The 72,089-nt window shown below is 29.5% G+C and overlaps 9 protein-coding genes and 1 pseudogene across 9 annotated transcripts in view; 3 read left to right on the forward strand and 7 right to left on the reverse strand.

Annotated features, from left to right (window-relative positions):
• Positions 1-9,194: 9,194 nt before the first annotated feature.
• On the reverse strand, positions 9,195-10,628 carry LOC132934186 (uncharacterized). The gene is made up of 5 exons (XM_061000466.1): positions 10,556-10,628; positions 10,137-10,381; positions 9,854-10,021; positions 9,440-9,674; positions 9,195-9,337 (listed from the first exon to the last, which is right to left on the reverse strand). The coding sequence occupies exons 1-5, from the start codon at positions 10,626-10,628 to the stop codon at positions 9,195-9,197; spliced, it is 864 nt and encodes a 287-aa protein (XP_060856449.1).
• Positions 10,629-12,382: 1,754 nt separating this feature from the next.
• Positions 12,383-13,201, reverse strand: LOC132934467 (uncharacterized). Its single transcript, XM_061000767.1, has 2 exons — positions 12,904-13,201; positions 12,383-12,525 (listed from the first exon to the last, which is right to left on the reverse strand). Exons 1-2 carry the CDS (start codon positions 13,199-13,201, stop codon positions 12,383-12,385), a joined length of 441 nt encoding a protein of 146 aa, XP_060856750.1.
• Positions 13,202-18,077: 4,876 nt separating this feature from the next.
• LOC132934351 (uncharacterized) lies at positions 18,078-19,141 on the reverse strand (the record flags this gene model as incomplete). The annotated part of the gene is made up of 4 exons (XM_061000659.1): positions 18,949-19,141; positions 18,681-18,775; positions 18,349-18,548; positions 18,078-18,204 (listed from the first exon to the last, which is right to left on the reverse strand). Coding segments are annotated over exons 1-4 (615 nt in total), but the record flags the coding sequence as incomplete, so codon positions are not given.
• A 5,779-nt stretch (positions 19,142-24,920) lies between these two features.
• On the reverse strand, positions 24,921-25,479 carry LOC132932912 (KRAB-A domain-containing protein 2-like). The gene is made up of 2 exons (XM_060999258.1): positions 25,209-25,479; positions 24,921-25,144 (listed from the first exon to the last, which is right to left on the reverse strand). Exons 1-2 carry the CDS (start codon positions 25,477-25,479, stop codon positions 24,921-24,923), a joined length of 495 nt encoding a protein of 164 aa, XP_060855241.1.
• Positions 25,480-31,917: 6,438 nt separating this feature from the next.
• On the reverse strand, positions 31,918-33,524 carry LOC132932913 (uncharacterized; annotated as a pseudogene).
• Positions 33,525-39,249: 5,725 nt separating this feature from the next.
• On the reverse strand, positions 39,250-42,328 carry LOC132932914 (zinc finger MYM-type protein 1-like). Its single transcript, XM_060999259.1, has 3 exons — positions 42,262-42,328; positions 42,068-42,187; positions 39,250-41,666 (listed from the first exon to the last, which is right to left on the reverse strand). The coding sequence occupies exons 1-3, from the start codon at positions 42,326-42,328 to the stop codon at positions 39,250-39,252; spliced, it is 2,604 nt and encodes an 867-aa protein (XP_060855242.1).
• A 2,420-nt stretch (positions 42,329-44,748) lies between these two features.
• Positions 44,749-45,498, forward strand: LOC132933469 (uncharacterized). The gene is made up of 2 exons (XM_060999742.1): positions 44,749-45,307; positions 45,384-45,498. Exons 1-2 carry the CDS (start codon positions 44,803-44,805, stop codon positions 45,386-45,388), a joined length of 510 nt encoding a protein of 169 aa, XP_060855725.1. The 5' UTR covers positions 44,749-44,802; the 3' UTR covers positions 45,389-45,498.
• A 3,588-nt stretch (positions 45,499-49,086) lies between these two features.
• On the forward strand, positions 49,087-49,769 carry LOC132932915 (uncharacterized). The gene is made up of 2 exons (XM_060999260.1): positions 49,087-49,251; positions 49,296-49,769. The coding sequence occupies exons 1-2, from the start codon at positions 49,087-49,089 to the stop codon at positions 49,767-49,769; spliced, it is 639 nt and encodes a 212-aa protein (XP_060855243.1).
• A 12,528-nt stretch (positions 49,770-62,297) lies between these two features.
• LOC132932916 (uncharacterized) lies at positions 62,298-63,603 on the forward strand. Its single transcript, XM_060999261.1, has 3 exons — positions 62,298-62,800; positions 62,980-63,349; positions 63,415-63,603. The coding sequence occupies exons 1-3, from the start codon at positions 62,298-62,300 to the stop codon at positions 63,601-63,603; spliced, it is 1,062 nt and encodes a 353-aa protein (XP_060855244.1).
• An 8,366-nt stretch (positions 63,604-71,969) lies between these two features.
• The window catches only part of LOC132932917 (zinc finger MYM-type protein 1-like), a 3,826-nt gene continuing 3,706 nt past the window's right edge, over positions 71,970-72,089 (reverse strand). Inside the window, exon 4 of the mRNA XM_060999262.1 lies at positions 71,970-72,089. This exon is cut by the window's right edge and continues 6 nt beyond it. Within this exon, the coding sequence (XP_060855245.1) occupies positions 71,970-72,089 (120 nt within the window).

Consider the following 72,089-nt stretch of genomic DNA (forward strand, 5'->3'; position numbering starts at 1 on the left):
TACAAACGTCAAAGTATTTCTGAACTCAATAGCTTACCCATATAATAATTTAAATTTAGATTTTTCGAAAAATAATTTTACTATATTATATAATATGTATACATCGTTTCAAGAATCGTACTATGAAAAAAGTATTCGTAACCCGATATTGAGTCCTTCTACTTTTCTAGCAAACGCACCAATTATAGTTATCGACACTTCAAAACAGAACGATTCAGCCACAGCAGTAGATGTTCAATTGGTAATTGAAGCTTCAGATTCGCTTGCAGGTGTAACTGCTTGTTGCTTGTTAATTCATGATCGTATTGTAGAATATGTACCTTTTACTAGAGAAGTAAGAAAACTTGTGTAAATATATTAAGAATTAATTTATAACAATAAAATAAAATCTATAATTACATAATTTGTGTTCTGTACTTCAAATTATAATTTCAGTTTTATAATAAGGTTTGTTGGGAAAAAATAAAATTTGGTGTGTGCACGGTAAATATTTTTGAGTAAGGGGCAAAATCGATTTTTAGTGTACAAACTCCCTGTAATTTTAAAATACGGTAAATATTTTGTGCAAGTGGAGAATTCGTGGATAAAAAATGTGAAATCTCCCTGTAAAATGCTATACGGTAAATATTTTTGTGTGAGGGGGAAATAGGTGGACAACGAGTGTGAAATCTCTCCGTGATTTTTATCACGGTAAAATCATTGTGTTCAATGGGGACATCCTCGCTTGAACGTTGCGAAATTACCGCGGTGAAAAAAAAAAGACTGTGAACATACAAATGTATACTATTAATAATATAAGGTTTAAGATAAGGCTTTTATTATTTCGGTTAACATTTATTTATAAGTATTGAAAACACATTCATTGCAATTAAAATAAATATAGTGGAGTGTGGATTTAACTTCATAGAAAATTAACTCAACACACGAGCGTATTAAGGCGAATACATACAAGTTTAGTACGAACACTAAAAACAACGAAATTGAATTTTACCAACATGTGTTTTCCGACATTAACGATTAACAATACCCGTCTGTGACCTGTGTAGCGTGTAATTTTTCGTTTAAATTTTTTCATTAAGTTTTTATAAAGTATTACTTTATGCACCTATGGCCAATTTACCGAATATGAACAACTTCAACGAGGAAAGTCAATTTTCTCAAGTAAGTACCTCAGTAGATACCTATATACTCGAATAAATTAGTTGTTATCATGTAGGTACATCGTGTTAATTTAAAATGAAAAATTGTTACCATATTTTTAACTAGGTGGGAAACTGCCTTTTTTATTTTATATTTAATTAATGTATAATTTTATTTAATATATCCTAGGAAGTAGTTAGGTACAAATGTAAGGTACCTATTAATTTTACTTACCTACCTACACACAGATTTCCATAGGATTTAGCATCAATACAATTATAGTATTAGTTACTAGGTATATAATATCTATATTCTATATCAATCTATGTAAATAGAATCTATATACTTAAATTTTTAAATTATGTCCCAATCGTTTTACAATTAATTTCATTATAGGAGCTGTTTAACAACTGTATTATTCCTGAACCTAATGGTACTCTAATTGATATCTCTCAATGTGTTCCTATACAAAGTCTTGAATATTCGGTGCCAAATAATGTAGTTAAGGAAAATGAAACTATAGTAAGTCCTAACAACAGATTTTCTCCGTATACTAGTCCCTCTTCATCTAGAAGTTCTTCCATAAGTTCTATCCAAAGTCATGTGAAATTTGGTACTTATAACCCAATGGATTGGACATATCAGGTATACTTAATAATACATGTCTGTAGAATTAAAATCAACATAGAATAATTATTTATAGACAATAATGGACTTATTACAAAGTACAAACGATAGCAGATTTATATTGGCTGATGCAAAGTTAAATAATGGTAGTCTCTCCGATGAAGGACAGAATACATTGACTAAGTTATTAATACATTTTATGTTTCAAGATAAGAGCAAGTATGTTTAATGTTTATATTAATTGTTTTAATGTGGATTAGTGTACCTACCTAATTGGGTTATATTTTACTTCTACCTAATTATTACTAGGTAGTTTATTTATTATTTAATTTTTTGAAGGAGAATTACTCTAAGTCCTATATTTTCATTATTCTCATAAATATTTAATAAATTTGAATATGTTAACATTTTATTTGGATGTTAAATATTAGCTTTGCATTGTTATTAAATGTACCAACACTAGTACACTACATAAATGCATTTTGTTTATACTTATAATTTTCAGGGGGACTGATTTATTTTTCCGAAAAATATCAAGTTTAATAACTGAAATATTTCCTAACCAAGAACAGGTTGGTATAGATTAATATTTTTAAAATTAAATTGTATCCTAATTTACTATTTTCATAATAGTTTTATTCATTTCTATTTTTTTTTATTAAATTAACACAGCCATAAGGCTACCTAGAACTCAAATTGTAGAATTTTAATGAGTAGATTAATGACACTCATAATACATAAAGAATCATACCTATGTAAATAAAAAACTACTAGTTTAATTAAGTCGAGTAATATGTTTTTTCGATTTTACAATTTTAATTATTTTAGATTCTGAGCGAAGCGATGAATGTATTGATTTTACAATGATGTGTGTTTTTTTTTTAATTTTTTTATTTTTGTGTCTGTCATCACCTTTTAGGACAGTAAAAGTGCTTTGATTTTCTTCAATAGTAAATTAGTAACTTTTCTGATAGGAAAGTGAATCTAGTTGGTACTTTGGGGGGTCAAAAGTAAAAATTTCCCAGTAGTTTTCACAAGCGACGTGAAAAACAAAAGAAAAATTAAGGAAAAAACGGGAATTTTTACGCAAAATCTGTTTTCGAGAAAATCGATTTTGGTTTTTGGTGTAACTCTAAAACAAATGACCGTAGGGACATGAAATTTTGACTGAATGTTTATATTAGCATTTTCTATACACCATAAAATTTACAAAATATTTTGACTCTTTTTGAGCTGTTTACGGCCATTGTCAGTTTTCAATTTTTTTAGTTTTTTTTTCTATAAATATCAATAAAATTTTATCTGTTGAGTAAAAAAGCTTGAAAATTTAATAGAAGGCTCCTAGGTTATTGTTTCAAAGGCAGATGAAAAAAATTAAAAATCCTTAGTCACAGTTTTTAATTATAAGCATTTAAAGTTCAAATTTTGACAAAATACGGAAAAATCACGAAAAATAGCAAATTATTTTGATGAGAATTCATAAAAATTTTTCTTTTTAAATCTAAGATTTGAAAATGTAATATAAGATTACTAATAAGTTCGTCTACCTTTATCAAAAAAAAAATGTCTAGTAGAAACTTAAATTAAATTTTTATGAGCGTCTGAAATTTATATTTTTACAACATTTGATATTTACTCCATTTCTCATGTAACAATTTTCTTATTTTATTGTAATTAAAAAACGAATGACTCTAGATACTTGAAAATTTCACTGAATGTTTATATTAGCATTTTCTATACACCATAACATTTTGAAAATATTTTGACTCTTTTTGAGCTGTTTACGGACATTGTCAGTTTTCAATAGTTTTAGTTTTTTTTTCTATAAATATCAATAAATTTTTATTTGTTGGGTAAAAAAACGTGAAAATTTAATATAAGGCTCCTGATATATCGTTCTAATAGCAGTTGAAAAATATTAAAAATACATATGCACAATTTTTTTTTATAAGCATTTAAAGTTCAAATTTTGACAACATTTATCAAATTTATAATTTATTAATTATTTTGTGGTTAAAAATGTATAAAATGTTTAACTTTTATGGCTAAAGATTGAAAATTTAAAACAAGGCTCCGAGTAAATAGGTTATATATAAATTACTTTATTCACAATAATTTCATCAAATATACTTGGTAAAATCATAGGCTGACTGACCGTTTTCGCTCAGAATCGTTTTTCTTATACAATGATATTATATCATTGAATTCAAATTTAACACCATCCATTACAGTGACCCACTTGTAACCTACTGTACAGCAGAGCGACATCCACTTATCCACCTTTTTTATTAATGCAATTCCAATATTGTTGATAAGATTATACCATTATAACATTTATAACCAATTATTTTACTACATTGTTAATTGAATCTTATCACTTATTAATTTTATTTTGGTGATATATTATATAGAGAGTTTACTTTTTACCATCAAGAGCTGAAGGTTCTAACCAAACGCATGCTAAAGGTAAATTGGTTGAGCGGTGGAAAAATGTGGCAAGAAGATTAAGAAGTGTGGGGCTATCGAGTTAGATAGAAGAAAGTCTAGTCTATTACTTAACATTGAATCTGCTACCGATTTTTCTGGGAGGTACCTACCTATTTTGATTTAAAATTTAAATAAAATATACACTTTATTTACACACTTGACTTTATTACTCAGGTGATATTAAAAAAGCACAAGAATGGCTGCAGAATGAAGGTCTTTCTGCTTCATTTATAGAAGTAAAAGAAAAATGGATCCTGACACATGAAATCAGAAAATCTGAAATTTCAACTAAAAATGGACGGAACCTCAGTGACGTTTTTAAGTCGAGGGTCATTTTAAGAAGTCCTAAAGGTCATGAGTTAGTAAGTGTTATTCAATTTTATTTTTATTTTCAAAATTATTCATATAATATATATATATATATAATACCTAGGTAGTTCATTAAATTATTTTTTTATTTTATGTAGATTTCTGAAGATTTTTTTTTGGAATATCCATCACAGAAAACATTGTATTTATAAGCTTATCACAAAAAATCGTTGTATATGCATGCACGTGTATGTATGTATGCATGTATGTATGTATGTACTATGTATATATATGTATGTATGTAATACATATATAGGGATAAATGTGTTGACTCGGGGTAAGACGAGTGTGTGACCGATTCGGTTCTCACGATGGTCTACGTGACCGAAAGGGCTGGGTCAGCCCATTCTTAGAGGCCTGGACGGACCGTTGCGGCGGGCCTCGCCCGGCGGACGGCAGTCGTGTAAGGTCGAAAGAGTGAGTAACACCCGTGTTACTGGTCAGAGCATCTTTTATAGTTTATTACAGAGCCTCATATAGTTTTAATTAGAACCTCTCTCAGTGTCAGTATTTATATAGATTCATTACATTAATTATATATACATTAATTCTTTTGTGTTTAATTGAAATATTTAGTATTAATATCAACTTATAAAAGCATTATATACATTATTACAACAAGTGTCTAATTTAATAAATTGGTAATCTTAGTATACGTAATCTACGTGTTACTTATTTAACACCAATACCTACGGTTTAACGTCATTCGTCAGTGGATCACACTTCATTGGTGGCAGCGGTGGGATCTCTAAAAGGGAAAAATTGTCATAATTTATTTTGTGACAGTGCAATTTTGGAGATCACTAAAGAACCTACGTGGACCACCGCCGTTTGGTTTCAACCGGCTTGGTGTCAGAAAATCACTACGGAAAATCAGTACAGGAAGATAAGGCAATCACGTTCAATAATCGGAGACTCGAGTGTCTAAAGGTATATATATAGTATACATATTTAAAAAAAAAATAAAAATATAGTGTATATCGGAAAAATACGCACCACCGTCGTCAGTGTCGTAACGGCGTGTTACATTATACATTCGGCCGGTCGGATATAATATATATGTATATACGCCGGTGTATACCATATACATCTATACAATTCATTACCGGACGGGCGTGCTGACATCATCGTCCCGCAGCCGCCGTCGAGGCAACCCGATCATATAAAATACGATCTAAGAAATAGTGTTAATTCGTTCGATACGCGCTGCTGGCAGTTTCGTTGTTGTGCGTCATAATATATAATATTCATACGCGTCACCGTAGCCGCCAAGGCAAATCGTTGATACGCTGTGGGTCAGCGTCCCGTACACACGAGCGAGGAGGGGTCGGTTGTCATTGCCTTCGTCGCCGCCGCCGTGTTGAACAGTGTCATCGTCGAGGAGCAGTACGCGACGCCGCCGCAGGAGTAGGGCAAGGTCAACGCCACCGTGTCAGTGGATCAGAGTATCAACAACATCGTGCCGCTATCTACAGAAGCGTTATCGAGAGTAAACAACAACATTACTAACCACTGTGTGACGGGGAGTTATAAGATCATTCCCTCGGGGGTTTTTACACCTTTAGCCATATGTCGCGAGGGCGGCTCCTTCACGCCTTTGGGTGACGCGGAAACATCCCTCCGACGGGTAAACAACAACATTTCTAACCACTGTGTGACGGGGAGTTATAAGACCATTCCCTCGGGGGTTTTTACACCTTTAGCCATATGTCGCGAGGGCGGCTCCTTCACGCCTTTGGGTGACGCGGAAACATCCCTCCGACGGGTTACGTCAGGGCGCCCTGGCGCCAGGCTGACGGTCCCCCGCCGGCTGCTCTCGTACAAGATAGATCGGTGGGTTTCGTATAACCGCGTCGGCGAGCGCTGGATTCGACCCAGTCAAGTAACTCCCCTTCTACTAAAGCGCTACTTCCACAGTCTTCGCGAGGCCATCCACATAAGTCGCGAACGCGCGGCCGGTGAACAACAACAGTCGACTACAATTTCAATATGCAACAATATTTATTAGGCAAAACTTTTGGGAACTTTATAGCTAGTGTATGTCGAAATCAGGGTCGGACGATAATATTAGCACAGATTTAATTGATTTTGATAGCTCCAGTAGTGATCCCTCAAGTGGGGACTTGTATGAGCTGAATAGTGTATTACGCAGGGCAAGAGACACCTTAGGACGAACAGACGAACTTTTAGGTGAAGCTAGGTACTTCTTGCGTAGTCAAACGTCGGGCAGAACGTCAGAGCTTCAAACCAGTACCGAAAATCCAAAGCATCAAAAAGTCAAAAGTTCAGAGCATCCAGAGCAACCGAAAATCAAAAGTTCAGAGCATCCAGAGCAACCGAAAATCAAAAGTTCAGAGCATCAAGAACATCAAAAAGTCAATAGTTCAGAGTATCAAGAATATCAAAAATTCAAAAGCCCAGAACATCCAAAGCATCGAGAAGACAAGGAGCACACGGAACACCCAGAAACTCAACCAAATTCAGAGCATCAAAAATATTCAGGAAGTACAAAAAGGCAAAAACCGTCAGAGCAACAGATAGAAATCATGAACAACGATACCTCTAATTCTACGGAAGGACCCAAATCCGGAGTAAGCATCGAAGCAGCAATGCGAGTAGTACCGAACTTTGATGGAACAAATCTCGACCAGGCATACCATTTTTTAAGGGCATGTGATTTTGCAGTCAGGATCGTCGATCCGGAACAGGTGGACCTTCTAGTGCAAGGATTAATAGTAAAGCTAACAGGAAGAGCATTGCGGTCGTTAAGGTACAAGGATATAACGACATACAAGGAGTTGCGGAAAAATATTGTGGAAATATCAGAAACGAAAAAGCTATTACCGCAACTACAAATGAAATTACTCACGTGTAGGAAGAGCCCTGATGAAGGAGTGCAAGAATACTATGATAAAATGGAACAGTTATTACATGACTTGATCGATGCAACAATGGAGGCAGGAGAATATTCGAATGGAACGGATATTGACAGGCTATTACACAATCAGGTACTCAACGCCTTTATAAGTGGGTTACCAGAATCCTATAGGCTATTATTAAAAGGCTCGAGGTCCGAAGAAGTTAAGTGACGCGTTAGGCTTTGCGTTGGAAGAGGAAACAGAAGAAAACTTGGCAAAGGAGACACAATTATTCAGTCTGCAGACGACTACCAGAAGTCAACACCCCAGAGTCCATGAAGTGTTGTACATTCGTCAAGAAAATCGGTACATTCTGTATATGATAACGAAACCAAAATATTGAAAAAAACCATCTTTGGAGGATATGTTCCTGACTTTACAGAGCCTCAAATCGGTGTGCATCGAGCTCAATATCGACAAACTAGCGATGCCCCGTCTTGGCAGTGGACTAGACCAACTTGATTGGTCTACCATCCAGACCATGATCCGGTTTGTATTTAAGGAAACAGATATCGAAATCCATGTTTATTCTCTAACAGAGTTGACACATGGGGAAAAACTAGAGATCATCGCAGAGCATCATTCCAGCCTTTTAGGAGGACACCGCGGTATAAACCAAACCGTAAAGCGCATTCAAACACAATTTAACTGGGAAGGATTGGCAGATAATGTGAAGGAATATGTGTCCAAATGTCCATCATGCCAGATAAACAAAACGTGTAACAAGAACGTTATTATCTGCATATTGTTATCGGTAGTCATACGATACAGGTATATTGCATTTATTATTCACAATTAACAAAGAAAAAGAATTGTTGGAAAATTTAATAACATCAAAAAAAAATATTAAACGGAAAAAATTGGAAATGAAACGTGGTGTTATAGATTCTGAAAACTATTTCCGTGAAGCATTTAAACCGTTAATTGAACCATTGAGTACACATGGAAAACAAAATACAATATATGACACACGGTCCACTGAACTAAAAAATAAATCAAAAACCTCAAGCACTAGTGATGAAGACGATGATAACGAATTAAATTCACCATTTGAAATTTTTTTAAATAACCGTCCTAAATCTACAAGTTATGATAAATCCTATGGTATGCATTATGATAAAGATAGTAGTAATTCATATAAAATAGGAAAACATTCTATAACTTTTAGCCACGGTAAATTACTGTTGCTTAATAAATACTATCAATTTACACCAGGACTCCCTTAGGAAAAAAAACTACTAAAAACTATTAAAAAAAAACTACTCAAAATCCTTAGTAGTCTTTTTGGACAAACTACTAAGAAATTTGAATAGTTAACTACAAAACGTGGTTAGTAGTTTACTACTAGAAAATAATCAGTAGTTTACTACTAGTGGTTAGTAGTTTACTATTAGAAAATAATCAGTAGTTTACTACTAGCAGTCAATAGTTAACTACTAAAAGATTTTCAGTGGTTTACTACTAGAAAATTGTCAGAAGTTTACTACTAAAGGTTAGTAGAAAAAGTAAGTAAGAAGACAGCTAAATGCTCAACAATGTATTAAAATTAAAAATTATATTATTACCATAAATATATAAACTAATTGAACGGAGTGTTAACGATTGACACACACATATATATATATAGAATATAAATTATAATTAATTATACATTTAAATGGTATTTTTAAGCCTGGTAGCTGAACCAGCATTGAAGTCTAGGGCTTTTGGTTTCTTTGAAAAATTATTTAGTTTTGTTCTTATAGCTTTGTTCATAATTTCATCAGTAACATCTCTGAAAATATCGTGTGTAAAATCTGAAATATCATAATTAGGTATAATATATGTATAACAGGATAATTGATTATTTCAAATCTGTATAAATTATCTATTTATTAAAAAAATTTAAACATTGATACCTTTTATTGCCTTCACTTTGTTTACATCAAGCTGTTTTTTTAGTTCTCCACTTTTTATGAAATTACTTTTTTTGCCAGTAACTGATCCATTGCGTAGTTCATCGTCGGTGAATAAAATAATCATAAGATCCGATATCATTTTAGATAGGCATTTACGGTTGATTGATGACAACGCGAATGAGTTAACTTCTATTCCTGATTTAGGCCAAAGTTCAACCCAATTTTCTGAAGACACCTGAAAATAAATACAGAAATAAATATAATAAAAAAATATTAGAATATATGTAGTAATTTAATTGTATACATATTGTTATAAATAAACGAAGATTATAATATATCAAAATATTATATAACTTTTTATTATAGTAATACGAACATAGAAATATATTAGTATAATCTTAGTATACCAAATACCTCAGATTGGTCCATGGCACTAGAAGCAACTTTTTTTACAATTTCCATATCCTTAGGGTTTGCTATTTTATCAATTGTTGACTGATTTGGTTTATCAACAATTTCTTTGCTCACTTCAACAACTGTGTCCTTTTCAATAACAATAGTTTTCTGAATACCATTAAAATCCTTGAAATAAATTAACAATGAAAAATAACTATAAATACATTTAAGCTTAATAATAAAACGTAAAATATACATAATATGTATCCATCTTAAACATATAGTATTATAGTTTACACACCTCTAATATATTATGGGGTTGATTTGAAAGTAATTCAGGTTGCATTTGATTACAGAAATCAACATTATCAGCCTTGGAAACGACTTTATCTACATTTTTACTTGTTACCTTTGAAACATTAGATATTGAGGAAATATTTGTTCTAGCTTTTAAAGGAGAAACGGAAATTGAAATTTTTTGTTTTTCTGTAATACTTTCCAAATTTTTTAAAACTAAATTTGAAAGTTCGTGTATTCTTGGAAATGCTATACAGAAATAAAAGGTATAAATATAATAAATATGTAGCAGTGAAAACAAATTATAATATAATCATGTATGTATTATGTTAAAGTATGTTCAACATATGTGACTATAACAACATTTTATGATATAATAGGTACATCAAATAAATCCTCGAATAAATCAATGTTCATACTTACATTCAGAAATATCTATCATCACTCTTTGTTTAGCAATAGTGGACCTTAAATCTTTATTTTGAACATCTAGCATTTTCACTTTGATAATCAGATCATCTTTTGATAACTTTGAGAGTGGAAATGACAGATTTTCATCATCTGATGAATAGACTATATCTTCTTGTGGCTGAATTAAAACCAAAATAAATAAAGTTTAAATTAAGCAAACATCCTTAAAATTAGTCAACTACATATAATTTTTTGGGTAAATTTTTGTATTTAAATAAAAGGTACCTAAATATTTGTTATGTATACAAAGTATTTAAAATTATTAATTGATTGAAAGTATATTGTTATAACTTCAATGCTTAAACAACTGATTCCTAATTAAAATGACAAAAAGTAGGAAAACTTTACCTACTCATATTCTCAAAACTTGATAAAGACCGTTAGATTATTAGATTTATTTAGATACAGACTTAAAACATAATTTAAAAAGTGGGAAATTATAATTTATTTTATATACACTATGTATACAAAATTATATATATATTTTTTTTATTTTTTATTAGAGAATATACAATCTATACCCATAGGCATAATGAGAATATGTGCTACATTAAAAAGAAAATACATGAATAGGGTGAGGGAAGAAACCATCCAGTGATAGCACTTCCTAATTTGTGTAACTAAATATTTTTTTAATTATTATTGCATTTTTTAATTGTTTTAAATTTTTTTTTTTTTTTTTTCCTCCGTTATTCATTAAGCAGGTCTCTACACCAGTTTCTTTTTAGGCGCCGTGGAGGGTTTCCAGGAATCGTGTGAGTGGCCAGACCTAATATTAGGGGATTTGAGTGAGCAGACAGTTTGTTGAAAAAACGTTTGTAATACGTTTTGGCTTCTTCGTGTATAGTTTTCATTTTTAAGTCAGAGTGGAGAGTAAAATTTGAAACATAAGGAGGAGCATTGGTGATGGAGCGCAAGGTTTTGTTTTGTACGGTTTGTATTTTGTTGAGATTGGATTTTTTGGCATTGCCCCACAGTTGGAGCCCATATGTCCACATAGGCTTAATTAAGGATTTGTAAATAAGCAATTTGATATTTAATTTAGTGTGTTTGTTAGTTAATAGTGTTTTGAGCAACCGGATGCGTGCATTTAGGGCGAGTTTTTTTTCCCTTACATGTTGCGCCCAGGTGAGGCGACGATCAATGGTTAGTCATAAGTACTTTACAGATTGAGATGCAGGTATAGGTATGTCAGCTAAGGAAACTTCAGGGCAGGGAGCAATGCGAAGAGTAAAGGTAGTGTGTAGTGACTTGGATTGATTTACTTTAACTCTCCAATTATTGTACCAATCAGATGACCTAATACATATCAATACCTATTTGTATTTTTCATATAAAATTGACATTATTAAACAAAATATAATTAAATGTTTATCTTAAATTATTAATTTATTATTTTGTATTTTGTAATTTAAATTCATAATGTAATAATTTGCTAGGTACTGCTTATGGCCTACCTATAAAATACTTGGATATAATATTAGGTACAATATAGGTACATTAAGTGTAATAATTGTATTTATTATAATAATATTTATATTATTTTAACCCACCTCTAACTTATCAACATGATCCTCAAAATGTGATCCGCATGGTTCAACTGCTCCTCTTTTGCAATTTAATTTTTTTAACACACTTGATGAGCTTAGCACTGCATATTTACGTTTAGCTGAAACATTTGTGGTTGTAACCTAAACATTATAGTTATTTTAATGAATACCTCATGATATTTCATAGTAGGTATACAAAGCTTAAAGTTTATGCTAAATAATATTGTATTCAATATTTTATTACCATTTTATTTTTATCGGTGACAGTTGATTCTGATAAAATAATATGTCTTTCATGACGTTTAGAGCGACATGGAGATATTTTATTATGTGCTATATAATACTTTCTTTTTTCACACATTTCAATCCAATCTGTATAACAAGTTGAAGTAAGAAAATATGTTATTTAAGTTATAAATTGGAATAATTAGTAGGTAAGGCCGGTAAGGGAACGCTCAGGGAGGTTAATAATTTAATAAGTACCTAATGCAACTCGGGCACTCTGGGAGATATTATGGTGTGTGTAAATGACTGGTGTAATGGGTGCTTATGTAAATTATAAGTAGATAAATAATAATAATAATCAGTACATACTTAGATTTGATTTAAAATTTTTAAAATAAACTTTTTTATTCATACAATAAATATTACTTCTTTTGTTAACTCAAAATGTCTCGGTGCGCCACTGGTAATTACTATATTACTAATATTAATATATACCTATTATCTAAACTGAATTTTATTACTTACTTCCTTGTGCTAAAAGTATAGCTGAAACTTTTATCCATTGAATCTCTTTTTTTTTACATCTTTTAACCATACCTGAAGCATACGTCACATCCATATTACTAGGCCAAAATAAAACTATCTCAGTTTTTTCACTGATTAAATCTTGATTATTAATTTTATCCTCTGTGCTTGGTGTAGTCTGAATCCAGCATAAGAATCCAACTTCCACAGAATTACCTTCATTGGTAAACTTAAATAGTCCACAATTTGCATCGCTCATAGCACTTATTAGTTTTTCATTTTCATTAATTGAACACATTTTAAAATTGACGATGTCGATATTTTAACAAAAAACAATGACAGGCGAAAAAAAAATGTTAACACTCAATATAAAACTGTTAATAATGTTACAATGACACAAGACACAACAGAATATTATGATCATAACAGATCGCATTAAAACAAAGCAATAACCGCTAGGCCTAGGACCATTTCAGGTTATGTATTTATAATGAAATTGACGCGTCTCTTGGATATTATGTGTACCGTTTACCATATTGTGCGGTCTGCGCCGCCGTACGGGAACGCGACGTACAGTAAGTTGGTGTCAACGCAACGGTGGACGGCGGCGTGTGCGCGTATCAGGGCTACATAACAATATTAAGTTATTAATAGTTTATATTATCACAATATTATGATGATTGTAAAAACTAAAATGTAAACATGGAAAAATCAGTTATTACTTATTATACAAGGAATATTTTTATCCACACGACACGTCGACACGTATTCTATGATATTTTCTTTATATTAAATTATTTCTCTAATATCATTTAAGTAAAAAATAATTTCTGTATCATTTTTGCGTACTTATACAAATAAAAATAAATGGATAATTACGTACCAAAAAAATATAAGAAGTACCTTACAATAGGAAATAATGGATCATCGCCAACACAAACAGTTTCTAGACAAACTAAGTGGTTTAGAAGACAACAGGTAAATATATTTCATTTTTTTTAAATTGTTTGTGGGTGGATTTCTTTAATATGATACAGTTAATGTCTTCAGACTGTATCTTATGTAAGACAAGGTCCACAGGGTTAGGATCTCATTAAATGCTGTACACCTATTGAGTATTTATTAACTATTTAATATTCTCTATTGTTTTATGTATACTCAGGAAAATAATTTGAGACCTGCATTAAACAGAAACTTAGTAGAAGTTGCAGATGATGCTCCCAATAATGTAAATGATACTATTTATTATTTTTTATTAATTTAATTTTATAAATAATATGCATATAAGAACAACAGTTATTATTATTTATTACCAATTTTAAATAACTATTAATTTGGATTTTTAAAATTGTGTTTTATTATTATATATATTAATTGAAAGAATTTTATTATAATCTATAAGCAAAATGGTAATACTAAAACAAAGCTGGGCACTAACTTGTAAGAAAGTTTTAGTTTATAATAATTTAGTAACTTAACGAGTTGAATTGAATGTGTAAAATAATTAAATCTTACTTGTTAAAAACAATAAATAACTAGTTATTATTCATTTAAAAATCTAAATGTTTTGTATAACTGCCGAGTGCCAACTATTATTACCTAAATCTAATATCTGCAGCTGTGATAATAATTTATTAATAGTTAATGAATATTGAGATTTCAATCTTATGATCATAACATTTTTATTGTCATATTTTGGCAAATTTCAGAAACTAAAGTACCTACTAAAGTAACTTAACATTAACTAGTTGAAAAAAATGATTTACTTGCCCAGCTTTGTACTAAAATACTTAAATATATTGTTGTTTAATTAATTCAAATAGAGTACCTAGTAAGTATAATTGTTTATATACAAATTAAATTATTTCACAAGCAAATTTTGAGTGATTTTGACTTTAACTTTATATTATTTGTGTAATAATAAATGTAATAATAATGTTCCTATTTATATTTTTACAGCCCAATGGAAATCATACAGATGATTCTGCAAATGCTTTATCAGTAGATATAGATGTTTCGGAAAGAGATTTAGATAGTAATAATATAATAATTGATGAAAATATTGAAGATAATGATAATGCACAACAAGAATTTCTGGTAATAAAATGCATAATTATTGTGATGTATTTACATGATAAATTAAATAACGCATGTTTTTAAAATATGTTGAATAGGACAATTGTGACCTGGCAGATGAAACTACTACATGTTATTTTAATAATAGCAAAGTTACAACTGAGGAGAGTGAACTACTTCTTCTTGCATTTGCATTGCGTCACAAATTGACAAGCAGAGCTCTAGAAGATTTGATTGATTTAATTAATTGTCATACACCTGATCATCCTATACATCAATCTAAGTACTATTTATTAAAAAAGTTTACTGAAATAATTACTCCACCAGAAGTGCATTACTTCTGTGAAAAATGTCAAGCTATTCTTCCTAATGACAATTCAAATAAGGATACCATAGATATGATAAAATGCACTCAATGCAATTTTGAAAATATTGTCCAATATTTAAAAGACACTTCATGTTATTTTCTAACAATACCGTTAGGAATTCAATTAAAAAAAATACTGGAATCTAATACTGGTAGTAAGTTGAGCTGGGAAAGTATTGTAAATTATGTAAGAAATGGCACATTTTACAAAACACTGAAAGAGAAAAATGACAATAACAATTGTAAATATTTGACCATTCAATGGAATACAGATGGTATTCAAGTTTTTAATTCGTCAAAAATGTCTGTATGGCCAATTCAAATGATGCTTAATGAATTACCATATCATGAACAGAGAGAAAATATAATTCTTGCTGGACTCTGGTTTCCGCCTACAAAACCCGTTATGAATACATTTTTATCACCATTCGTCCTAGAGCTGTGCAAGCTTCAAAGTGAATGAATAGACATTCAGCTTCTAGGTCATAATAGTCCAACTAATTTCAAAATATATACACTTATTTCATCCGTAGACTCTGTAGCCAGACCGATGATTCAAAGAATTAAACAATTCAATGGAAAATTTGGTTGTTCATACTGTCTCAATGAAGGGGTTATCCGAGACGTAGGACGAGGATCTTGTCGAGTGTATTTAGGTGACGTTGGACCAAAAAGAACACTAGAACAACATTTTGCTGATTGCAATTCTATCGATCAATTAGAAGTTGATAATATAAATGGAGTCAAAGGAACATCAGTTGTATTACTATTAGATACCTTTCATATAATTGATAGTTTAGTTCCTGATTATATGCATTGTGTATTATTAGGAGTGGTTAAAACGTTTGTTGAAGCATGGTTTGACTCTTCTTCATTCGAAAATGAATGGTATCTTGGTAGGCACGTTAAAGAATTTGACTTTCGCTTAATGAATATTAAGCCCCCTTCAGAAATAACTAGAACGCCTAGGAGTATAAATGATCGAAAACAATATAAGGCGTCTGAGTGGCGAACGTTTTTATTGTATTATTCATCAGTATGTTTAAAAGGCCTATTGCATCAATCTTATTATCAACATTGGAGTCTTTTTATATCAGCAATTTATGGCTTGTTAAAAGATAACTGTACTGCTGAAGAAATTAACAACTCTGAAGATGGTTTAAAAAAGTTTGTTTTTCAAATACCAAATCTATATGGTGAGAATTTCATGAAATTCAATGTTCACCTACTGCTACATCTTTCAAGTCATGTAAGAAGATGGGGATCACTCTGGGCTTGGTCTGCGTTTCCTTATGAACATTACAATGGAGTTATAGGAAACTTTTTCCGTGGTACACAATGTGTTCCACGACAAATTTTAAAGACTTACCAATTTAAAACTACAATGAATATAATGATTTCAAATATGCAAGCTGCAAAATCTAATCAAAAATCTATTAACCCTCGAATTTTAAATTTATTAACTCGATTAAATGGATATAGCCATGTAACAAATGCGACTTGTCTAGATTTAAAACTTACAACATTCGGAATACCAGAAGTAATAATGTCACTAACATTGACAATACGTCAGAAAATATGCATATAAAACAAAACTGGTTTGCAACTAATAGAAAATGGTTTAATTAAAATTAACACTTACAAAAGATTTATCACTAATGGAATGCTTATTCATACAACAACATATAAACGGCTAAAAAAAAGAGATAACAGTTGTGTTTACCTTCAAAATGGAAAATTTGTGGATATAACTAATTTTTTATCAATATTGGTTCCAACTAATGAGAATGAAACTATTCTAAAAAACATATTACTTGGAAATGAACTAACTCCAATTATTAGTAATAATAATCATCATTCTAATATTTATGATACAATGACCAAAAATGTAGCTACAATCACTGAAGAGAGTAATAATATAATATGTTTTTATCCAGAAGAAATCGTTAGTAAGTGTGTAAGAATATCGTTCAATAACAATGTATATGTTACCGGAAATGTTGACATTTAGGAAATGATGACAATTCCTAGTAAATGTTGACAATTCCTAAAATCGGAAGGAAATGATATCATCGCCTAGTATATGTTATCATTTCCTAACGATAGTAGGCAAAGATGCCACATTTTTTAAATTTAATCTGACTTATTTATTTAAATATTACTTTTACTAAACATAATTATTAATTAATCTACTATCACCTTAAGAGGACGTGATACCCAAAGTGAAACGTATAAAACGGCTAAGAGAATGCGCTGTTAAGTGTTTTCGCGATCCGCATGCACGCGGCGTTTAAGCCACGCCCATTCCTCGTAGTCGGCGACCGGTCGACGAGTCTCGTTCGGGAGCGCCGTTTATTATTGTATAAACGTTCGTCTAAAGACCTTCGCGTCATTATAAAATTCATTCGCGTAATTACTGCAGTAATATTTTAAATCTCCGGGCGTACCTATAAACTAACGATTATAATTTAAGTCACTGCTTATCTAAATATATGTACCAATATAGATATCGTATATACTTTATTATAACATAGCTTGATTTGTATTTATTGCATTATTACTTTTTGAAATATACCTAATACCTACCTATAGGCTATAGTAAAATATAGTTTTATAATATCTAAATAAAATAAATAAATACAGCGTAATTTATTAGAAATAATTTAATTTATTTTTATTATTAACGAAATAGATAAAGATAATATAGATTTGAATTTTAGAATTTAGTATTGATTTTTTTTTTTTTGAATTCTTCAATATTTTGTATGATATGTGGAGGTTCAATTATATCATTTTTCAACATACGTTTAATGAACTGAGGGTCAATTAGCTCTCTTAACAAGCACTCTTCGTAAAATCTAAATTAAAATAATATAAGTAAATTTTAAAATTCAGATAAATTAATATTTTATAAACCAATAGACGTATTTATTAATAAATATTCAATTGACTTTATTGAATATAGACGAATAGACCATAATTATTCTGTAAGTACAACTTACAACTTTAGGCTTGATTCCATTTTTGAGGACCAAAATTCGTCATCATATTTTATTATTTCTAAGTGATTCCATTTTGGTGTGTATATAAAGAAATAACAAATGTTACGTCCAGTCACATGTAATTGGCCTTGGATCTGGTAAAAATAATGACTTTCTTCTTTCAAAGTTGGTAACTTATTTTTAATTTTCATATAAGGAAGCTGAAATGGGAATATATAAATGTATATTACATAATAATTAATATTTGTTTTATAGTTATTTCCAAAGAATAAATTATTTATATTATTCTAATCCGTTAATTATTTAAGTTTTAATAAATGCATATACATTACCTTTTTGTCCGAAATAGCTTTTTCTAGACTACAATAATCTTTAACAGAATAAGGGCATTTAATTTCACATAGTTTATCGTCTTCTATTAAACCATCTGCAATTGAAAAATATTTATTTAGTTATATATCCAATAGAGTATGTGAAATCGATGCTGATCCAAGGTATATATTAATAAAATATGTATTCATAAAGGCTCAAATTAATATTTATTATTTTCCATAACATTAAATTAAACTCCATAATAAACTAAATTATAAACAATCTCACCTGGAGTTGCTGCCAAAAATGGAATATTTTTGTCGACAAATAGACCACATTTATTAATTTTTTTTTTAATTTTTATTTGTAGTTGCATAAGTGCTTGTTGTTCAGTTTGAATACCATATTCTGTAGCACTGGTGTTTGTACAACCATAAAGTATATTATGTACAGTTACTTTACATGAAGTGTAAGGTCTCATTTTGCACACCCTTCCAAAATTTGACGCCGATAATCGTTTTCTTCGTTCCTCAAACCACCTTTGATTTTTTGCTTGGTTCCTAGTTTCTAACTCTAACTGTACTTTAGATGCCTCCGAAAGAGTTATCGACTGTATAAATTCAAGCTTTTTAATTTTAAATTCTTCGTCAGATAAAAAGTCATTTAATGGCTCGGCCAATCCATAATTTTCATCTGGCCCGTTTGAATTTTTTTTTTTTTTTTGTTTATCACCTTTTGAAACAAAGAGAGCTCTTCGATATTTCAGACTTTTTGTTTTGTCTCTAGTATATTTTAAAAATTTTTTCCCAATGATTCCTCAATATATGATTCCTGCATTCTATTTTTTCTACCAACATACGTGGTCCATACGGCAATATTTCATTCAAACGTTTAGTGACACTACTGTCACCATCACCTTAAATTATGCAACAATAATACATATTAATTATAAAATTAAATAAATATTTATATAATTTTCATACTTACCAATCAATTTATTATACTTCAATCCATGCAATTTTACGCTACTTAAAAATCCTTCAGCTATTGCGTCTGCTTCAATGCTGGTTGCGCCTTTAGACCAGTTCATAAAACATTTATGAGCTTTTGAACTTTGGCCCATATTTTTGGCTCTTTCACAGACAACACAATATCGATTACGAATTCCCACCAATAAAATTTTCTTTGTCCGAAAACCAATAATTGTAGCCTACAATAATATAATAATTATAATATACCTAATATTTTAAAAATAAAAAACAGTAAAAATTTAAATATGGAAAGGGGCTAAGGGAATAAAAAATATCAATTTATATTTAAAATTGTTTTTATAAATTAATTATGACAATTTATTATTAGGGTCTAGGAAACGGATTTGTTCGTAATATACAAATCAAAAAAATAATATGTAGTACAATTATTAAAATTATAAATCTATTGTAATTTTTAAGTGTAGCAATAAGAAACAGCATATACAATATACATACATAGAAAGTAAAAAATGCATTTGTAACCAAATACCTATGTAAAAATATGAAAAATAATTATTAGATAAAATATTTAAATTATAATAAAGTCCTTTCTCTAGTTAAGACGCATAATGCACATGTATGCACAACTTTTACTCCCTCCAAATTACGCCCAAGATACTTCTCCAGTTCCCCCTTTCCCTGGGGCCAATGCTTACAACCATAACTTTACTTACCGCTCCTGAAAATGCGTCGTACTTGGTCTTATAGCTACGTTTGCTCCATTGACCATCAGCTATAACTGGGCACATGGGTATACCATCTTCATCTACGTCGCCTGCTTCTAATGCTAATCGCCTTTCCTCTATTCCGGCAAGTTTCATTGCATTCCAAGCAGTCTCTTTCACTTCATCGCTCAAAGTTTCAGCTATTTTCATGTATGTTGTGTGTGTCATACATGGAATATCTATACTTGCTGAAAATTCGGCCACTTGAGTGTGTCCTATTCCTATCGCATATGTACCACTGACTTATTAATTGGAATACACCCAAGGTCATTTTTTTCCGATTCAATTTTAGTCAACATATTACACATTTTACACTTAAATATCCACGAAGAAAAATACCCTGAACGAACCTCTTTTAAAAATTCACAATCAATAAAAGTGCAACCCAATCCTATGCCATGATTACCATTTTTAATTTGGTCAAAAATATGCATTATATCAATTATTCTTCGACCTCCAACACTAAAAATAAAAAATAACACCAGTTACAACTTACTTTAGACTTAAGAGGTAAATTTTAAAGTATTTAATTTATTACTTACTTGTTTTCCACAATTTCATGAGATATTCTTTCGCTTTCAATAACATCAATATTTCTTTCAAAAATAACATTTAAATCGGGCATAATAGGGTTTGAGCTAAAATAATAATTCGATTTTAAAATTTTAACCAATAACAAAGACTTTTAAAATAATAAGACTTACTTTACTGAAGTTGAACATTCTGGAGTATTTGAGTTACTCAATACAATACCTGAGTCATTCAAAACATAATTTGCCGGAATATTGATTTCAACACTAAAATCAGACAAAATAGCGTTTGAACTATAATTCAATTTTTAAATTTTTATCAATAACAAAGACTTTTAAAACAATAAGACTTACTTTACTGAAGTTGAACATTCTGGAGTATTTGAGTTACTCAACACTATTCCTGAATCATTACCAACATCATTTGGTGGAACATTTATTTCAACACTCAAATAGGGTAAAATAGTGTTTGAGCTATAATTATAATTCAATTTTTAAGTTTTTAAAATAATAAGACTTAGGTACCTAGAAGTAAAACTTCAAAACTAAAATAAAAAAAAGGTGACAAGTATACCTATACTTATACCTATATAATAATATTATTTTGTACGAAAACCGTGTCTGAATGGAGACGGTTTGTCAGCCTAGGAAATTTTTGATATGATATTTATATTAGTATAACACGGTTAGGCTAGGTTTAAATTTAGTTGTAACAACATCAGCGGAAATCTGTGAAAAAATCGGTTGGAATGAAAAAATATCAGTGCCTATCAAATAACATTTTTAAATTACAACGAAATAGCTAAAATCGTTATTCTTGGTTTTAATAATAATAATTCGTACAAATCTGAACTTAAAATAACTGTAAAAAAAGTTGTGCATATATATTTTTTAGATTTTTTTTACAGTATGAACCATGGAATCTAGTTTAAGATCTTTTTTTAAAGTTATTTAAATTTGTATTCTCTTTACAAAGTATATATTTTTCAAAATATTTCGTTTATTTATAAACTATTTATATAGGTATTTTGAAGTAATCGATTTTTTTTATAAATGTTTATGAACAGTCAATGTACTTGAAAGTTTACTAGGTACGGTTAACGAATTCACATAAGTTGTTCTGACTTTAATTAAAATATATATAAAATACATATTCGCACATTTTTTTATGTAAATTTAAAGGCGTACGTGAAATTGGCACCCCGACATTCTTCGATCAGAATCCAATCAACATCATTTTTTTGCAACCATTTTGCAACAATTTGCAACGCTCATTAAAAAATTTGCAACACATTTTTTACGGTGCTACAGACAAACATAGCATTGGGGTGCCAAATTCACGTGGCACCCCGAAGCCTAATTTGAAGTACATATTTTAACTGAACTATTGACAATGAGATTTTCATAATATTTTTATATTATTTTAACATGCAGTATGCAATCAACAACCTGTCCTAATTTAAAAATAGAAGATATAAAAAGGTAAATATACCCAATATAAAATATCTTAGGCTGACAGATCGTCGCCGTCAGTGCACATTTTCCACATTTTCCTGGGGCCTGGGGGGTACTAAAAACAAAATTATTTATTTTCAAGGTATTATTTTTATGAAAACAAGAGTGTCTACTGGTAATAATTATAATCAGTAAATATACTTATATATATTGACATCTGTAGTGGCGGAGGAGTTAATCCACCCCAACAGAATTGTTTTTTGTAAAGGATAAAAGAATTATTTTGATTTAATTATTGAATGGGTAGAGCCCAAAATATTATTATTTTATTTTAATTTACTATAAACGTTTAAACATACAAATTAAGTATTTAAATTTCTAATATAATTCATATTAATAGGTACTTACTTTATTTTTTTGTATCGTCGTAGTACCAGAGAATTTGAGATTTTTTTTTAGATGACCGTTTCCGTTTTAGATTATTTTCTTTATTTGCCATTGTCAAAAAAATGGAAAATAATTATTTAAAACACAAAATTCACAATAAGAATTTGAATACGATGACACAGAAATCCCGAAGAAATTATCACATACCCAGGAGGAATGGTTGTGACGGTTGTGTAATATGTTTCATAAGTAAATTAAAAATAAAATGAATGTTTATTTTTGTACAAATTATTGAAAATATAACTATACTATAATTAGTCTCATATTATGACTTTCGCTATCATAATTCGTAATGAGTCTAGGGCTAGGGACTTCTAGGAGTTCAATAATCATTCAAAACATAGTTGAGTATTATAGAAATTTGTTTCATAGCAATACGAGTTTATAATCATAATGTATTGCTGCATATTTTACATATCTGATCATATTTAATTTATAAGTGCATATTTGACCATTTTTGATATAGAGATATATTTTTTACCAGCAATATACCATTATAATTTATAACTAAATTCTGTAGGAAAACACAGATTTTTTTGTAGGTAATATATACTTGAATTACTACAAATAATGCATACTTTGAACTTTTGAAGTAGGTACCTAGTACCTATCATCTGAAAATATTATTATGTCCGTAATACATAATAATAATAATAATAATAATATAATTAAAATAATAATACAAATAAGAGTTGGTAGATCGTATGTGGAATGCTGTCAATCATGAATGCCGATTATTATAATAAAAATAAAAATAATTCTTATTACATTATACCGAGGTTATTAGCTTATAATGATATTGTCTATATTAGTTCAGTCTATTCCTGGAAACGTCCGATAATCATCGACAGACCGTCACCGCGCGATCGTCGTATCGGAAATTCAGTTTTTGGAGTAGTGGGGGAAAATTGCGTCCGATGTCGCAGCGGCAGGCAGGTGGCAGCACATTACGGCAATGAAAATTAATTCGAACAACATAAACATGTTTACGGAAAACAAACAAAACAGCATTAAAAAGTGATTTTCGAGAAAAAATACCTATTATGAAATTTATAGAGAACAATATTTCAGAGACAACCTCATATGGGTTTTGTTCTATTTTAAATATACAGCTCGTTATAAACGGCACAAAAACCTATTTTTTTACATTTTTTAATCAACTGTAACTTTTTTAATAATTCATATTTCTAAAAACGCATATGAGGTTGTCTCCTAAATATTGTTCTCTATAAATTTCATAATAGGTATTTTAGCTCTAAAACTATTTGTTAATAGCGTTTCATTTGTTTTTCGTAGACCTGTTTTTACCACTAAATATTACGGATATCACGTCCTCTTAATAAATAATCAATAAATAAACAAGTATTTTTTTAACATTTTAATTTATGTAATTTAAGCTTTTTCACATTTTTTTATGATTTGCAACGTAGTTACTCATTTTTATTTTCACATGGCAAACTTCCATGACATTTAGAATTACAAATTCTAGATGCCGATCTGCAAGCACACCTGTTCGTCTTGCATTTTGTCTTACATTGACATCGGGTATATCCTTGTGCCCCTGAAATACTATTTACAGTAGCTGCCTCCCGAAGTGATAACGGTTTTTCTGATTGACCTGCCGATTTTAAAACAGTACTTAGATCCAATAAATTTGCTTTGCAAGGATTTATTTCTGATCTCGTGTACATATGTTTTAAAAATCCACTTTCAGTGCCTACAATTAGAAAAAATAAAATAATTAATTTTTATAACGAGTTTGAATACGAAGATGATTAAGACGTTATAAAAATACTAGTGAACTTCTTACATAGCTTGTATAAATCGTCCTTAACTTCTGTTACAACCGCTAATACATTTCTTGGTGATCCACGAGCACGATCTACATCTGGAATACTCAGACGTACTGTAGTTCCAACACTAAGTTCATCATATTTTCTATTGGATGTTTTAACCATTTTTAGTGCCTGTTTTTCTAAATTGTGTGCAGATGATTGACGTGCATCAAGTATATTTTGTTTTCGTTGATCAACTAAATAAATACATTATTAACTTAAATATATTAAACTATATTACATTTTTTTTTTACCAAGTTCTATGTCACTAGTCACTTGTTCCAAGTTACTAGTACATGGTACATTTTCTTCGACTCCCTCGTCTTTGTTTGACTTCAAAATACATTCAATATCCTTCTCAGATTTCAAAGAGCTAATTTCGTCAACCGGTAAACCAATTGATACAACACCTAAACGAGCTGGACAACCAAACATCGCCTCATAAGGTGATCGACCGATACCTAAAAAGAATCAATTAAAATTATTTTTAAAATTAATTATAAATTTTTTAATTACTTATCATACCAGAATGAAAAGCACGATTTTTTCGAAATTGGATAAATTTTAATCCAGATGGCCAATCTGTTGAATTTGTTTCCGCCATCCATGTCGCCAACATATCTTCCACGTCCCGGTTCGCACGTTCTATAGACCCCTGACTCTGACTATGTCTTGGTTTTCCGTGCACTATTTTAACATCGCCCCACATAGTATGTAATTCATTAATTACACTATTAACAAATTCTCTTCCATTATTGGAATGTAGAATTGCTGGCGCTCCAAAAGTTGTATACATTTCCATTAAGTTATATGCTATTTCTTCTGCTCGTTTAGTATTTAGTGGTTTAAGTATAACAAATTTTGTCAAATGATCCTGATAATTCATTATAAATCTGTAATTGTTTATACTCTGCGATTGCATATCAATTAGATATATTTGTGCACGCGAGTTGTATGCTGAATGCAAAATTGGTTTAGAAACAAGACCTCTTTTTGGATTAGATGATTTTTTATGACAGTCGGTACAAAGACTCAAAAAAATCATTATTGTTTCTTTTGTTATATTACAATATTTTAACTTTATTTCAGCCATCATACGATCGCGGCCACCGTGGCCGATAGCTATATGCGTAGAGTGAAGAATATTGAATAGCTCTTCATTTTTAACGAAATAACGTATACTGTCATTATCATGGTTCATGGCTTTAATTAAGCGTTCTTTATCATTTATTAAAATAACGTCGTACTTACGAATATTTCTATAATCTTTTTTGCATTTTGTTTGAGTCTTGGATAATTTTACGTCTTCTATGCGACGATCGTATTCTTCATTATTCATGAACGATTTGTTGTCATCACGTTTAGCATCAATAATTAATGAAATTGCTTTATTAAATTCATTTTGCATTTTATTTAAATCCATTTTTAAGTTAATAACAAAATAAATAAGTACTGCACTACTAATAAATTACTACTAAACGGATCGTGTTGAATGTACAGGTTATATATTAAACCGATAAATACTGCGATATGCGTTATCCATGACATTTTTCAATCAACCATTTTATCGATATCAGTCATTTCCCCACCTGATATTTTTAGATCTCGGAAAATATTGACAGTTGACACCAAACTTAGTGGGTGCCATTACGAGTTAGTCAATGCTTATGTGTAAGAAAGCTTGTTGATTATTAACGTTCATTATCTTTATCTTTATTATTTTCGCGATCTACGATTATTTAATAAACTGTAGGCAGATACTATTTTATGCCCGGGACACACATGTGTTTAAAATCGGCTATCACAATCGACATAAACCCGTGTTTGATATAATTTCATGTCTCCGCACAGATATATAAAATAATTTTATAAGCTTATTTTATCTTTGTTGTCATTTCTATTAATTTTTAACGTACATTTTTAACTATAAAAACCTAACCTAATCTAATATAAAAAAAAAATAATTGGAGTAGGTATATAGGTAATATATAGTTTTATTTAATTAATTAATAATAATAATTTGTATCGAAACAATATTAATCAATTTTTACAATAAAATATACATTTTTAATATCATTTAAAAAAAAATAATAAATAAATGTCATTTTATGCATTTTTTTATATATTTTTTTAGAACATCAAATTCCTGGGCCTAGTGATAACATTGCCTTCCGCTTTTAGGAATTGTCAACATTTACTAGGAATTGTCATCATTTCCTAAATTGTCAACATTTCCGGTAACATATACATAAAACCTATTGTAAACAAGTTTGAGAGGGATTAAAAAAATATATAACATGTATTATACAAAATACCCCATATCTATATTTCTAAAAATACTTACCCATATATTATATATATAATTTTAATCCAAATATAATTATATATTTTAGTAAAAAGTATAAATTTTATTTAATTATGAATATCATTTTTTTTCTATTTGTATTTTTTTTTTTTAATTCATGTTATATTTATGAGTGTTAAGTTTTATGTTTTATATTTCAATATAAAATTGTTGATGTTATATTTGAAACAATAAATATATACTTATTTACATATGGCTGACTTGTTTGCATATAAACACAATATGAATGTATATTATGACTTGAGCATAGATACAGTATCTATAGCTATTAGATATGGTATTTTGGTATACATATGGTAAAATTAAAAATGAGTAGTTCACTACTAGCTTTGAGTTGTAACTAGTTTCCTAAGTAATAACCATAAACTTACTACTAACAATTTAATAGTTTACTACTAAGAATAAATACTGAGTTACTAGTTATGAATAGTTTACTACTAGTTATGAATGGTTTACTACTAGTTATGAATAGTAAACTACTAGTTATGAATAGTAAACTACTAGTTATAAGTATTTTACTACTAGCTAACTACTAACTACTTAGTAGTAAACTATTTGTTTTTAGTAATAACTATACAAGAACTATTCATTTTGAGTAGTAAACTACTTAAATTAAGTAGTTAACTACTGAATTGCAATAGTTATTTTTCCTAAGGGCTATGGTCTTTATTATGTGAGAAGGAACCAAAAAATACAACTATAGCAGATATAGAATCTTATTACAATATTTTGAAAACTTCCGGAGTTCATTTAAAAGCAGATGGAAAACCTAAAACCTCGAGGTATCATAAATGGATGACTGTTGTAAAACCATTGTATGATCGAATGAAAATGGAGGAAAAACAGTTTAACGAAGAAATAGCTAAAATTAATGAGATTACAACTCCTCGAATAAATCTAAAATCATTTAACAATACTTTACCTTCTACTCCTTCCGGCTTATTTAATGCTAAACGTAGAAAAATAACGCAAGAAAATACAGTTTTTCACCTACAGATCGCATGTCTACAAATTTGATTAATTTTACTTCATCGCCTGAACCTAAGATAGGTAGTGGTTTATATAAAGATGTATTACCTCAAACACAATTAGTTTATTATGACGATCCGAATGAGCTGGTAACTAGATTAAATCTTTTGACATCATCACAAAGCGTTGGCAATACTGGTGTTAATAATGAAATTATATCTATTTTAGAAGAACTTCGAGAGATAGATATTATAGTATAATGACAACCTTAGAGAGTATAGCTAATGAGCTACATCGACCAGCGAGAAAAATATTTCCTAGACGCAGTGTGGTAACACGGTTTATTGACGACCTCCTCTGGCAAGCTGATTTAATGGATATGCAATCTCATTCTAAAAAAAAATATGGTTTTAAATTTATATTAGTTGTTATAGATACATATAGCAAATATGTATTTGTGGAACCGCTGAAAAATAAATCAGCAAAAGAATGTACAAAAGGAATGGTTAATATATTGAAAAAAGCTAATCCAAAATTTTTACAGACAGATAATGGTACAGAATTTTATAATACTCAATTTCAAGATTTAATGAAAAAATATAAAATTAAACATTACAGTTCATACAGTGTTATTATATGTTCAATCGCAGAACGTGTGATACAAACACTTAAAAATAATATATATAAACATTTCACTGCAACAGGTACATGGAATTGGTATAATACAATATCAAAAATTATACATAACTATAATAATACAAAACATAGAACAATCAAATGCACACCAAGTGAAGCTCGAATGGATACAAACAAAAATAAATTTAATACATATAAAAATTCTGAAAAATTGTATAAACCAAAATTTAAATTTAACGATAAAGTACGAATATCTAAGTATAAACATATATTTAGTAAAGGATATACCCCGAATTGGACAACGGGAAAAGAAACAAAATAGTAAAATTTATACAGTTTCTTAATACTACTTTTATGTTCATTTTCTCTCAGCTATATGGTGATACGATCACTTAGCATTTATGTCAGAGCGGAGTGGAATGTGCTGTCAATTTTGTCAAGCAAAACAATTTTCTAATAATTATCAAAAATCAAAATTATTTGAATGTTGATGCCAAACATAAAATTGTATTGATATTTATAGTAAAAAAAAAAACTAAATAATTGGAAACTGAAAATGTCTATAAACAGCTCAAAATAAGTAAAAATATTTTGAAAATTTTATGGACAATGGTGTATAGAAAATGCTAATATAAACATAGAGTCAAAAATAACATGTATATAGGATAATTTGTTTTAGAGTTACACCAAAAGCCGAAATCGATTTTGTCAAAAACAGATTTTGCGTAAAAATTCCCGTGTTTCCTTACTTTTTATTTTGTTTTTCCTGGTGCTTTTGAAAACTTACTTTAATTTTGAACCCCAAGTACCAAGTAGATTCCTACTTACTTTTTACTTTCCTATCAGAAAAGATACTGTTGAAGAAAATCTATGTATTTTTACTTTCCTTAAAGGTAATGACAGACACGAAAAAATATTTTTTAAAAAAACACACATTATATAATTATGATGATAAAATATGCTTTGAAAAAGCAAAAAATTATACTTATAATTATTATTGAAATTATTTGAATGTTTGGCATCAACAGCATCTAAATTGTGAATACAAAATGAAAATAATCTATTATAATATATTATTACTTGAAAATGTTAAGCACTCCTTCTGCATGGGAAAAATAAACAGTTGTACACAGTAAACTGTGTTAAAATTGTTGGACATTATCAAATTTATTATTTATCATTTATTCACATAAATGTTTTTTTAAAGAAAATATTGATAAATATAATTTTTTTATGGTAACAAAATAATTAGGCTGCATGATTAAAAATTAAAATATGCTAATACTCTGTTTGAAGAATGTATATAATATATTATATTGTCTGATGTATATCCGCTACAAGCAAACGAGTTATTAGTAATAGATTTATAAATCTAAAAAAATTAATAACAATATTTATTGGTACCTATATAACTTATAAGCTACAAATCGTTGTCGCAAATAGGGGGGGGGGACTTAATTCCCCAATACGCTCGATTAGTGTGACATCACAATTGTTATCAATTCTTATCAAAATTATGATTTGGATCCAAACAAATATTGTAGTCTATAGTTCTAATATACTGTATAGTGCATATCTTTATAAATCGTTTGTACTTTTGTGTAATTTAAATTGAAAACTGAAAAAAGAAATTTTTACTATTATTTTAAGTTCTGTTAGTAAAAAGCAATGGCTGGAAATCATTTATTATCAATAATATCAAACAACTTAAAAGAGGTGAAATAGCTTAAAAAGACAATCATGTTCTTAAATTTCAAATGGGTCCTAATTTAGGTATAGTTGTGGGGGAAGTTAAACCTAGTATGCGTAGTGATCCATACAAAGTTGAATTTTTAATGAATGATGATCGTATTACAAATTCTAAATGCTCTTGCCCTCGAGGCACAGCTATTTGCCATCACATAGCTGCCTTAGCTTTATACACTCATTATAATCTAAGTTCTACTGATAAATCTTGTTTGTGGAGTGCTAGGAAAAATAATTTGTCAACAGAAATTAAAACCATTAATCAAATACATGGAAGTATTGATTTTCCAAATACCATTGTTTCAGAAACAGATATAAACATTTTTAAAGAGGAAATATCCAATTTAGCAGAACCTGTTGGTTTTTCTTGGTTGTTACAACCTGAACCCGAATCATCCGAAAATAATATAGCATTAGTTAAGACGATGGTGTTATTATTCTTGATCCAGAAATTAGACGTTTAGTTAGAATGAAAGATTTTATTTCTCTTAAAAAATTGTTATTCACTAAATGTCATATTGATGATAGCACTATATTACAGTTGGTTAAAGACACTACAGGACAGCAAAAAAATCCTTTATGGTTTCATTATAGGCAACATAGATTGACAGCTAGTAATTTTGGTAAAGTTCTAGCTGCTTGTAAAATAAATAAGTTCCCAAAGTCATTATTTAAACAATTGGAAAATAATAATAATATTACTGGTGTGCATGCTGTACAATGGGGTATTACCAACGAGATTTGTGGTATTAAGGTTCTAGAACAAGATCAAAATGTAAATGTAAGACCGACTGGGCTGTGGTTAAAAAATAGTGGATTATTAGGTGCTACACCAGATGGACTTGTTAGTTCAAGTCATATTGTAGAAGTGAAATGTCCATGGAAGTATAGGAATGCAGTTCTTGAAGTTGAAATTACAAAAAATCATGATTATATTTTATATAAGGAAAATAATGAATTATTTGTAAATAAAACACATCCATATTGGGACCAGATTCAAGGCCAACTCTATTTAACCAATCGTCAATTTTGTTATTTGGTTATTTGGACTCCCAAACAGACATTAATAACAGAAATCGAAAAAGATGTTAATTGGATAGAACATTTAGAAATTCTGGAAACATTTTTCATTGAAAAATATATACCTTATCTTGTTGAAATGTAGTTTTTTAAATTTAAGAGTTTAACATTTAGTTTGGCTGATGAGTCATATTGTTTATTTTTAAATATGTATTTTATAATTCATTAAAGAAAAGTGCCTGAGTTAAATGTTGATATTTATTACAAATTACAATTATCTTCTTAAATATCGTACATGATTCAATATTAATGATATAAGTATATAAATGAACATAATTTACCGAGGATTTTTCCTTAATAAAAAAAAAAAAAAGAATATAATTTACAAACCCACCTAAAATAAAATAAGTATATTGAAACAAATTAATTATAATAGATAGAACAAATATTTGATTAAATTTATTTAATTTTAAATTTTGTGACAAAATATTTAATTATTTACATACTTTCTCGAACTTCATGTAAAAGTGGCCTATGTAAATTAGTTAGTGCTGCAACAACTTTAAAAATATATTCAGCTTGTTTAAGCATAGTAAATGGAATAAAATCTAATATTTTGTAACATTTAATACGTTGAATTGCCCTCTCAATATGTATTCGAGCTTTTGCTATTGATTCAGTCTGAATAATTTGTTGTGGAGTAAATTGTGGAGTATCTAAGAAAGGTGGAATATTTAATGAAACTCCAGGAGGTAAAATATCACCAATTAAAAATCCCTTATCTGCCATAACAACGTCACCTGGGATTAATTGTTCTAAGATACCGATTTTTAAAGTTATAATTTTATCTGAGGTTGATCCTGGATATAAGCTGCTCACAAATGTAACAACACCATTTGGAGCAATTCCAATAAGAACTTTCCAGGTGTTTCTGTGTTTATAACTACTGTAAGTATCCCGTTGTATATTCATTGATTTGCGGGATACTGATGTATAAATTTTAGTGCAATCAATTATAACTCTACAGCTGGGAAACGATTTAAATGCATTTGGCAAACAAGCCTTATTCTTATACCTTGATGGTATTTCTTTCATACATTTAGAAAAAAGAGTATTATGTAAAATATTTATCCAAGTAATAATTATATTACTAACAGTGGATTTACTACACTTAAACCTTACAGATAAATCAAAATGAGGGAAATTATGTCTTAATTTAATTAAGGTCATAAGAATCTGATCAGGCTTACTAATAGTTTCAACAGTCCATTTTAAATAATAATTAAGTTCTACATTTTTAACTAAATTGTAAAGTGCCATAAACACAGCATTAGAGAGTAACCCTGTGTATGAATTTATCAAATCATCATTTTGACTTAGGTTTTCATAAGTAAAGGCAATTGATAAATTATTTAATTTTAATTTTAATTCTTCGTTTTTTTTTTGTAAAAAATAATTTTCAGCATCAACAACGATGGAACTATTTACATTCTGGATTTTTGATTGCACACTAAAAAAAATATATATATATATTTATACATGTTTGATTAACTTTAATATTTTTTACTTATTGCATACTTAATATACCTTAAATTTGATGATGATTTTAATGATAAATTTAATGGTTTGTCACTAATATCATTGATTGTATTTGTTTCTGAAATACTTTCATGGTTATCATCTGAGATATAACTGCTATCAGCTTGCATGATTATTATTTTTCTAGTAGAACTCCGTTTTTTCTTTTTCTCTGGTGTTAAATGATGTGGAATAAAGTGATGAGGTCGGTGAAGGAGAATTGTAGGCCCATTATTTTATTTTCCATCTTCGAAATGACAACTACAAATACGGGCACCTGGTCCAGGTTCATCTGTTCTTCTACGCAAGTAGATAAATATATATATATATATATATATCGATTATCATAATTAATATTATTTAAAACAATTTAAAAATGCATTATATTATAAGCAATTTTAAAAATTAAATAACCTTAGCAACTTGATCCAGCTTTTCTTCAGTTTTAGCTCTTTGGGAAAGCGATAAAATTTACAATTATCCTTTTCATTATAATGGACACACCCAAATGCCCAACAAAGCACCATTTTGAAGCATAAAATAATTTAATTACTGCACAGACAACTAAATTTAAAAATATAGTTGTATATGTTAAAAGCAAAATAAGCAGCTAGCAAATAATAAGCAGTAGGTAGGTACAATATATAATAACTTACCTCAATATTCAGATTACAACAATTGGTAGAAGTAAAGAACACACGGGAGTAACAACTACTAACTACTCAATCTTAAATTTGACTGCATAAAATATAAAAAAAATCGTACTTCAGTCTTTATTATATGCTTAAAAGTTTTTTAAGTGTATTTCCACATTAAAATATTGGTTTGTTTGGATCCAGTTCCTATCACTGATAAGGTTTGATAACAAATATGACGTAGACACTAATCGAGCGTATTCGAAGGTCCGTATTTTAGAAAATACTATAGGAAGATCGTGGGGTTTTAGTCCCCCCCTCCAAAAAATATTGGGCTATTTGCGCCTATGCTACGAATAATAATGTATTATTATACTTAAAATTTTTGTTAGTCGAAAAAAACACTAGTTCCTGTTATATTATAATAGTTTGATACTTCGATACGATTATTTTATTGTTAGCCACTAACTTTTACAGTTTTTACATTTTTTATGTTTTGAGTTGTTGAGACAGATAAAATATAAAAATCATTACAGTGTTATTTTATGAACATTGTATAATGTATATTAGATATTTGATACAATGATGGTGAATGGGTCACCAAATAAATCATAGATAGGTACACTCGTACACTTAACTATGGGCTATGTTATATGTTTCAGGTATTATATAGGTACACTGTTACGCGAGGAGTATTCCGTATATATTATACCTATTAATCAATTAAATTAATAATTATTTATGTAACAATCAACGATTTAACTGTGTTATTTTGAGAATTCCAGAGTATAGGTATACCTACCAATCCTGAGGTAATTTGTTCTAATATGTTAATAGTTAATACGGCTGAATCCTCTAATTTGATTTTGTAGCATATAGTTTTATTAAGTGCATGGGTTTGCTCAATTCACGATAAAATTATTTTCTAATAGTTGTATAATTTTTATTTTGAAACAAAAATGTTATTTTAGTCTTAGTTATTTAAATAGTTAATAGTGCATTTTCTTACATGGTATGTATTATGTAAGAAATATGAATGAAGTTCAATTTTGGATTTGAACGTGGCCCGTGGGAATTAGGTTAGGTTAGGTTAGGTTATCATAGGAGGTTATCAAATATCTGTAGTGCCAAACAAAGCAATATAGGCTAAATATTACGAACTAATGTAACTTGATGTAATTATTAAATTACATCAAACGGTCAGGCTATTGTATTAATTGTACATTTATCATTTGCATGTTTATTAAAAATCATATACCTAGATAAAAATTTCATAATTCTTGTCAAGTGCCATTAAGCCGTGAACATATACCTACAAAATATGTTGTTATTTTTTCTTTCTAGAAAGTATTGTTTTGTGGGACTTTATTCATATTATTATTTATCATGGATTCTGAATAAAAACATTTGCTCGACCCGGCCCAACAGAGTGCAAGGACTGAAAGCGCATGGCTCCACACCCGTGCGCATGTCTATGATATGCACATTTATGCACAAACGGAAATTAAAGCTGCGAATTTCAGTAGGAGGGGTGATAAAATGTATCTGATTTGAATTGAGGAATATATCGAAATTTATGTTTCAAAATGATGAGGTGGGGAGGTTAACCCTTTGCGGCGTATCGGTTGCGGCGAAACGGTACGGCGGCGAAACTGTCTGCGGCGAAATGTTCTAGACCCCTGTATTTATGTCTGTTCTATTTGTGCTTCACCAGCATAACATTCCATATAATGAAATTGAATTACATATTGCCATACATACTTGTCTTATAACTATTTTATTTAGAAAACGAATTTTGTAAAATAGAGTAGTTAAACTTCTCATTTTATTTTTAACCTTCTGTATATGATTTGACCATTTCAGATCGAAATCCATCGTTATTCCTAAATATTTGAATGATAATACCATGTTAATTGTTATACAGTTGCAACTGGTTGAATTAGAATTACATTTATGTATTATTAAATTGTATCCATCAGGCAGCTGTGAACGACTTGTGACTATTGGCATGCATACTGATTTATTTGGGTTAAGGGATAACTATTACATTAGTACTAAAATACTAAAATAAATTCATCGAAATTTAAACAAACAAAATAACTTTACACTCTGGTTTGGTAGTTCTAAAAATAAAAATTTAAAAATTTGAATATTAGATTATTATTTTGAGGAATGGTACATTTCAAAACATTTCCCTGGACATAATGGAACAACACATTGTTTACATTGAAGATATGTTTGTCTTCTGCGTTTGATGTTCAGACTGTAACAATATAGACAATTTTTATAATATTTTTTTCTTTTGTAACCCGGTGGAATGGGTATATTTTGTGGAAAATGAGAACTGTCAGCAACGTTTGTAGATTTTTCTTCCTTTTTTATTTTTATTTGCTATAGAAATTTCGTAATTTGTAATATTTGAAGGCAGTGAAAATAAATCCTTGATTAGCATATCCCTAAAATCCTTGAAATTTATATTTTCAGCATTAAATTTTTTTTATAGATATAATAAGTGTTCTATACAGCAATGTCTAATAAATTAAGTATAACTTTCTTATACCATTTACATGTTTTTCTGGGTGCACTGTAATAGCTAACCATTTGGTCACATCTATCAACTCCACTCATTTTTTCATTATAGTTTACAATTTCTATAGGTTTTAACTTTTGTTGCCCATATTTATTGGTTGATGTGACGATTTGTGGATTATATTTGGTAGTGATAATTGTCAGTGGCGCCGATCTATAAAAAAAGCAGTATGGCAAATATCAAATTTTAATAGTACCACCCACCTACCAATTGGTGTACCCTTGGGGGGAGGGGGCTGAAACACTACCATCATATTATATTCATAATTTATATAAATTTATTAATACATTATATCTATTTTTATATTGTTTTATCAATAATTTATGATATAGCTGATATAGGTGTTCACTATATTATTTTAAGCGAATATTACATATTTATTTTCAAGTCCCCCCCCCCCCCCCCCCCGACCAATAAGTCCTAAGTACACCACCATTATTGATATTAATATTAACATATATCAAATTCAAATACATCAATTTCATATTGATTTATTGTAGGTAATAGGTAGAGCTCGGATGTTTATGACTTGGCATATTTTTTTCACGCAGCCAGAATTACACCGGAGTGGGATACAAATTTGATTCATGAAGTCTATATTACAAATACGCAACTTTTTTTTGCATATTTTTGCATATTTGACATTTTTGAGCATATAAATGCATATATTGATCATTTATAGATTTAATGGCATATTTATCTCATACTCACATATTAATTATTTTATATCACTATGTATACACGAATCTCGTAATCGCCTGTCGACGACCATTATCTTATCGCATATCGTTAATAGATTAATAGATTAATATTATAGCCTATAGGTATAGGTAAGTATATTGTATAACAGTATAGATTGACTGCTTGGGTGGGTTTTATCTACATTTTCGACGAATTTATATTTTGTTGACATCAAATATTTTCAGTTTGCTGCAGTCCTCATATGTTGTGTTGTTGTGTGTTTATTAAACTATACGATTTTTCTGATACACGTTTTTTTTTTTTAAATTTATTATTCACAAAATGCCGAAATGTTCGTCAAGTTTAAGTAGTTTTGTGAAAGAATTTGGGGAACATGTATTTAGTTCCGATGGTAAAATATTATTTTGCAAATTGTGTGAAGTTAAAGTATCTGCAAGTAAACGATTTTTAGTAACACAACACTTGAAAACTGCAAAGCATGAGCATGCAGTAAATCTCCGAAAAAGACGCGAACAAAGTACAGTTCAACCGTTATTTACACAAAATACAAACAAGAAAAGTGATTTTAATTCCGATCTTGCTGAAGCATTACTATCAGCTAATATTCCACTGTACAAGGTAAATAATTTTAAATTCAAAGAGTTTTTAGAGAATTATACCTCTAAAAATATCCCCGACGAATCGACCTTAAGGAAAAATTATGTAGATGATATTTATAAAAAAACTTTAACTAAAATACAGGCCAAGGTCTTAAATCGTAAAATTTGGGTATCAATCGATGAGACCACGGATGTAGATGGCCGCTATGTAGCCAATGTTATTGTGGGCGTACTTGATTCTGAAATGCCTGGTGAAGTCATGCTTGTTAATTGTGAACATTTAGAAAAAACAAATAGTACAACAATAGCTCAACTCTTAGATAGATCTATGAATTTAATTTGGCCTCAAGGAGTAGAACACAATAATGTTTTATTGTTAGTTAGTGATTCAAACATTTTTCCCAAAAATACTTCATGTAACTTGTCTCGCTCACGCTTTACATCGTGTAGCTGAGCAAATCCGCAGTGATTTTCCGTTGGTTGACAAACTTATTTCTTCTGTCAAAAAAGTCTTTCTTAAATGTCCAGCAAGAATAAACATATTTAAAGACGAAGCGCCAGAACTAAGTTTGCCCCCAGAACCAGTGGTTACACGTTGGGGGACGTGGTTGAATGCGGCTATTTATTACTGCGACTCATATAAAACAATTAAACAAATTATAGAAAAATTTGATCCCGATGATGCTTTGTCTATAAAAACAGCTCAAGAAGATATGGGTGAACGTAGAGTTGAAGCCAATTTAGCTTTTATTAAATCAAATTTTTCATTCTTATCTTCGGCTCTAATATCTCTCGAAGAAAAGGGGAAATCTCTATCAAGTTCAGTTGCCATTATAAACGTCGTTTCAGAAAAATTATCAATTGCAGCTTCATCTCCTCAAGGTAAATCAATATACACAAAATTTCAAAAAGTTTTGGACAAAAATTCTGGGTATAAAGTATTATCCAAAATTTCTAAAATAATAGATGGCAAAACAGATTCGTTTGATGGACTTCCTAAAGCTATAGAAACTATCGACATTGTTAACTTTAAGTATGCACCGGTCAACTCTGTAGACGTGGAGAGGTCATTTTCAGCTTACAAAAACATACTGTCAGATCGTCGAAGATCATTCAAATTTGAAAATATATCCAAAATCATTGTTATACAGTGTAATCTTAATATTTAAATTATTTAACCTACGTAACATGTATTTTAGTTTATATATTTATATTTATAGTAATTCATTTCTACCATGCATTTTTTTTATAATTTATTTTGAATTAATAATAACCTCTTTTTTACGTATATTTTTTTGCATATTTTTGTTGAAAAATAGGTATATTTGATATATTTTAAGGCATATATTTGCATATTTTTAAATTTTTAAATGCATATTTGAATGAAATTTTGGTCATTAACATCCGAGCTCTAGTAATAGGTATTATTATGCAATAGAAAAATTATTTAACAGGCTGCTATTATTTGTTAGGTTTACATTTTAGAATTTAAATTATCTATCACATATTTTTAACAATAGGTACATTGTGGATTTCTGATTTTTGAGATTTTATACAAATAAGTGTAAATTCATAAAACAAATACATACACAGTAAATAATTATAACTAAAATTTGTTTTATTTACAACTTTAATAAACTTATTTATGTATAAGTAAAATGAAAAATGTAATATAATAATTAAACTTAGTAATATTTCATAATATACTATTGTTTATAAAATTTTTTTAAATAATTAATAATTTTGTGAGTGGCGTTGATTTGCTTGCAAATATATCTATTATTTTATTTTTATCAAGACATATATCAGGTTCGCAACTTATTTTGACCATTTGCTCCAATCTGTCTTGACACATAGTTGTACGAAGCTTAGTTTTTATTAACTTGAGTTTAGAAAATGTTCTCTCAACAGTACAACTCGATACAGGAAGTGTAACAGTTATTTTTAATGTTATATATAAATTAGGAAAAACGTTTTGAAGTGATGCTGTACAGAAAAGTTTGAATAATTTCCCAACACTGGCTAAATTCTGTTTTGAGCAATTTGATGTTTGATCTTCTTCTTCATCATACAAACTAAAATCTATATCATTCTCGTCGTCTGAATTTCCAACTTCCTCGAAATCATCGTCATTGTTGATTGTGTGTAAATTTGGTTTAAGTTTAATTGTAGATTCAATTTCTTTATAATTAACAACAAATTGTAAATATTCTGATACTAAAGCATTTCGATCAACAAATTTATTATATACTTGACAAAATATTAAAAATGAGTCATCTGGTAACACATTACTTTCTCTTACTTCCATAATCCTTTTCTCAGTCAAAAGTGATAAATCGTTCAACACTCCACAACTAATGACATTAAAACGACTATTAATTTCAGTGAGTGTAACATCAAAAAGCGTGTTATAAGTTTCTATTCTAAACTTTTTTAATGGTTCAACTATAGGTTCATCAATGCTCAATTCTCCAGACTTTTTTGGAATTCTTTTTAATCGTTTATTTTTTAATGGTTCAATTTCATACTCTAAGTCATTAATAAAACTGTCAACATTAATGCAAATTTTTTCAAACGCACTATCTTCACGCATATTTTGTATTCTAGGTTTAGTTTTATTTATTATTGCTGTTGCGGTAATGACGTCTAAATCGTGAGTTTGAAGTATTTTATTAATAGGCCCAAGTATATCAAATAATTCTTTAAAAGTAAATGCAGTTATTAAAAATTTGTATGATAAAAAGTATAAAATTAAACCACTTGCAGTAGATCCAGTTTTTGAATCACTAGGACCTTCTAAATCACGAATGTTAATTAATGTATCAATAATAGTTTCAAAAAATTTCAGTACTGTATCAAGAGCTGCTGCATGGGACATCCACCTAGTTGTGCTTACTCTTTTTATTGCCTGTAATTGTGTTCCATAATTTCTTTTTGACTGATAATCCCGAAATATAGCAACTCTCTTTTTTGAAGTCCATACAAAAGCGTATAATGTTTCCAAGCTTCCAAACATATCAACAGTATCAATATTACATGAGACTGCTTGCTTCACAACAAGGTTCAATCTATGAGCGTGGCACCAGATAAACAATGCATGAGGGCAGTCATTTGTAATGCGTGCTTGAAGACCCTTATAGTTGCCACTCATATTACTGGCACCATCGTACGACTGACCAATTAAATTATTATTCCAGTAAAGATTATTAGTCTCCATTACATCTTTAAATAAATCAAATAATACTTTTCCTGTAGTATAAGGTGATTCTTTTAGAGCAAGCAATCTTTCTTTTACTGTACCATTTGCTTCATCTATGTATCGAATTACAAAAGACACTTGTTCTCTTTTAGATTCATCAAAAGTTGAATCAATAGATATACTAAATATATGTGTAGTTTGAACTTCATAAACAATTTTAGTAGAAATATTTTCAGCTATCGCTTCTAACAATTGATTTTGTCTTTGCCATGATATGAACGATATTTGATGTTTACCTTCATTTTTAATTTTTGAAATATGTTCAAACAGGACAGTAGATTTTTTTGCCATTAAAACAACTAAATCTTTGAAGTTTCCTTTAATAGTATTTGTCCATTGTTCACGATGACCGCGGAATGCCAAATTATGGTGGGCAAGAAAAAGTACTATCTCTATTAGCTCTAAAACCACTTCTCTGTTATACATAACATGAAATCTTCTAGTGTGTTCTAGTGCTGGTAAAATTGGAGCACTGGTTTCTCTAAGCTTAAATTTTAAGGACGATAAAATATGATCAGGGGCACATTCATGGTTTTGTATTGCAAAAATTCCATTTTTCCAAGTAGAAAAGCCAGTCTGGGTCCAAGATTTGGCCAATTTATCATGTACATTTATTCCAAACAATAAACAGTGTAAACAATAAACTTTATTAAGACTTATTGAATATGTTAACCAGTTTCTAAGTACTTTAGTACCATCAGTTAATAAACGAAAATACCACAAATCTTTGAAACTACGGTCATTTTTATCGATGGGAAAAGTCTTAGCACGAAAATCATCTTTTGTTGGTTGACAAGGGCCCATGTTTATAATCAACTTCTTCATTTCTGGTCCTAAATTTTTCATTTTGACAATTATTCCTGGATCATTTGTCAGTTTTTTTTCTAATAAAACAAAAAATAAATAGTTAATTTGATAAAAAATGTTCTCGGCTTTATGGAGCCCTTAAAATTATGTGTAGTACAATACCAGCTTGCTATATTAATATGGTTAAATAAAAAATATAGACATAACAAAAAATAATAATAATTAATAATATATTTGTGTAAATGAAATCAATTTTTTTTAGTATATACTCATTTATATAATATTGTTATGCAATTTAAATTAAGTATATTTGGTTAAAGAAGCAAATCAATAAGCATTGGTGATAGTTTTTAGAGTATTGATTTTTTATTTAGATTTGGGACTATGTCTGTGGTACAAAAGTTTGAATATTTTAGGGGCTGTGTGTATGTATAAAATACAGATGAAAGATGTGTCTACTGCATTAAATTGCACCTACCTAAAGATGAACTAGATGGTATTAATAAAGTTTCTACATCGTCGGCTGTTTTAATATTTTGATCCATTGAAAAACAATCAAGTTCATTTGATACAGCGTCATCAATCATATTAGGTGTATCTATTCAAAAACAAAATAAATATATTTTAAATACCTTTAAAATAAATTTTTTTATTAAATTAAATTGTACTTACCCGAAGATGAACTAGATGGTATTAATAAAGTTTCTACATCATTGGCTGTTTTAATATTTTGATCCATTGAAAAACAATCAAGTTCATTCAATACAATGTCATCAATCACATTAGGTGTATTTATTCAAAAACAAAAAGGAATCATATTTTTTATACATACAGATTTGTTAAGGGATGTGCAAAGATAGTGTCCCCTTTAACAAATCAGGATTTTATACATTATACATTATATATAGGTCCATACATAGGCTTAATTGTCAATGATTATGTAGGTGCCTATCAGATTATTTTACTGAGTATTTACCTGTTATAATGTTTAAATAATTTGAAGGCTAATCAGTATGTTCAATAACTGTTTGATTAAAAAAATATATTATATTCTTCAATAAATTGAAGTTCTTAATATATTTTTGATATACGCTAGAGATTTTCAATGTTATTTTATTTCAGTAAGACCAACTGCGACCAACTAACATTTTTGCTCAGTCCAAAACAGATTTGTTACACTATTTAAAATTAACTAAAAAGAGCTCAATAATGCCAATACATTATATATCTCAAAATATATTAAAATATTATGAAAATAATTATTATTATCTCTAGAAAGTGATGGGCATTACAATAGAAAGTGGAAAGCTGAAAAGCTACTCTTAAATATTAAGAAAAGTATATTAAATTTAATTAAAAAAATTATAAAAACCAACAACTTTGTTTCACAGAAAATTTAAGAGTGCCAATTGATTTTAATAAATAAATAAAAATTATACTTAGATTCCATAGATTTCACCTTAAAAAAGGTACTAATTTTGACACTAGTCTCAGACAATTTGTGTTGTTTGCATGTTTTAATGTGCAGCTTATAATTATGTGAATTTAAACTTCTCATATTTTTGCCGCAATGGCAAATATTTTTTTTTGTAGAAGTAGAATCCATAATTTAATGAACTATTATTTATTAGTTATTACTTATTACTAGGGCTAGGGACTTCTAGGAGTTTGCATGTTTTTCAATAATCATTCAAAATATAGCTAAGTAATATAGAAATTTGTTTTATGGTAGGTAATACGAGTTCATATTTAAAATTTATAGTTGCATATTTTGCATATTTGACCATTTTTTAATTATAATTGCATATTTGAGCATTTTTAATATGAACATGGTAGTTTTATAATTAAATAAATATTTTATAAAAATTAACAATTTTAAATTTAGATCGATTTCCTAGACCAGAAATATTAATTTTATGGTTTTATTAGTATTGTTGTTTTTCTCGCCGAACGCTCCCATTGTTATTTATGGACTATGGCTACTAAATGGTATACTTCACACGTGATTCCGATAGGCGATAGCCGTCAGCCGATAATATTACCAAAATAACATTCTATGAAATTATGACATATATTTATAATCCCGTAGACAGGACGTTCCGTGATATTTTTATTTTTGATTAGTTGACAGTTGTTGTGCGTTCTTCGTATCGTGTTTTCGTGCCGTGATATTTTCTTTTTGAAAAGTATCGTACTATTGCGTGAATTTTCAATAAAATAATTAAAATGCCTAGACCAAAGTCTAAAGTTTATGATCGGCTAAACAATTTTGTAAAAGAATTCGGTGAAACAATATTTTTGGCAGATAACTCTGTTTTATTTTGTAAGATATGTGACATTAAAGTTAGTGCTGAGAAAAGATTTACTGTTATTCAGCATATTAAAACAGCAAAACACATCCAGGGTTTAAATCGACTACAATTGAAACCAACTAAAACTCAGCAACTTGTATCCACGTCTTTCTCCAAGAAAAACGATTTTAATAGAGACTTATGTAAAGCGATGTTATCAGCCAATATACCATTGTATAAACTGGAAAATAAAAATTTTCGAGAATTTTTGGAGCTATACACTAAAAAAGAAATACCGAAAGAAGCCACTCTCCGTAAAGGTTATGTCGACGATTTATTTTTAGAAACAATTGAAAAAATTAAAAAATGTGTTGACGGAAAAAAAATTTGGGTCTCGATAGACGAAACCACTGACGCAGAAGGACGCTTTATTGCCAACGTTATAATTGGAACTCTTTCAGTAGACGATCCGGGTAGTATTTTTTTGTTGAATTCGGAAAAGTTAGAAAAATCAAACCATTCGACCATTTTTAAGCTTTTTGACCAATCATTGAACTTGCTCTGGCCACAAGGTGTGAAATACAATGAAGTGCTTTTATTTGTAACCGATGCCGCGCCTTACATGATTAAGGCCGGCAAAGCGATTCAAAATTTGTACACTAAAATAATTCATGTAACCTGCTTGGCACACGGGCTTCATCGTGTTGCTGAAGAAATAAGAAACCAGTATAAAAACGTCGACCAACTCGTATCTAATGTGAAAAAAACTTTTCTTAAGGCACCGTCACGTATTCAAACATTAAAATCTGTTGCATCTGATATTCCATTTCCTCCGCAACCAATTTTAACCAGGTGGGGTACATGGATTGATGCTGCTTTATATTATTGTAAACATTTTGAAATAATTAAACAAGTTATTGATATGCTTGATGAAAACGATGCAGAATCCATCAAAAAATGTAAGAAAATTTTAAAATCAAATAATTTGGAAGCAAATTTAGCTTTTATCATGTCAAATTATGGATTTATTTCTACATCTATCACTCGACTTGAAACCAAAGGCATGTCACTTACTGAATCCATTAAAATTATTAAAACTACAAAAGAATCTATACATTCAGCAAAAGTTGGTGGATGCGCTCAAGCTAAGGCAATTGATGAAAAATTCCAAAAAGTTATGGAAAAAAATGTTGGATTTGTGCAACTACAAAAAATATCAGACATTATAAATGGACAAAATGAATCTATGGACGGATTGCCAACAGATATTAGTAGTGGTGATATTCCGTTTTTTAAGTTTGCACCAATCAGTTCTGTTGACGTGGAACGTTCTTTTTCAAAGTATAAAAATATTTTGGCTGATAACAGGAGGTCATTCGAATTTTCCAACTTGAAAAAATATCTCATAGTTCAATGTAATGCTCAAGGTAATAAATACAATATTAATTAAAACAATTTACAAATATATTCAATTTAAAAATGTTTTTTTTTTTTTTATTTTAGACTAGAACTCGGGTGATAGAAGAAAATCAATTATTTATTATGACAAGTCTTTTTACTCTAAATTAAAATTTTATTAATTATGTCTACATATTAAAATAAAAAGGTTTTTATTAAATACTGTTATTTGTTTTTTTTTAGTGCATATTTTAATAGCATATTTGGTAATTTTTAAAGGCATAAATGCATACATATTTTAAGGTTTTTTAGGGAATGAAGTCCCTAGCCCTACTTATTACATACGGTAAATAACTTTAAAAAACAACGTAAAACAACTGTGCCAGAGAAGAACGAGAAATGGAAAATGAACATTTACACTATTAAACTATTTACAGTAAATTATTGATATAATTGATAATGATAATCATTTGCAGTGTCGACCGTAGCGGTGGCATAGCCAGACGACCAGCCAGTGGATATTAGATCTACAGACTACAATACAATCTAAAAATAGATATATTTGTGATTTTACAGCATATCGCATTATCGTTATCGTATTATCTGCGTTACGTAACCTAACCTAACCGACTACAGCTGCTAGTATCTACGTAATCGGCATATTATAACTGATCTATTTTTATGATATTAAATAGCTTATTACAATAATATTATATATTATATATAATACTTTCATTATATATTTTACACTTAGGGCTATGGGTACCAAGCTATGAATCACCTACCCAGCACCCAGTACCCACCCACCACATAATTCACTATGGCAGTCGCCATACTTGGATATAGGGATCGGCGCTTAAAACAAATTTGAAAAGAGTAGTATTGTTATAATAATTGTCCATGAATAAACGGTGGCTTTTGCATAAATATGGATCCATAAGTCTAAGGACTAGGCTATCTGTTTTAGAATTTGTTGACGGTAATAAATAATTATTTTTACCCTTATAAAGTTCAATATTTAATACATATCGCATAGTTCAAAAAACGTTGTCCCATATTTTGTCTTCTTGCCCTTTGTATATTGCCTAAAGCTTAATCTTCCACGATGTAACAGTAGTGACTCGTCTAAAGATAAATCTTCTTCCGGGTAAAAGATCCTAATTCTTCCTTTTTTTTCTATTGTCTTACTAGCTGTTGTTGATGCAAATTATAAATTTATTTTTATGGATGTCGGATCATATGGTAAGGAGGGCGATAGTGGTATATTCGACAAAAGTAATCTAGGAAAGCTGTATAGAAATGGGAATTTATTTCCTCCACCCTTTAAGCTACCAAACTCGAGTATTGTATTGACACACGTTTTTGTAGGCGACGAGGCGTTTCGCTTACATACAAATATGATGAAACCTTATTCTCGTCCTGTTGCAAGTGTGGACAATCGAAAGGCGATTTTAAATTATCGACTCTCTAGACCTCGAAGAGTTTCGGAAAATGCTTTTGGTCTACTAAGCCAAATTTTTCGTATATTGTATACACCAATTGCCCTAAAGCCCGAGACCACCGACAATTTGATTGTTGTGGCATGCTGCCTACACAATTTACTAAGAGACACTTATCTAGAGAAACAAGGCAATCCGTTCTATAACTGGACCCAAATGAGCAACCTCCAACAAAAAGTTTTTTACCACTTTCTAGAACTGGTGGTTTTTCAAATGCCTATGGGTTTGCTGTACGAGATTTAATTATGGAATATTTTAACAGTAATGCAGGAACAATTGCCTAGCAAGATAGTCATACTAAACACAATAAAAGGTTTATTCAGGTACACGCGCGTCACATTTGGACTCAAATCATCGGCGAGCGAATTTCAGAAAGCGATCGAAAGTATCACAAAAAAGGTTGAGGGTGTCGAGGTATTCATTGACGATATAATAGTATCAGGTAGGACGATGTCCGAACATAACATACGTTTGGAGCAACTTCTAAAAGTACTCGGTTGAGCAGGGCAGATGGTAAGATAATGGAAGTGTACCTTTATGCAGACGGAACTAGAATATTTAGGTCATAAAATAGACGGACAGGGTCTGCACACATAGACCAGCGATACTCAACCTGCGGCCCGTGGGCCGCATGCGGCCCTCCAACGATTTATATGTGGCCCGAACAGAACTCGTTGAATTGATAAAAAAATATAAGTTTCAAAACTAATATTATTATAAATATAAAATATAACAATAGATAAGGATGATTATGTTTTTGGTATTTTTTCTATTTATAACGATTTTGATGTATTTTATCTTATCGCTAAACTAACTTTTGGAATTTAGTGCCAGGAAAATACAAAACCCTACAAAAATGTGCCCACTTTTTGATGACAATGTTCACATCAACATATCTATGTGAAACTTCATATTCAAAAATGAAATATGCAAAGAATGTGTACAGAAATCGGCTTACTGATTCACATCTTGACGACTTGTTAAGAGTAGCATGCAGCAACTACAAACCAAATATGTCCAAAATAGTGAAAAAACTATCTCAATTTCAAAATTCACACTAATTAAATATAAATATTATATAAATATTTAATTAGTGTGAATTTTTTAAGTTTATTAAGAATAAATATTTAATTACATTTTTTTTATAATAAATTTTCAAATGTTATACAATATACACAATATATAAATTTATTTTTAGTTTTTTTTTTAATTTCCGTTCTATTCATTTCAACTTGTTGCCCGCGTAATATTTTAAAATATTTTATGTGGCCCAAATAAAAAAAAGGTTGAGTATGGCTGCATTAGACAAACACACAATCGCGATTAAAGAGGCAGCGGCACCCCAAGACAGGTCGGAACTAAAAAGTTTTCTAGGGTTGGTAACATACTACACTAAGTTCGTGGAAAATGCGGCACGGATACTAAAACCGTTGTATGACCTCTTAAAAATGAGGGCGAAATGGTCATGGTCCAAAGAAGCGGACGAGGCGTTTATAGCATTAAATCGATATTATCGTCCAAACCCGTACTCGACCACTATGACCCGTCGGTACCAATTAAACTAATGATAGACGCGTCATCTTTCGCTATCGGCGCGGTCATATCACAGGTATACGGCAACGCCGAAAAACCAGTAGCCTACGCATCGCGTGTCTTATCAGAAGCGGAACGCAAATACTCGCAAATTGAAAAAGAGGGGTTAGCGATAATATACGGTGTTCAAAAATTCTACGATTACTTGTACGCACGAACATTTACTTTAATCACCGACCATAAACCACTCTACCATATTTTCGGGGAAAAGAAAGGTATACCAATTTACGCGGCTAATAGACTACAGAGGTGGGCGTACTCACAGCATTCGACTTTGACATTTCGTTCGTTAAGTCAGGAAAAAACGCAGAGGATTTCTTATCGCGCATAAGAATAGGCACAGCAGACAGAGTGTCTACGGCGCCATAGTGTCTAAACTTTATATACAGGGAGGCCCTGTTGACAGAATTGCACTCCACGCACGCGGGAATGAGCTGCATGAAGGCGATCGCGCGTTCGTATTTTTGGTGGCCAGGGATCGACAACGACATTGAAAACACGGCGCGCAAATGCGAAAATTGTATACAGGTTAGACCCGCACCACCAAAAGCAGTGCTAACGCCATGGAAGTGGCCGGAACAAGTGTGGACGCGCATACACGTAGACTTTTTAGGGCCTTACAAAAATAAAATTTTTTAATAGTAGTCGACGCGACTTCAAAATGGCTCGAAGTGTTTGAGGTAAGCACGAATACGGCGTCAGTGGTAATCGTAAAAATGCAAGAACTTTTCGCTCATTTCGGGGTCCCCAAGTCCATTACCACCGATGGAGCCAAGTGTTTCACAGGTACGGAATTTAGCACGTTCTGCGTAAATGGGAACATGAAACACTTGGTGGGAGCTCCGTTCCACCCGGAATCAAACGGGGCAGCAGAATCAGGGGTTAAAATAGTGAAAAATTTCTTTAAGAAAAACCAAACCACCAGCCCGACGCTATTACAGAAATTCCTGTTATTTTACCGCAATACACCGCGCTCGGCAACGCGCCAGACACCGGCAAAATTATTCCCAGCACAAAGGACGTGGTTAGTGATCACCAGGATTCCCAAATCAAACGTCACGGTAAACGACAGCATGAAATCCAACAGGGAGACACAGTGGCCGTGCGGGATTATCAGACGAATAAAAATAAGTGGTCGATAGGAACTGTTACGAAAAATGTGGGAAAACAAGCGTTTGAGGTGGATACTGAGACGGGCACTTGGAAGCGACACATAGACCAGACCATTAAAATACCAAATAGGGACCCAGGAGTGTTGGAAGTCGAATGTAACGAAAACCCATCTGACCCAAGGGGGGGAAAAGTTCCAGAGGGGACCGGGAAGGATACGGACGGGCCAAACAGGGAACCCGAGATAACCTCTACCGGACGTTCTCGCCCGACCGCTATACAACAGTAGATTTTAGGAAATAAGACCGATACTATACGTTCATATACATGTATACCTCTTTTGTTGTAGTATAGAGAAATTAGCATGTAAAATATGATATACACGACACAGAGTATATAAAAAAAAAAATGTAAAATTAGATTTAAGTTTTAGTCAGTAAGTAGAATAAGCACGCACGGTTATATAAACTCAAAAGCGAATCAAATTATTTAATGTTAGGGGAGAGGTGTTGTATATCGTACATCGATACAGTACTATAATTGTCAATATAATAATTATCTTCCTTATTAACATTATATATGATAATAATATAGGTACGCGGTGGGGACTGTCCACCGCGTACGCAGCCAGTCGGCACGCACACGCCAGTCGACGTTACGGTTCAGAATAAACTAATATTATACGTCTTCAATAAATTATAATAATATCGTACACATTTGTGTTGTTTATTCCTAATAGTAGAATACAACAATAGGTATTATTTAATTTCACTGTTATACTTGTCAAATTTAGATTCTACTAACTGTACTATTATTACTAAAGGGTAGGTACCTACCCGATCATAAATAAATAAACTATCTATATTGGATAAATAACTATTTATCAATATTATATATTATTTTAGATTGTAATGATATGCTCACACATCATTATATTAAATAAACTAAAATCTTACAGAATAATAAATAACGGCCAGACTGTCGTTCGTAGAAATCGGTCATCCCCAATAAAACTATTGTCACCGACTAAAAGGTCTTTGCCGCCGAAGAGAAATCTAGTTCGGGAAAATACAAAAACGTTTGATAAAAACCGCCTACATCTCTCTGGTCGGCATATCCGTGTCGTCCCTTAAACCAGTGCATGAGCACCAACCACCAAAGTAACAACCTCTCAAGTACCAAAGAAAACCGATTTCAACGAGCGACAACTGGACTTCTTATGTAAGCAATAATCAGTGCGTTCGTTAATTCAATTTGTGTATTTGAAGTAGTACCTTATTTTATCTAAAACCTAAAAAATCCTACAATATTGTCTACGAACAACTGCGAATCAGGTAAGGCATTTAATATAATATTTTATATTTATTGCGTTAATACACTATATGTGCTTTTTACATAAAATTACATTGTACGGTGTATTTGATCTAATTCTCGAATACACGATCTCGAGAGCCCTCCGAACACCTGGAGGAAGGTAATAGCTTAATTTTAATATTTTAACATCGATTTTAATATAACTATCGACAGGAGTCGTATTTATATTCGTATTTTTATTCTATCTAATTTTACGTTATTACAAAGTGGCACCCAACACAAGTTCAGTTTATTCAGATAAATAAACTGAGAATTGATCAAATACATTTTACAACATTATATCAGCTACATAAGATTACAATATTTTACTATTCATTTTAAGAATTAATAAAAAAAATAAATTACCAAAAAAAAAAAAAAACTAAAAATAAAAATAATAAATAAATAAAATTTAGTAAAACAATAATAATTAAAATTAAGATAAAGAGTTTTAAGCTTACAAAATTTATTTATTTAATAATAAAACATAATAATATAATCTACCAAAAAAAAAAATAAATATATTCATAAGATTATTATGTTATATTTAAAGTAATATTTTATTTATATTATAATATAGTATAATAATAATAATTTATCTTATTCAATTTTTAGAGTAAATACCTATTTTAATTTATTTATGAAAAGTAAGACTCAATTATTTTAGATAAAACAAAATTCAATTATTTAATAACTTAAAACTAAAATTCAATAAAAAAATATATATTTAAAAAGAGTAAATATATGTTAAAATAAGTTAAAAAATATAAAAAAAAATAATTTTTTTTTAAAATTATTTAATAAACTGATATATTATTCACACCTTAAAATCAACTAAAAAAAAAAAAATAATAAATTTTTATTTATTTATATTTATTCTAATTAACTAATTTAATCACCAAGTAAAAATGTATACCTAGTTCGAATATATAGTTTTATAACAATTCATAATTATTTTATCAAATCAAAAACATTATAATTATATATTATACATGCATTATCATACAAACACTTATTACGAGATTTTATTAACTTAACCTTAAAAGAAATTAACAAAAATAACATAACTATTTAGTATATATATATACAGATATAATTCATCATAAGAAAACAAATCATAATCAATCAAAACTAATACAAATAACTATTGATCACATTTTTATATCAGTATATTAAATAAAATCCAACTGATTTTTCATCAACCTTTCAATTAACAAAAAAATCTAGACAAAATTCTCCATAAATAAAATTTTTGTATTTTTATATTATTCTTCTAATATATTTAATAATAAATCTCACATATGCAAAAATCCGACCAAACCCACCAGGATAGTTTTAAATTCCCAGATATCGATTTTACCGCTATCTCAACAAGTTGGATAAATAAATGCAATAAAGAAAAATTAATTATTGAATTATCTAGAAGACACCTAATAACAACTGGTTTGGTTCCAGAACTAAAAGCTAGACTACAAAAATACTTAAAGGGGGAAGCTATTTCAGACGACTTCGATACACAAACAACTAATATAACATTTATCTCGGAACCAATTGACAAATCTAACGACAATATAACAAAACACAACATGCCTGACAATAAAAAACCATATTTCAAACCAAGCAATTTCACAGGTTCAATTTCTGAAAATATTGACACTTTTCTAAAAAAATATGAAAGAGCTGCCATCATAAATGGTTGGACTGAAGCCGAAAAAACTCAATATATCCCTGTATTTTTGGAAGGTTCTGCCCTTACTTTTTATGATAACATAATAGATAGTGGTGAAGACCTAAAATGGGCTGATCTAGAAAAAAATATCACGACTCACCCACAGGTGGACATACAGGCATATCACGCACTATTCATAAAATTCAAAATAAATATTATTGGCCTTCGTTACATAAAGACACTACCAATTTTATTAAGTCTTGTGATGAGTGTCAAATTAATAAAAAAATGAGCGGCAAACCAATAGGTTTATTACACCCCATACCAATAACAACGGGAAGACCATTAGATAGGATAACATTTGACTACTTAGGACCCCTAGCATCAAGCAACAAAAAACGATATGTTCTAGTGGCCGCATGTAACACCACAAAATACATATTTACTAAGGCAATTGAATCGGCTACGGCCGAAGCAACTGCCAAATTTTTAATAGAAATAGTATCACAGTGGGGCTGCTTTAAAAACTTTTCGTCCGATCGAGGTACTCATTTCAGAAATAAATTAATCAATGATATATGTTCAAATTTGGGAATAAAACAAACTTTGTCAACGAGTTATTCGCCGCAGACACAGGAGCTAGTTGAAAAAATTAATGGTGTATTAACAGGCTCATTAAAAAACTATTTAACAGATGGTGATCAAACAAAATGGTCATATTTTTTGCCTTACATAACATTAGCATATAATGCCACACCCCAAACTACCACCAAGTATAGCCCATTTTACCTAATGCACGGATTTGAACCAACATTTCCTATAGATAACAAAATCATTCCCGAAAACGTACCATATTATTTAAAACAATCACTCATAGAACTAAATAAAATAAGAAATAAATTGCCACAGCAAATTTATGAAGCTCAAATAATTCAAAAAAAATACCATGATAAAACACATACAGCAATAAACTATAACATTAATGATTTAGTTATGATTAGATTTCCATTCCTCGAAGTGGGAAAATCTCCCAAACTAGGACCCATATACAGAGGACCGTTTAAAATAATAGACAAGATCAACGATTTAAATTATAAAATACAATTAACATTAAACAATAAAGAAACCGTCGACACTATACATATACGGAGATTAAAACCATATTACAAAAGAGATTAAGTTAGGGCATTTTCGATTTTAACTTTCTAAATACCTACATAATTAATTTAAGACATTATAGGCTCAGCCCGCCAAAATATAAATATATATAAAATATACTTTTTTTTTTTTTTTCTCTCTCCGTTCCTTTCTTTTTTTTTTCTTTTACTTATCACTACAACAATCAAACAAATATAAACAACTTATAAAATGGCATAAAATACATAAAAATGCAAGACATGCAATATAACGTAAAAAAAAAAAAAAACAATATCAACCTGATCAAATAGTTTATATAACACACGCCACAAAAATTCTTAATAATATAAACTGAATATTAATATTTATACAAAAATGATGAAAAATACATTAATAATTTAAATTTAAGACTAGTGCATTATTATACCTATATTTAGAGGCAGCACATTATTCATTTTTATTAGGTATTGCATTACTTTAATCTAAACAATATTACAACCATAATAGGTAAACCATTATTATTCAATTTTTTTTTTCTTCTATATGTAATACACTATATAATTTAATATCATTTGTTTGTCATATATTGTTTTATGTTATGTTTTATTATACAGGTAAATTTTACAAACACACATTATCAGTATATTGTTTCAGAGACCAAACCAAAACACCAAATCACCCATAATTAAAAATATACATAAATAATTAATAAACAAATATATAATAAAATATTACCCATAAAAAAGGCTAATAAACGCACATTACAATTTTACAAAATGCAGTCTTTCAATACAAAATTAATATTCACATTAATTCTTATTTTAAAATGTAATACCACACAAACGTTCATAGCTTACGACTGCGGAGGCCCACAAGTCAACATAAGTGCATTTAACAGCATAGACGTAGACCTTTGTGAAAATCCGAAACCCACAGAAATACAATCAATACCTAAAATAAAATTATTACAGAAAATTGAAATACATTCACAACAATACAAAGCATGCCTCATTTCCATAGATTACCTAATAACTAGATGCTCCACATTTGAAGATGCACAAATGGTAGAAGGGGGATTTTATTCCGAAATAATTGAACTAGGACACGCTCGATGTGAAGAATTACACCACAAATTAATTTATCAAACCCCGTTAGGAGGCATAATATCGGGCATACATATAAATGAAACTTTCATTACGTCACATACAAGTGGTGGATCTTTAGACAAAAATGGCAATTGTATAGGAACAACATTCACAAATGCCAGGGGCACATGGAACAATGTAATAGTACAGGCTAAATATAATATTCATTTATCTGAGGGCACAGCCATGGCAAACACCAAAGAAAATATTCTAATTTTACCGACAGGGTCTAAAATTAAAATTATCAGATTCTTATGGACTTGACCAATACAAGGGGGAAATAATATGGAAAAACGAAAGACAAGACTGTAGTATATCAGAATACGACGTATTATATGACGGACCAGCATCCATTGTCACAGCCGAAACCCACAACAATCATAAAATTGAAACATACGTTGTAGAGACAACCTACATAGCGTTTGCGTTAAAAAAAGTATCTATGACATTCGCGTGCAATATCCCGGTCATTCAAACTGAAAACAATCAATTACTAATCATATCCCACCCAATATACGCAAATAGTTTCACTCCCAAACAAATTCAACCCTTTAATACTGACCTATTATCTTATATCAACACGAAATTTGTATATCTAGAATACACAATAAAGAGAACAGTAACCAAGCTTTACGAGGATCTCATAAAAAAACAATGCAACTCTGAAAGACAACTTCTCTTACAGAAACTCACCTTAGCTTCATATAGCCTTCCCGAATTCGCATACACCATAGGAGAAGGACCCGGGTATATAGCTATAAAAAACGGGGAAATCATATACCTCCAAAAATGTAAACCTGTTAATGTGGAGATATCTGTACAAACCTCATGCTTCAATGAATTACCGGTATTATATAACAATAAAACGCTATTCATGACCCCAAAATCACACGTACTTCAAACTTACGGAACGCAGATAGATTGCAATGAATATTTGCCACCCGCATTTCAAAAAAATGGCAAATGGTTTTCACTGACACCAAAGCCCCATAAAGTTAATAATCCACAAACACTAAAACCAGATACCACACTAAGTTGGTCATATGAAAGTTCAGATAATTTTATGACAGCGGGTATATACACACCCGATATCATGAAAGCACTCCAAAATCACTTAATGTTCCCCCAAGATTCTGAAACGGTCCAAAGAAATTTAATACGACAGACACTAGGTCATGACATTGTAAATCAGGGCATTAATATAAAAAACCTAATAGATGAACAGACTATAAGTAAATTAGTACATCAGGAATTACACAACATGTGGGGCTGGTTCACGAGTTTTGGCAACATTATGTCCGGTGTGCTAGGATTAGTCATAATTTGTAAAATAATCATTACATTCATAAACACTGGGCTAAATGTCACTTTATTATTCAAAACATTCGGGTGGAGCATCAAACTTATTGCGGGTTTATTCTCCAACGTAACACACCATTTAATGCATAACACGCATAAAAAACAATATAGTTCCAACAACTACCAGCTTGAAACAATAGAAACTGAAATGCATAACAAAGAATCCGAACAGTTACTAAAATCAAATAATAGAAGACTCTCAGTATAAAAATATATTTAATTACGTAATATTATAAACACATAATTATATCTACAATAAAAAAAAAAAGGGGGGGGGGAAATCAAGACGCCGCATAACACGCTCAAACTTAAATAACATTGTTTTTATTTTTTAAATACCTAGCTCAGTAATACACACAGAACATGTAAATTACAGATTTTAGGATACGAAATATATATCAATTATATATTAGTACAATTAAATCAATGTAAGTTTATGTATAAGTAATATTATAATTAGTATATAAGGATTATTGAATAACACTAACAAATACAAATAACCTAATTTAAATTATTTACCTAAGTACTAAAATAAAGCTAACCTAATTTTAAGTCAGCACGAAAACAAATGTAAAAAAAAAATATATAAAAAAAAAATGTAAGAAGATTAACCTAAGTTAAGTTAGAATAGGATATAAAAAAATGTTAAAGCAAGTAAATACAAAGATTGTGTAATTTTTTCTCTAACCTAATTTTAAGTCAGCATAAAAACAAATGTAAAAAAAAAAAATATAAATGAAAAAAAAAAATTTTAAAGCAAGTAAATACAAAGATTGTGTAATTTTTTCTCTTTAACCTAATTTTAAGTCAGCATGAAAACAAATGTAAAAAAAATATAATTAAAAAAAAAAATATAAGAAGATTAACCTAAGTTAAGTTAGAATAGGATATAAAAAAATGTTAAAGCAAGTAAATACAAAGAATGTGTAAAAATTTTTTTTTTTCTCTAACCTAATTTAACTCAGCATGAATTCAAATGTAAAAAAAAAAATATAAATAAATGAAAAAGAAAATAATGTAAAATATTTAAGCTAATATAAGTAAGAAAATAAATTTTAAGGCTAGGAAACAAAAAAAAATGTAAAAAAAAAAAACCACATTTAACTTTTAAGTTATCAAAAATATATTCTAAGAACTAAGTACATTGTAAGCAAATTAAATATAAAATGTGTATAATTAGATAAGGATACCAAAAATGTCATTGATTAAAACTTAAAACTATGTAAAAGAAAATTAGAACTCAAAAAAAATATAGAATAAGAACAAAATATGTAAAAAAATTCATGATATGTCAACATGACAATATATTGTACACAAAAAAATTAAATGTAAAAAAAAAAAAAATTGTACAGCTATCATTACAGCACCAGATAGGGAACTTAAAATATAAAATATATAAAATCATTAACAATAATAGAAACGCAACAATGGATGCGGGTAGAACGAATTCTTAGTTTCAGTTCTACCTCACTAATAGTTGTTCCCATAGAATATGTAAACTTTAAATTTACTTCCATTGACCCTTTTAGATTGTATAATAAATATATATATATAAATGTCCAGGTTAAATTATATTCAAACTTTTCAACTTTCAACTTTCGAACTTTAATTTTTTTTTTCTTTCTCACTTTCTCACTAATCTATTTAATTGTTTGTATTGCTCTCACTCTCAACTACGAGCGGTGTTGTGAGGGCACAACACAAAAAAGTGCAGGGTGGATGTAATGATATGCTCACACATCATTATATTAAATAAACTAAAATCTTACAGAATAATAAATAACGGCCAGACTGTCGTTCGTAGAAATCGGTCATCCCCAATAAAACTATTGTCACCGACTAAAAGGTCTTTGCCGCCGAAGAGAAATCTAGTTCGGGAAAATACAAAAACGTTTGATAAAAACCGCCTACATCTCTCTGGTCGGCATATCCGTGTCGTCCCTTAAACCAGTGCATGAGCACCAACCACCAAAGTAACAACCTCTCAAGTACCAAAGAAAACCGATTTCAACGAGCGACAACTGGACTTCTTATGTAAGCAATAATCAGTGCGTTCGTTAATTCAATTTGTGTATTTGAAGTAGTACCTTATTTTATCTAAAACCTAAAAAATCCTACAATATTGTCTACGAACAACTGCGAATCAGGTAAGGCATTTAATATAATATTTTATATTTATTGCGTTAATACACTATATGTGCTTTTTACATAAAATTACATTGTACGGTGTATTTGATCTAATTCTCGAATACACGATCTCGAGAGCCCTCCGAACACCTGGAGGAAGGTAATAGCTTAATTTTAATATTTTAACATCGATTTTAATATAACTATCGACAGGAGTCGTATTTATATTCGTATTTTTATTCTATCTAATTTTACGTTATTACAAGATTCTGAGTGGAGCGAAGAAGTTAGTGGTATTACAATGGTGTTTATTTTTTTTTTATCCTGTATACAAAATATAATAAACAGTTAGCTATAGCTTTGGGAATTTTTCCCCTAGATACAATTAAATAGGTATAATTTAATATTTAATTTAACATATTATATGAAGAAGTTATTAACACTTTAATTATTTAAAAGTGGCATTTTTAATTTCAAGTAATTTTAATGTGCTTTCATTTTATATAATTTATTCACAATAATTATAGGTATATCTGTTTTTTTATCATGATTCATGACCTATCTTTGCCTATTATGAAATGTGTGTTTGGATTACCTACTTAACTCCTCATTAGCATTTCATTAGTATTTATAATAACATAATATATTATGTTGAATTAAATTATGTATAGGTCGTATATACTATTAATGGTACGGTCATTATTTATGGGACAACATTTAGGCAACTTTTAATCTTGTCATAGCCGCCCGGGATCTATGTGTTAAGGTCCATTCACACTATGACGGAACGGAGACGGGGCGGACCCGGGTCGGAATTTTATCCCTTGGCGTCACCCGTGCCCATGCGTTCACACTTAACGGAACGGATTTTATAACCACTGTATTACGTTCTTTATTCTATAATTCAATTTAACATATATATTATATAATATATCGCAGCGTTAAAATTTGTTGTGCCCTTTCGGTCACCAAATTCTAAACATGCCTATGCTGATTTATAATTAATACATAATACAAAAAAATAATTTCAAAACGGTTTGGTTGTTACTTGTAATTTAATTATTTTAATAGAACCTAGAAACATTTAATTCAATAAATAATCAAAAATCATCAAATCAATAGCAAGTAACATTTTATATTTTTACTAAAGTAATTAAATAACAATTTGTTAATTTAAAATTGATATGAATTAGTTAAAACTAATTTTAGTTTCTGAGCAGAGCGATGAATGTATTGATTCTACAATGATGTGTCTGTATACACGAAAACAGTAGTGGTGGGAAAGTGAATTAAGTTTGTGCATTCGGGAAGTCAATATTTAAAATTCCAAGTACCTAGTTTTCAAAAGCGTTGGGAAATACAAAAAAAATTAAGGCAAAACGGGAATTTTTTTACGCAAAATCGGTTTTTGGTGTAAAAAAATTATCGTAGATACTTTAAATGTACACCAAATGTTTATTATATCATTTATTATACTTCATAACATTTCCAAAATATTTTGACATGTATTGAGCTGTTTACGGACATTTACATTTTTTTTTTTTTCTATAAATGTCAATACAATTTTATTTGTTGGGCAAAAAACCGTGAAAATATAATATAAAGCTCCGCACACATTGTTACAATAGCAGTTTAAAAATATTAAAAATAGGAACATTGACACTATTTATTTTTTATAATTATTTAAAATTCAAATTTGGACGAAGATAAACGATTTTAGTTGTTTTATTGTATAGTTTAAAATTATTCCTGGGTATTTAGAACTTTTAAAATGTAATAAATATATTTTATAAACACTATGGCATTTTTAAATTAAATTTTTTTCTGCTAAAACTAATTTAACCTACCGAAGTACTAATGCCTAATAAGTAGTAAAATAAATTATTTTAATTACAATAATATCTACATATAACTTTTAAAATTTAATTTATATATTTTATAAACACTATGGCATTTTTAAATTAAATTTTTTTCTGCTAAAACTAATTTAACCTACCGAAGTACTAATGCCTAATAAGTAGTAAAATAAATTATTTTAATTCCAATAATATCTACACATGAGATATATACTTAGCAGGGCCGGATTGGCCCATCGGGATACCGGGAAACTTCCCGGTGGGCCGGTATCCTTGAGGGCTGCTATGGACGCAAACAGTTTTTAATTTTGTTATAAATTGTCATGAATTTTTTTTCATATTTTTCAATATTTATTATTTTTATTTATTTATTTACTAGTTTATCACGTCTTTATCATAATTATTTTAATTTCTGACTTCTTATCACTTCTTATCTCATAATATGATAATGCGTGCCCGCGACTCTATGGCCCGCGTACATTATTTTATTTCATAGAGTTATCAGTTATCACGTTACGGACTGTTTTATCTATTCTGTGGTACTCCGATAGTATAAATGTATGATTATACTGTGATTTGATTTTAGTATTTTACTTTTATAAAATTATAATAAAATAGTGACTTTTCGTTATTGTACGTAATTTATTACCTAGTTATCATCGAAAGTTAAATGATGGATAAAAAAAAAGCTAAAGGAGGAGCTGAAAAAACTAGGGAAAGAAAAAGATTAAAACTACAATATGAAGCAAGATCTTGTCATAGTATTCAAAATTTATTTACCAAAGCATTGAATGAAAAAGAAAAAGAAGCTGTCAATTGTGACACAGATAATGCATTATTGAAGGTATAAATTGTATTATATTTATCTTTACTGGTAAAGTGGTAATATTACCAAAGGGGTTAATTCGTTTTTGCTTTTTGTCAGGAGCAAGAACATGACAATGAAGCAGTGACTCAAGATAATATATTATTAACTGATGACAATAAGCCTTCTAATTGTGAAATTGGTATAATTGGTTCAATAACTATTGTGACATCATATTTGTCAACTTACAATTCCATAAAGTAAAGTGAGTAATAAAATCTTATTGTTGTATTGTCCTATTTTATTCATATGAGGATGGTTATGGTGTGAAATCTAATATTAAATTATCTTACTTTTCCTTGTGAGTATTTTATGTTTTTTTATATTATATACCTTTCATGCTTTTATTTTAGATAGGAATAACAAATTAACAAAAAAATAATAGTAATGACATAGACAAAGATAAAACTATTAGTTTTTTTTTCCATAATGTTAATGCATTGTGTATTAAAATTGCTTGTGTTTTTTTAACTCAATATTTTATTTATTGAAATATAAATATTTATGTTAAAATTATAGGAAAAATGATAAAGAAAAACAGACAAATTCTAGAACGGGTGATTGATGTTGTCAAGCTTATAAGGAAGCGAGGGCTAAGTTATCGTGGTAATAAATATGAAGCAGCTTATACTCTTGAAGACCATTCTTTAGATCATGGAAATTTTTTAGAAATTATTCTATTATTAAAAAAAATTGATATTGTTCTAAATGAGCACTTAGATTTAGTAATTAAAAAGAGTAAAGTGTCTCATGAATCTGGAAACAAAAATCGTGGTGGACTGTTTACACTAATATCAAAAACAACAATTAATATGGTTATTGAGTGTATAGGCCAAGAAATTAAGACATGTATTGCACGAGAAGTACAAGAAGCAGGAATGTTTGCTGTCGAACTTGATACCACTCAAGATATTTCTGTCAAGGATCAATGATCAGTCGTATCAGTCGTACGTCAGTAAAAATGGTGTTCAGAAACGACTAATTGCTGTAGTTAATTGTATAGACAGTTCTGGAAAAGGTATTTTTGAACTCTTAAAAAAAGTTCTATACAATAATAATTTAAACATTGAAAACTGTATTGCTAATGCCACAGATGGGGCGGCCTCCACGCAAGGCCAGTACAATGGGTTTTCGTCATGGTTAGGTAAAGCTTCACCTGGGCAAATGCACGTATGGTGTTATAGCGATGTTTTGAACTTGGTTATATCAGATGTTACGAAAACACCAATATCTGCAGCAACTATGTTTAGTTTAATGAACAGTTTGGGTTTTTTTTAAGGAGTCCCATAAACGTATAAATGTTTGGATGACTAACAATCAAGATAATAAAAACAAAAGGCTACAAACTATAGGTGACACTAGATGGTGGTCCAAAGACTTGTCTCTTCGAAGAATATTTGGAACCCCGAATAATTCACAGAATGCTTTATATGTTGAAGTCTTAATTTCACTACATGCTATTGAGGATTCAGTTCAGTTTACTCCAGATGTAAGATATAAAGCCACAAGTTTTAAAGAATCATTGTTAAAGTACTCAACATTATTGACTGCATTTTTGTACATGAGAATATTTGAAATAACAACTCCACTGTCAAAATATGTGCAGACATCGGGTATGGATATTCAAAAAGCATACATTATGGTTGAAAACACTGTAAAACAATTGAAATTATTAAGGAGAGATGAAGCTGGCCTAAAAAAGTGTGTTGATAATTTTATTAACACAGCAAATATCGAATTGGACGAAAAAAACCAAGAAGAAAATAGTGATATTGACTTTATTATTGAAAGCAAATTACCCACATTAAGGTCAAGAAAAAAAAAATGCAATTCGATGATAGAGCAGAAGATGAGCCAATAATTGATCCATATAAGAAATTTGTTGTTGAAGTTTATCATGTTGTCATGGATGGTGTAATAAATAGTTTTGAAAAACGATTTTTGTCAAATTCAAAAATATATGCTGATTTATCTTGTCTATCTCCAAGCAACTCCAATGACATTAAAAATGGTCTTCCAGCTGAAGCACTTGATGTTCTAGTCTCAAAATTAATAAAATTTGATTCAGAAGTTACTGCTGATAAATTAAGGACAGAATTAATACACTTTTCTAATAACTGGGAGTCATTAAAAATAAATATTGCAGAGTCCTATACCTTGAATCACATTGATGATGAAGATAATGATGATAATGATGAAGACAATTTAAATAAATACAATAATTGCACAACACTGTCGACCTGTAAGAATTGTGCTACCTGTTGTTATACACTACTTATGAAATTTAATCTTTATAGTAATGCTTATAGCACATTGACTTTAGCTTACAAATTTTTACTTACTTTGCCAACGACACAAGTAAGATCATTTTTCCTGAAGGTTTAACTTAAAATATTATAAGAATATCCTTTTTTTTTTTATAGGTAGCTTGTGAGAGATCATTCTCTATACTTAAATGTATTAAGACCAAATTGAGAAGCACATTATCTGATTCATATTTAGAAGATTTTATGCTAATGGCAGTAGAGAAGAAAATGTTAAATGATATTGACACAGAAAATATCATTAATAAGCTAAAAAAAAAAAGTGCATTACTCAATAAAGAACTCTGAACTCTCATATTAAATTATTTTGCTATATTATGTATGTGCAAATTTTATTTTAATAAATATAAGTCAGTAAACAAAATTGTAATTTTTAAAACTTTATATTGTGATTTGTGGGGGGGGGGAGTTGAACCACCTATAAAAATACGAGTAATATTATGTATAACATTAGATATTATAGTATAGAGGGCCGGTCTCAATAATTTTCCCGGGCCGAAAAATTCTGCCAATCCGTCCCTGATACTTAGTAATATCATAGGCTGACAGACAGTTTTCGCTTAGAATCATTTTTCGTTTACAATGAGTAGGATGAAAAAGACAGTTCTAGACCAGAACAACCTGCTGGCTGATTCTTCCTATGCTCTCGAGCAGAACCCTGCACCGGACGGCAGAATCCGCCGCCGACGGCTGATCATACCACCGGTCGCGCACGCGTGCGAACCCCACACGAGAATTATACGACAATATATTCGCAGAAATACAATGTATAAAACAACAATCAACAGAAAAAAGTAATACGATGAAGCAAATGATTAATGACACTGACACAAAGTTACTTATTAAATCAGCAAAAAGGGAAAAGGAAATACAAAATGTAAAAATTACGAAACAAGAAGAGATAAACTGCTAAGTAAACAATATTGATATACCCAGTGATGTAAATTGTATAATACAAATTGTAAATGCAATCATAAAAACCCCAGAACCAAAACAATCAGCAAAAAAACAACAGTCAAGCAATATATTGATATTAAAAGCCCCGGAATTATTACAAGACAAAGATTATGACATAGAACTAAACTGCTAAAAAAGGATGTCCATATATAAACATAATTATAAAAGGTAAGAAGTATGAAGTTCTGATAGATTCCGGAACGAAAATAAGCGCCATATCGGAAGAATACTTCGAACAAATTATGAAAGACGACCCAAAGACGTCAACGATACCACTAACAAGAGTATGTATTCATAATGCAATTGGAGACAAGGCAACAAAGGTGTCAAAGCAAATACTCGTACCGATAGAAATAAAAAACAATACGATTTTAACATAATTTATAGTTGTAAAAAACTTAATCGAAAAAGGCATTATAGGAAACTATTTTTTGGAAATGTATGAAGCATCAATCGACTTTGGTAATAGAAACTTGACACTGATCATCAAAAATAAAATTAAATTACTAGACAAAATTCGAGAGCAACCGATACATTTGTAGTAAGCAAGCTACTACTTAATAGTAAAACAAATCCCACGGGTACATAATCATACTATACTATAATTTAGATACTGTAATTTGGCATATATCGGATAATAGAAACAAAAATAAGGGTTCCTTCTGTTTATTAAATAATATTACATTTTAATGTCTTGTTTGAGAAACGGATATTAGGAACTCATTGAACCATATAATTGCTCTGTATACCACAATGTTCAAAATATAAAAATATGAAACAGTAGAATGATTATTTTGATTACAACACTGTACGCAACGATAGTCATTATAAAAAATATTAAAATTATATTAAAAATGATTATATCAAATCGAATACACAGAATTATACTGGAAGTCATAAAATGCGTGGGCCGGAACGATGGTCACACACATCACATCCGTGAGTCGAGATACAGTAGCTATAGGCAAGGGGTACGGGGAACTTCATATATAAGGGAGCCCGAATCGGCCTGTTTTCAGACGTGTACTACCACCCATTAGTGCAAGCACCTTCACGCCACTCTGTACGAGCATAATTTGGACTTAGAAAAATTATCAACAATATAATAAAATTCACAATAAAACAACAACTGTCTTTTATTTATTATCAACCACGACTACAACATCAAACAAATTGTCTGCGACCTGCAACTATAATATCTCGGCAGCCACTTATCTACTATTAGTACTACGATAGTAGGTACCAAGCTACCGAGAACATTACACATTTAAGAACGGTATCGAACAAAGTTACTATAGAACCAAATAGTGGTGTAGCGCATACTTTTTTAAGAACAGTTTTATGAACTTTTAAGGTATTTTCTTCTCCTAACGCTAATAAAGCTCATCTAGGAGCTGAACTGCTAAAAAATTGAAAACTGCTTGTACAGTTATAAAAAAACGTCGAACTGTGTCTGAACTTTTAGCAGAGTCACAAATTACTAAGTTCAAGTTGTGAGCACAACAATGAACAAAATGAGCATTTGGTACTATGTCTTGAATACGTTTTTGAACACCACTATAAATATCACTCATCACTGCGGCACCATCATACCCTTGACCACGACATTTAGAAATATCTAAACCCAATTGAGAGAGGACATTTATTATGAGATTTGTGTAGTCTTCGGCACCATGATGATCAATTGTATAAAACCCAAGAAATGACTCTTTTATACAAACAGTATGCTTAGTATAACCAATAGTAACGTAACGAATTATGATACTAACTTGGTCTAATTTTGTAATATATTGAGTTGAGTCAACAATTATAGAAAAAAAAGTAGACATTTTTATTTCATCACAAATGATTTTCCTTAAGTTAGGTACTTGATAAAATGTCAATTAACTCATTCTGAATAGCTGGACTTAGATATTTAATGTGGCCATCTTTTTTTATCAAGAAGTGTTCTTAAAAGTGGGTCAAATTCTGCAAATAGTTTTACTGTTCTAAGAAAATTTCCCTCGCAAAATTGCTTGGTTTCATTATCACGGAGTGCCAAATTACCAGCAGTAAGACTTAAAATTATTTTAATTATTCTTTTCAAAATATCTCTCCAGTATTTGGCTTCATTAGAAATTTGAACTTCTAACTCTTTATCAATAGTATAATTATTTGTCCATACAAGTCTAAGTTGCATTGCATCTAAATGAGGACCTGATATTTCATGAGAAATTATTTTTTGGGACAAATGTTGCCAATCATCAATGCCTTCAATCCATTCTGACTTAAAGTTTCGATGATTGTAATCAACAAAAAGCCAGCATGTTTCACAGTACACTTTATATAATTCAACAGAGTAACAAAGCCAAAGACGGGGAATTAGAACACCAGTTTTAGTTTTCATATTGTAATAGTCAACTGAAAATTTTCTATTTTTGCTATGTATAATTCTGTATGGAAACTGTATTAACGGTCTACAAGGACCATAAGTCAAAATGCTTCGTTTAAGTTGGCTGTCTATTATACGTCTTTTAAAATGTCCTTTATCAGTCGGATAATCTAACTTCAAGTTTAATTCTAAATGTAATAAAATAAAAATAGTTAGGTACCTTCTTGATTTACAAATAATAAATTATTTATAACTAACTTAGTAAGTTGTAAAATAGTAGAAAATACAAAAATTGCATATTCCTACTTAAAATATATAAATATAACATACATAACATTCAACATTGACTACACAATTATATTATTTTAATTAAACAATATTTTTTAAAAATATAATGTATTTTGATTAGTTTACCTGCAGTAGATGTAGAATCATTATATAATCATTAATATTTTCATTTTGAAGCTCAGATGACAAGAATAATCCACCATGATCATTTGATTTTGATGCACCAAATTCTGAATCTTGATTTTCTTCAGATACATCTTTATTATACATAAAAAGGTGTATTTATTTATTTTTTTTTTTTATATTATTTGTTTTGACTAGTTTATCTGTTGTAGAATCTTGTATACTATTAATTTGAAGCTCAGATGACAAGAATAATCCACCATGATCATTTGATTTTGATGCACCAAATTCTGAATCTTGATTTTCTTCAGATACATCTTTATTGCACATAAAAAGGTGTATTTAGTTTTAATAGGTAAACCATACAAAATGTTTAATTTATGTTAACATATTTTAATTTAATATCTATTAAATAATATTTTTTTAGTAACAAAATGTAATAGTTACCTACTACCTATCTAATTCATTTTTGATAAATTTAATTTTCACTTTCTAAGTTTGACTAGAATAAAACTTTTAATTTAAATACCATTAGTGATATTATGCATCATAATTCATAAGCTTAATTTTAGCAATATATAAACATTTTAATATCATTATATACAATAGACTTCAAAGTACTCACCGTACTACAGTCAGATATCCAGACGTTGAGCCATTTATTTTTTAGATATTATCGATATAATAATTATATTATTTCCACTTCCTATTCTAGAGACAACAGCTGGGATTGACGAAAAAAAGTTATTGATTTTAGGTAGTTTTGACACCTGTTCTTGAATTTCTTTTCTTTTTTTTCTTTTTTGAAATCCACTTAAACATGTTTTATTATCAGACATTTTTGAATCGTTTTCTTGATGTTCGTGTTCTAATCGTAGATAGTTTAATAAAAACAAAACACTTTAAATGAACAATATTATGATGACCTATGAATAGTGACTTCAATTTGTGTTTGTGTATACTGTGTAGCACTAAAACTACTCTAACAGTACCTAGTTAGTTTTCGGCATTAATCACTGTGTTTTGCATTTTATTTTTAGCCGATACGTATATGATATAGTATAAATAATTTGTTAGTGTGTGTGTGTGTGTGTGTGTATCGGTATCGCGATATCAATCAAATATAATAATCAACAAATCTATTTATGTCACTCTTGGCTTAGTAAATTTCCCAATATTTTGATTAACAATTCCAAGTAAAACGGACCAGGCTTTTACATTTCCTTTTATGAAATTAAATACAAGATAATAATAAAATTATTATGAATTAAATTTAAAAAAAAAAATTGACATCTATCCGCCAAGGCCCCAAGGGCCCCAGTGCTGTGCACCGCCTGCACCTATGATTTTTACGGCACTGGAGGGGCAGTCATTATATTTTAGCAATATTGGATACATTTTCCAAAAATATAAAATTATATGCGCTAAAAAAAGCAACCACCAAACCAATATTAAATCGACTAGAAAAAGAATATGATAATTATGTATTGTATGATCTTAATTGTATCTCGAGTTGCAAAAATAATCATCATACATGCTATTATTGAATATAAGTCTAGTCTATCGAAGAATCTGAATGAGGAAAAAAAAATGTACCTGCATACATTAGACTGATTTTGTTGATGAATTGTTTCTTTTTGTTAATGTTTCGAATTTTGTTAGCTATAAGTATTACAATTTAACATAGAAAACTGTAAATAGCGAATATATTATGTATAACGTTTATGATGATAATTATAAATGTGTTTATGTGTTTTTATTGAAATTACGACATTTGTATATGCATTTAGTATGAAAATAGTTTATATTTAAAGAAATGCATGATATGGATATAACTAAAATGATTTTTATTTGAAAATCTGTTAATTTTTAATGTGAATATGAAGTTTGTATTTTCAGAGAAAATATTTTTTTTTTTTTTTTTTTAATTTTATTGTAAAGAAAACATTTATAATACAAGTAAATTAAAACATTAAGATTAAATTTTACAATAAATTATCTACCTCTCTTAAGCGTATGATTGTGATGGAGGTAGAGAGTTACATTATATAATGATAAACACAAATTTATAGGTACACTATTAAATGTTAATATTAAATCTAAGATTGTTACATATAGAAACAAGAAAAAGTATGTGAAATAAATTTAAAAATGTTGCATTTTAATCTTTAAACACTTACTAAAGAAAATAATCATAAGTTTTTTTGTTTTTTTATACATGCAATTTTAAGATTCCCAGTTGTAGAGTAAATGAGTATTTTTAAATAAAGTGGCATTAAATTAAAATATTTCGGACCTAAATAAATAATAATTAATACATTTTTGACCAAATGCTTTTTTGTAATAAGTTATATTCACATCAAATGCTCTTACTTCTCTTTTTTTTTCTATATTTTCCCTATCTACAAATGTTTTGTAATTTTGTAATACATATAGAATAGTTCCCTTCTTATACACACTCTCAAATGGTAACACTCTGAACAGATTAAAATTATCTCCCGTAGAGCCTACTAAGTTATTCTCGCATAAACAGATCCTAATTATCTTTCTTTGTAATATTTTTAAAGGTCTAACCACAAACTCATTCAGACCTCCCCAGACCAATAAACCATATTGAAATATTGATTGGAATAAAGATAGATAAATTATACGCATAGTTTGCACAGGTAAATACTTCCGTAGTTTGTAAAAACTAAAAGTTAATGTACCTACGCATACGCATTACAATATTATTATAGGTACATTTACATCCTAATACTAATATTTTACTTATAGGTGATTTTAATTTATCGAACTTCACTTCCCAAGATAATGAATTATCCCATAACCCAGCTATTAATATTATTAAAAACAGTTTTGTCAATTATTTGGATCTTGAACAATATAATAATGTACTTAATTTTCGAAATGAAACTCTTGATTTGATATTCTCAAACTTACAAATACACACTGTGCGGATTGGAACCTCATTAACACCTCTACCGGATGCTTATCACCCAATACTTGATTTCATTTGTGAGGATCGTACTGCTACTGGTATCTCTATCTCAACCAATCCTATCATTTATAATTTTAAAGCCTGTAACTTTAATAATATTTGTTCTTTTCTTGATGACTTAGATTTTATATCGAATCTTAATTCAATTGATTTGGATTCATCTGTTCTAAAGTTTCATGAAATGATACTTCATTCTTTTGATGTTTTTGTTCCAAAAATTCAGTTGAATACCAACAATGTACAAAATACTATCTGGTCGAATGAATCGTTGAGAAACTTAATAAAATTGAAAAAATTAGCTCACAAAAAATATAAACTAACTAATTCTAATATTGATTATGTCACTTTTTCAGATCTGCGTAAAAAATGTAAAAACTTATCGGTACTAGCTCATAATCAATTCATTTCTAATTTAGAGCTTAACATTAATTACAACATAAAATCATTTTGGAAATACATTAAATCACTTAGATCAAATTCAAATAATATTCCTGAAATAGTCTTCCTAGATAATAACAAATCGAATACCATTGAAGAAACCTTAAGCTCATTCGCTACCTACTTCTCATCTGTCTTTGTTGATTCAAATTCAAACACCGACTACTTTAACATCGAAGCTCCAAATGATTTAAATCTTAACATTAACTCTTGGAATATATCAGAAGTAGAAATCTTGGAAGCGCTTGGTACTCTAAATGCACATTCAGGTGTAGGACCAGATGGGATACCACCTTCGTTTTTGAAATCATGTAAACATTCTCTTATTAAACCGTTACATATTTTATTTAACCGGTCACTTAATCAAGGTATTTTTCCAAAACTATGGAAAAAATCTTTTGTCACCCCCATTTTAAAATCTGGTAGTAAAAATAATGTTCGTAATTACAGACCAATAACTAAAATGTCCTTAATACCAAAAATGTTTGAAGCAATTATCACAAAGAAGTTATCATCATTACTTTCGAATTTAATAAGTCCTTCTCAACATGGCTTCTTAGCGAAACACTCTATCTCTACTAATATATTAAGTATTAACATATCAGTCTGATCTCATAAAATCCTCTGAAAATGGTCACCAAGTTGACACCATCTATACCGATTTCCAAAAAGCCTTCGATAAAATAAATCATTCACTTCTTTTATACAAGTTAAAATTTTTTGGTATTTCTGGATCGTTTTGGAAATGGATTGCCTCATATCTGCACGATCGAACACAAGTTGTAAACATTTCCTTTCAAATTTCAAAAGAGTTTCAAGTGTTATCTGGTGTACCTCAAGGCTCTCACTTAGGACCTCTTCTTTTTTTATTATTTATAAATGATTTGCCCCAAATTTTCAGTAATGACGTAAAAGTTCTTCTTTTTGCTGATGATGCTAAATTTTATACCCAAATAAATTCAATTAATCATTCAATCAATTTACAAAATAACATTTAGATAATATAGTGTTAAATAGAGCTTATTCAATATAAGATCTGGGTGTTCTCTTTAGTTCAGATTTATCCTTTAAACTAAATCATGAGCATATGCTCAGCAGATCTTATAAAATGTTAGGATTCATAAATAGGAACTCTCAAAAATTTAAAAACCCTACTACAATAAAAACAATTTATTGCTCCCTTGTACGATCTGTTCTTAAATATGCATCAATAATTTGGAGTCAATTGTTATCCAGTCATATTCATGATCTAGATAATATTCAATTTAAATTCTTAAAAAGAATCGCCTATATGAAAAACATACCCATTTCTAAAAATTCTATTACGCCAGTTCAAAAATTAGTAAACTTAGACTCCCTCCAACTAAGACGTCAACTATTTGATATCATGTTTGTATACGACTTGCTTAACTATAATGTTGTAAGCCCTGAGCTTCTAGCTCAGGTCAATTTCCGTATTCCCTCCTTCCACTCGAGAAATCATGATCTTTTTGCAATCCCATTCTTTAAATCCAATTCAAGTAATGATTCATTCTTTGTTAGAGCTCTGAAACTTGCTAATTTAGTCTCCATCTCCTTAGATTTTTTCAATACTCCTCG

The sequence above is a fragment of the Metopolophium dirhodum genome, chromosome 1 (genome assembly GCF_019925205.1).
Source record: "Metopolophium dirhodum isolate CAU chromosome 1, ASM1992520v1, whole genome shotgun sequence".
In the NCBI taxonomy this organism is placed as follows: domain Eukaryota; kingdom Metazoa; phylum Arthropoda; class Insecta; order Hemiptera; family Aphididae; genus Metopolophium; species Metopolophium dirhodum.

Coding starts and splice junctions, on each gene's coding strand:
- LOC132932912 (XM_060999258.1), bottom strand. CDS start 25,479: ATGTATACAACTTTTGGAGCGCCAGCAATTCTACATTCCAATAATGGA. Junction 25,145..25,208: donor AAATCGTGCTTTTCATTCTG/GTATGATAAGTA, acceptor GATTCTTTTTAG/GTATCGGTCGATCACCTTAT.
- LOC132932914 (XM_060999259.1), bottom strand. CDS start 42,328: ATGGATCAAAATATTAAAACAGCCAATGATGTAGAAACTTTATTAATA. Junction 42,188..42,261: donor ACCATCTAGTTCATCTTCGG/GTAAGTACAATT, acceptor GTTTTTGAATAG/ATACACCTAATATGATTGAT. Junction 41,667..42,067: donor ACCATCTAGTTCATCTTTAG/GTAGGTGCAATT, acceptor TTGTTTTATTAG/AAAAAAAACTGACAAATGAT.
- LOC132932916 (XM_060999261.1), top strand. CDS start 62,298: ATGACTAACAATCAAGATAATAAAAACAAAAGGCTACAAACTATAGGT. Junction 62,801..62,979: donor AGCAAATTACCCACATTAAG/GTCAAGAAAAAA, acceptor TCTATCTCCAAG/CAACTCCAATGACATTAAAA. Junction 63,350..63,414: donor TTACTTTGCCAACGACACAA/GTAAGATCATTT, acceptor TTTTTTTTATAG/GTAGCTTGTGAGAGATCATT.
- LOC132934467 (XM_061000767.1), bottom strand. CDS start 13,201: ATGTGTTCAATTAATGAAAATGAAAAACTAATAAGTGCTATGAGCGAT. Junction 12,526..12,903: donor TATACTTTTAGCACAAGGAA/GTAAGTAATAAA, acceptor CTTGTTATACAG/ATTGGATTGAAATGTGTGAA.
- LOC132932915 (XM_060999260.1), top strand. CDS start 49,087: ATGCAAGAACTTTTCGCTCATTTCGGGGTCCCCAAGTCCATTACCACC. Junction 49,252..49,295: donor ACGGGGCAGCAGAATCAGGG/GTTAAAATAGTG, acceptor CCAAACCACCAG/CCCGACGCTATTACAGAAAT.
- LOC132933469 (XM_060999742.1), top strand. CDS start 44,803: ATGCTTGATGAAAACGATGCAGAATCCATCAAAAAATGTAAGAAAATT.
- LOC132934186 (XM_061000466.1), bottom strand. CDS start 10,628: ATGCTAGATGTTCAAAATAAAGATTTAAGGTCCACTATTGCTAAACAA. Junction 10,382..10,555: donor GATGATAGATATTTCTGAAT/GTAAGTATGAAC, acceptor ATTTCTGTATAG/CATTTCCAAGAATACACGAA. Junction 9,338..9,439: donor CAAAGTGAAGGCAATAAAAG/GTATCAATGTTT, acceptor ATGATATTTCAG/ATTTTACACACGATATTTTC.